This window comes from Urocampus carinirostris, chromosome 1, assembly GCF_059441175.1.
Source record: "Urocampus carinirostris isolate Australia breed hairy pipefish chromosome 1, RoL_Ucar_1.0, whole genome shotgun sequence".
Classification (NCBI taxonomy): domain Eukaryota; kingdom Metazoa; phylum Chordata; class Actinopteri; order Syngnathiformes; family Syngnathidae; genus Urocampus; species Urocampus carinirostris.
In genome coordinates, this window is record NC_142349.1 from 66,618,839 (window position 1) to 66,681,449 (window position 62,611).

At 41.7% G+C, this 62,611-nt stretch overlaps 1 protein-coding gene across 1 annotated transcript; it reads right to left on the reverse strand.

The window, feature by feature from the left end:
- Positions 1-34,195: 34,195 nt before the first annotated feature.
- LOC148376609 (sodium- and chloride-dependent GABA transporter 3-like) lies at positions 34,196-60,491 on the reverse strand. Its single transcript, XM_088326451.1, has 14 exons — positions 60,287-60,491; positions 60,088-60,222; positions 58,548-58,688; positions 56,917-56,998; positions 56,708-56,840; positions 54,361-54,495; positions 54,170-54,273; positions 52,191-52,315; positions 48,292-48,404; positions 43,250-43,387; positions 43,082-43,184; positions 42,918-43,018; positions 39,669-39,839; positions 34,196-34,255 (listed from the first exon to the last, which is right to left on the reverse strand). The coding sequence occupies exons 1-14, from the start codon at positions 60,468-60,470 to the stop codon at positions 34,196-34,198; spliced, it is 1,725 nt and encodes a 574-aa protein (XP_088182577.1). The 5' UTR covers positions 60,471-60,491.
- Positions 60,492-62,611: the final 2,120 nt, after the last annotated feature.

A 62,611-nucleotide genomic window follows, 5' to 3' on the forward strand; every position in this document is an offset into this window, starting at 1 on the left:
ACAAACATTCCGTCGGGGGCCGAACTAGTAGATTAGAGAGAAAGAAAAAGAGAGAGAAAAAAATAAGAGAAAAAGGGAGGGAAAAGGAGAGAGGGCGGGACAAAGAAAGAAAAAGAAAGAGAAGGAGAGAGAGGGAGAAACAAAAGATAAAGACAGAAGGAGAGAAAAGAGAAAAGAAAGCGCAAAGGGTAGGAAGAGAGTAAGAGAAAAGAGGGAAAAGGAAAAAAGAAAGTTAGAGCAAAAGAAGTTAAAAAGACACAGAGAGAGAAAGAGACGAAGAGCAACAAAGGAAGAGAAAAAGAGAGACAGAGAGTGAAAGAGACAGAGAGTGGGAGAAAATGGGTGGAGAAGAGAGAGAGAGAGAGAGAGAGAGAGAGAGAGATAGAGAGAGAGAGAGAGAGAGAGAAATACAAGTACCTTGTCTTTGTTCGAGGCACCTCAAGTTGACATATTTCAACCTGCAGCTTGTTTTTCTCTTGCGCTTCTCTGAGTGTTGTCTCACGGGCCGGATTCAATCCCTTAGCGGGCCTGATCTGGCCCGCGGGCCGCCTGTTTGACACCTGTGATGTATATTGTAACATATATATATATATATATATATATATATATATATATATATATATATATATATATATATATATATATATATATATATATATACATACATATATATGCACCGCTTATCCTCAGTAGAGTCGTGGGGGTGCTGGAGCCCATCCCAGCAATCATCGGGCAGTGGACACCCTGAACTGGTTGCCAGCCAATCGCAGGGCACACAGGGACAGACAACTCGCTCGCTCATTCACACCTAGGGACAATTTGGACCGGCCAATCCACCTGAAATGCATACAGATCCCTGCACCCAGCATAGGCACCACGTTTACTCTCTCGTCCATTGTCGTCAGCGTCGAAGTACCATGGTATCATTCTCACTTGCAGTATTTTGTGACATTTTTATAAAAGAACTTTGCTTGACTTTGTTTTGATTCTATTATTTATATACCTGCCAACCTGTACGTTTTTGCTGTACAAAGTATGTTTATGATGCATTTTAAGACGTGTACGACGTACAAGAAAATCTCTACGGAAAAACGCAAATTTGTCAATGATGGGTACCATCCGGTATACACCGACTATCACCAAACGGCAAATCAATCAAGTCAAACGAGTTCGCCGCGGTAGCCTCTATCTCGGTATTGTTTTTTCCGTTGCAAACAAAGCGAGCGGTTTGATGCGGTAGTTGTGTAGTGAAAGAAAGTCTGTCTCTTTTTATAGAACCGGCTTTTTCGGCTCAACTCATTAAAAAGAGCCGGCTCTGAAACGACTCACTTGCTTTGATGCATTATATTACGAATGATTATGTTGTATAAAGAAGTTAAGAAAAAAAGGAAGCATAAAAGGAGAAAATGAAAATACTTTATTCATCCCCGTAGGGAAATTCACACTTCCAGCAGTCTACCCTGTTGTTTATTAACAGATTAACATGATGCCCTAGGGGCGCTTGTAGCGGAGCGGATGACGTCACACGCTAGTCCAAAAGTTCGACATCCCTGCGGCAGATGGAAATCTTTTCTTTGTGTCCAGGGATACACCACCTTGTGTTAGCAAGTCCGCCTCCTCTCCGATTCCTGCAGGCTTTCGTGTCTCTGTATAGCGGCGCTGAAGCCGGATAGCTCCGGGTAGCTCCGGGTGGCTACACGTTAGCGTCCGGAATGCTAAACGTGAGCCACGTTTCCGCAAAACACAGCAACTGCGCTCCCTGTGCGCTTCGATGTTTTCCACCAGCACTCGTTGGTCTTATTTGGTAGTGAGTTCGCATTTACCATGATTACGGATGGTACCGAAGACTTATAACGCCGCTAGCCGCTTCGCTAGCTCCGTCTCTTCTTCCCCGATACGCCCTTTCATCACGCCGGCACGAGAATTCTTCAGGGCAAGGAGTTGATTCCTTGAATAAACGCATTTTTGTGCGCTAAAACCCATGTTCATAGGATTGAAGTAATCCATAGTGTAGTTGTCAAAACGGGAAGAAAAACACCGAAGATAGAAGCAGACAATAAAACAAAAAAAATCACAAAAAGTGAGAGATAACAGGGGAGCTGCTGGAAAGGCAGCCGCTCGATGGCGGCGCCGCTTTGATGGATATAAAAGGAGAAAATGAAAAAAGACAGGTTTGTGGTTATCCCTTTAATCAGTATATTACCAACAATAATTTATTGCAGAAAATGAATTCATAATTTGAATAAGAAAATTCTACTTAATTCTATTTGCATGTATTTTTCCTCCTACAGTGAAAGTCCAAGCGACTTCATTTTTAAACTTTTTTTAATAATAAACCTCACAACAGTATCTCACAACAAAATGTTCATTAACAATATATATGATATAACGAAACACTTGTACAATATAATATATTAAACTAAATAAATAAACACGATTGAAAAAAAAAGAAGTTTTTTTTTGTATATTTTAAGGGAAATACGACAGTTTATAAGGGCATGGAGCCCCGGAGCTTGACAGGTATGCAAGTAGGACTATCCCCGGCATGTAGTCAACGATAAAAATCAGAATTATACTCATCTCCTGCCCGGTTTCTCCAGTGTGGTCCTAACAAATTAGGTGGACAGGACAGCGTGGCATCAGATTGGTGCATTCATCACGGGAGAAATAGATCATGTCAGCGTTGTCTGATATGCCGGGCGCAAGTGCTCTATCAAAGGCAAGTGTAGGAAATGAGGCCTTCATGACAGCTAATAGGTTTTAGAGGGCGAGGCGCAAGCGTCGGAGCGGAAGGGACGTCAGGGAGTCCGGCGAATAACGCGCCCGGGGATGATATTCAGGCATTTAAATCGGAACGTATGCAGGAAATGGTATTTGAATGTTTTACTGCTTGCCATGTTTTTAATAAAAATTGTATGATTTTCAGTAGTCAATCGATCCCCAATGTCGCATATTACCCTATTTTTATTACATTGTGTATTTCCATAGCACTATTTAAATACTCTCTAGCAATAATGGGTATTTTTGTATTCTATATCTTTATTTTATTATTTTATTTTTCAACACAAGGATACTGCTGGAAGTGTGAATTTCCCTACTGGGATCAAGAAAGTATCTATCGATCTATCTATCTATCTATCTATCTATCTATCTATCTATCTATCTATCTATCTATCTATCTATCTATCTATCTATCTATCTATCTATCTATCTATCTATCTATCTATCTATCTATCTATCTATCTATCTATCTATCTATCTATCTATCCATCTATCTATCCATCTATCTATCTATCCACCTATTTATCTATCTTTCTATCGATCCATCCATCTATCTATCTATCTTTCTATCGATCCATCCATCTATCTATCTATCTATCTATCTATCTATCTATCCACCTATCTATCTATCTTTCTATCTATCTATCTATCTATCTATCTATCTATCTATCTATCTATCTATCTATCTATCTATCTATCTATCTATCTATCTATCTATCCATCTATCTATCTATCCACCTATTTATCTATCTTTCTATCGATCCATCCATCTATCTATCTATCTATCTATCTATCTATCTATCTATCTATCTATCTATCTATCTATCTATCTATCTATCTATCTATCTATCTATCTATCTATCTATCTATCTATCTATCTATCCACCTATTTATCTATCTTTCTATCTATCTATCTATCTATCTATCTATCTATCTATCTATCTATCTATCTATCTATCTATCTATCTATCTATCTATCTATCTATCTATCTATCTATCTATCTATCTATCTATCTATCTATCTATCTATCTATCCATCTATCTATCTATCTATCTATCTATCTATCTATCTATCTATCTATCCATCTATCTATCTATCTATCCACCTATTTATCTATCTTTCTATCCATCTATCTATCTATCTATCCATCTATCTATCTATCTATCTATCTATCTATCTATCTATCTATCTATCTATCTATCTATCTATCTATCCATCTATCTATCCATCTATCTATCTATCCACCTATTTATCTATCTTTCTATCAATCCATCCATCTATCTATCTATCTATCTATCTATCTATCTATCTATCTATCTATCTATCTATCTATCTATCTATCTATCTATCTATCTATCTATCTATCTATCTATCTATCTATCTATCTATCTATCTATCTATCTATCTATCTATCTATCTATCTATCTATCTATAGATACTTTATTCATCCCTGCAGGGAAATTCACATACAATAACAAAGAGAATAAAAAAGGGAAAAAAATAGCAAAAACACACACAAAATTTTGGGACAATGGCCAACCCAAATGCCCAAACACCCAAACAAGTAAGGCACCTCGGCACCCAAGTTGGTCATGCTTTCGTCCCTCCAGATGGCAAATTATGGAAAATGTTTATCAAGTACATTTTTATTAAAACATATAAGGTTTAGTTATTAAAGTTTTGTTCATCTGTTGAAAGTTAGCCAGCTAAAAGTTGACCAGCTAAAGAGCTACAGAGAGACTACCTAAAAGAAATTTCACCCTGTTCGATCAATAAATATAACAAGGGGAGAAATTAGGTTGGAAAGTTTTGATAATAAAATTATATTGATATATTGCAGTGTTCTCGTTTGCCCGCGTCCCTGTGTCCTGGACGCATTATTTTTACTGGGGACGCATCGCGTCAAAACAACGTGCGGCCCCGGGAAGCAACTATTTTGACACAAAATTGTCATTATCATTTTCTAACAAAAATTTACCGCACTCCAAACTTATCGTGAGGCAGATCCGTCATTGTTGTTTTGGTCTCGCGGTTCGAGTTTTCGTCCGCACGCCGATCTCCGGTTCGAGTTGTGTAGTAAAAGTCCGTTTCTTTTTAGAGAAGCGGCTTTTTCGGCTCAACTCATTAAAGAGAGCCGGCTCTCAAACGGCTCACTTGCTTTGATGCATTATATTACGAATGATGATGTTGTATAAAGAAGTTAAGAAAAAAAGGAAGTATAAAAGTAGAAAATGAAAATAGACAGGTTTGTAGTGATCCCTTTTAATCAGTATATTACCAACAATAACTTAATGCAGAAAATGAATTATTATTTAAAGAAAATATATTATTCTACTTAACTATATTTGCATGTCTTTTTTCCTTCTACAGTGAAGGTGCAAGCGACTTCATTTTTGAATTTTTTTTAGAATAAACCTTATTCATGTCGAGCAACTCAGTGTCTCACAACAAAATGTTCATTAACAATATATACGATATAAGGAAACAAATGTACAATATAACATGTTAAACTACCGTATTTTCCGCACTATAGGGCGCACCGGGTTATAGGGCGCACCCCCAAAAAATAGTTTTTGGTCCTACATCTTCCATAGATAAGGCGCACCGGATTATAAGGCGCTACAATGGGAACGTCGACAAAACAGTCAGATGATTCAGTCCAACTGATTACCCCCTTAACATTCCCAAAGCGCGCAAAGAAGCAAATACGTGTCGTAGACACGTGCGGATGCGGTGTCCGTACGATGTCACTCAAATGCATCGTTCCGAATATCATTCGGAAGGTTAAAGTCTTGGGATTCAAGAAATGCCAACCATTCCTTAGTTTCTATTTTCTTTTTCGCTCGCAACTTTACTGTGCATATGACAATAAACACTTGGAATTGAGTTGAATTCACTCAACTCATCACAGCAACATCAAGATCGTTCTAAAACAAGATACCGGGAAAATATGAAGCCGCAAAGCTCACCTAAGTTCTCACGTTCAATAATGATACGCAACCATGGTCTTCTTACAAGCGTGAGTGTAGTAAATCCAGGAGAAAAAAAATCTACAGATACAGACTAATGAAACATGTTTCTTTATGGCGTAGTTTAGCAAGCTTGCTATTCAGTCATCTTTTTCGGCCAATTGCAGGGTTTGTTTTGGCCCACTAGCCAATCCGACGCTCCGAATAACTTCAGCCAATAGCGATCGATTTAACGGATGATTGACACATCTTTTTCGGCCAATTGCAGGGTTTGTTTTGGCCCTCTAGCCAATCCGACGCTCCGAATAACTTCAGCCAATAGCGATCGATTTAACGGATGATTGACACATCTTTTTGGGACAATTGCAGGATTTGTTTTGGCCCTCTAGCCAATCCGACGCTCCGAATAACTTCAGCCAATAGCGATCGATTTAAAGGATGATTGACACATCTTTTTCGGCCAATTGCAGGGTTTGTTTCGGCCCTCTAGCCTATCCGAGGCTCCGAATAACTTTAGCCAATAGCGATCGATTCAAATGATGATTGACACATTGCTTAGCCAATGAAACGCCCGTATATAAATCCCAGCATACACCGCGGACTACTCCACGTTCGGGGGAAAATGTTGCGTAAGTTGCGAGACCTTGCGATTTAATATTGATCCATATATAAGGCGCACTGTATTATAAGGCGCATGGTCAGCTTTTGAAAAAAGTTAAGACTTTTAGGTGCGCTTTGTAGTGCGGAAAATACGGTCCATAAATAAACATGTTTGAAAAAAAAAATATTTTTTTCTATTTTGTAAGGGAAAATTCGACAGTTTGTAAGGGCATGGAGCACACTAAATTTTGGGGACCCATAGATCTCTGTTGGGACCCATAGATTTTTGAGCATGTGAGTACCCATCACTTTTCAGAGGTAAAATGAACACTGCTCATTATGAGGTTTTTGAGTTTTCCCTCCTGTAGGTTTTAGATCAGGGGATGGTGTCATAATAGTCTGTAGTTTGCAACAAACTGTTGTCTGTGCAGCCTTTTGAGACTCTTTGTGATTAAGGGCAGACAGTTTCTTCCCCACAGAGACAGTTTCTTCCCCACAGCCATTACCACCCTAAACAGACACCGCACAAAAAACTGAAAACTGTTGCAAAAAAACTACCTCACACGTATGTAAAATGGTACTCACGTACATGCTGTCTGCACTATGTTTGTTCACTGCTCAAACAGACACCGCACAAAAAAAAAAACCCTGAAAACTCGTGCCAACACTACCTCATACGAATATGTTACTCATGTCTTGTTCTTGCACATGTCGACTGCACTACGTTTAATGCTCAAATTGCACAATGTCTGACCATTTCCTGTTTCATGCTGACTATTTTTGCACTATGATGACTTTGCACCAAATGCAATATTGCACAACCGTTACGATACCGACGTTATCACGACAACCCTGTATGTAACATCCCACATGCCGACATTTCTTGTGTAAATACCATGTAAATTATAACTATAGCCTTATCCCCCTTGTCTTATAACATTATCTTCTCTGTTCCTTTATCTTCTTGCTCATACCTCACTATGAATGTGTAAAACTGGAGTGTCATGCCCAATTTCGTTGTCACAATATGTTAGCCCATTTGTAACAATGACAATAAAGGTATATTCTATTCTATTCTATTCTATTCTATACGAATAAACATGACTTGACTTGCGCATGTAAACTTTGGACCACAACTGTAGATATAGCTCGATTTGAATCGACTTATTGTTGATATTTTATTAGCTTACACCTCTCGCCCTCTGCCGAAACGTTTGCATCCATCACCCAATCCGGGTCTCCTCTAGTATATTACCGTCACCGAAAACCCGGTGATCGATTCCCCCGGTGCGAAGAGGAAGAGACGCCGGGCGATGGTTCCCAGGGCTAGCATCCGGAAGCCATTTCCCTCTGATTAAGTCCCGTCTAAATATTTCATTTGTCAGCTGAGACAGATGCAACCGACTGTGTCTGTTGACGGTGTCGTTTACATTGTTCACTGACAGCATCATCACTTTCGGCCTTAATGTCCGCCCGCCTTGAACGCCACCCCCCACACCCCCAGTAGCCTATTTTAGTTTGATCTGCCCTCATTGCAAGGTTGAGTGCCACCAAAGAAGCCGACACCGAGAGAGACCGACCTCGTCATTCCCAATGTCATACATTTCAATCTCCATGTTTTTCCCTCCGTCCTCCTCCTCCGCCTCGTCCCCGCCTCATCCCGCCCTTCTCTCGCTTCCGCCTCGGGAATTGGTCGATTCCGTTGTTCTCCCCACTTCGGAAACACGTTTTGACTATTATCCCGTCTCACGTCTTTGCACACCGAAAAAGCAATTTTCCCCCGGCCGCATCCGTGATGAGATCCAAATGAAAGATCGTTAATAGCCGCCCGGTGGTAGAAATGGAGTTCCTATTTTAAATACCATCGTACCTTTTTCCTCATATTTGCCGCATCTTTAACGTTGATGTGTACGATTCGGGCGGGGGGAGCCCGGCGGCCATATTTGCGTCCATACGCTCACCTGCCACATCATTAGGTACACCTCTAATGATCTCGATGATGGATAGTTTGTTGAAAAAAACAATATCTGTGTGTTATTTGTTATTGCAACATCCATTTTGTCCTGATCCTCCTGGAAGAGGATTACCTCATGTGCAGTCCCTTATCAAGGTTTCTTCATTTTCCTCATATTGAGGTTTTTGAGGTTTTTCCTTACCCTCATGTAGGTTTTAGATCAGGGGATGATGTAATAATAGTCTGCAATAGTCTTTGGTTTGCAATAATTTGTGGTCTGTGCGGCCCTTTAAGACTCCTTGTAATAAAGGGCTCTACAAATAAACATGACTTTACAAGGTTTCTTCATTTTGCTCATGTTGAGGTTTTTGAGTTTGTCCTTGCCCTCATGTAGGTTTTAGATCAGGGGATGGTGTCTTAATAGTCTGTGGTTTGCAATAATCTGTGGTCTGTGCAGCCCTTTGAGACGCTGTGTGATTAAGGGTGTCACAAATAAACATGACTTTACAAGGTTTCTTCCTTTTCTTCATGTTGAGGTTTTTGAGTTTTTCCTTGCCCTAATTTAGGTTTTAGATCAGGGGATAGTGTCATTATAGTCTGTGGTTTGCAATAATCTGTGGTCTGTGCATCCCTTTGAGACTCTGTGTGATTAAGGGTGTCACAAATAAACATGACTTTACAAGGTTTCTTCATTTTCCTCATGTTAAGGTTTTTGAGTTTTTCCTTGCCCTCATGTAGGTTTTAGATCAGGGGATGGAGTCATAATAGTCTGTGGTTTGCAATAATCTGTGGTCGGTGCAGCCCTTTGAGAATTGTGATTAAGGGCGGACTAATTTATAAACTAATCTCAGAAGACTCAATCATGTATTCAAAGACACAGATCATGCTAGTTAGGCATCAAAATTCCTAGAAAATCACAACCCATCACTGCTGAGGTATTTTGGAACCAATCAGCGGGCTACTCAGGTGTTGGGGAGCTACCTGGTGCCCGTGGTCACCACGAAGGTGATCCCTCACTAGCTACTGCATGAATACCTAAATCAGGTCGCAGGTTTTTCTATTTATACATACTTGGTTAGAGATAGGATCTTGGGCTTGGGCTCAAACCCAGCCCAAATTTCGGGCCAGATATGTCAATCATTAGGTCAATTTTCTCCCCCTCCGTGGAAGAACAGCACAGCATATACTTACTTTTACTCGAGGAATTAATTAGATAAAGAAAATGCTTACCAAACTATCAGTTGAACTCAAAATCACTAAATCCAAAGAAATTTTCCTCCCCGGTGTTGGGGTGAAAGATGCGCGGCTTCCTCCTTCCACCTCCCTCACGTCAGACGTCTTTTTTGCTTTTTGCCAATAGCTTACCAACTTTACAGACTTTCTTTCTGCTTTTTGGCCAAATATGCCACTGTTTGCAGCTTGTAATCGCCACAGGGTTTTCTCTTTGGTGCCATTTTGTTCAGTTTCGCTTTCGTTCGCTCCACGTCGTCGAAACGCGCATTCAGGCGCCAAACCATTCATTTTGGAACTGCGTAGTTCAGCCAGAGTATTATGAAAAGATATACTGAAGGGCACAAATATACACACACACTCATAAAAAGGAGCAATGATGCTAGAAAGTAGGATCTAAGATTAGATACTTTGAGCTCTAAGAAAAAAAGCACACTAGTCCTCCGCAAACTACAGTCCCTTAGATCTTCTCACACTGCACTTGCTCACTTTAAAAGATCTAAACCGGGTCTACGGCCCGACCACTACAAAGTGATTTAATGGGAAAACTAAACGCTTAAGTTTTTTGGTTTGTAATTTAAGATTATATCAGTTCTCATTAGCCTAGCGCTCATCTCCCGGCGGCTTAATGTCCCCGCTCTCATGAAGGCATCGCGGCTGCTTGGATCACTGCTTACCTGCGCTAACTATTCGCTTGCCGTCTCGGTAACGCGACCTCTAAACAAACTTTCCGTCCTACCAGCCTGCACGCTCCCGCTACCCCACTAGCATCCTATTAGTCTTTTATTAGTGTAGCTTCCACTTACAGTAAGTTCTTCTTCTATTCTTTCTTTTATTACACGAAAATGATAAGAATTGAGACTTTCGGTGGTATTTTTGCACGAAAATGAGCAAATGGGGTAGTTTCGGTGATGTTTTTATGTGAAAATGAAAATAATTGAGACTCTCAGTGGCATTTTTGCACGAAAATGAGCAAATGTGGGATTTTCTGTGTCGTTTTTACACAAATATGACAAAAATGGACACTTTCAGTGTTGTTTTTACTAGAAAATGACAACAACTAAGACTTTCAGTGTGGTTTTTACACGAAAGTGAAAAAAATTTACACTTTCGGTGGCATATTTGCACAAAAATGAGAAAAGAGTGAGACTATCTGTGACATTTTCGCACATAAATGAGCAAATGTGGGACTTTCGATGTCGTTTTTACACAAAAATGACAAAAATTGACACTTCCAGTGTCGGTTTTATACAAAAATGACAAAAATTTAGACTTTTGGTGGCATCTTTGCATGAAAATGAGCATATATGGGACTTTTAGCGTCGTTTTTACACAAAAAGGACAAAAATTGACACTTTCTGTGTCGCATTTACACGAAAATGACAAGAATTGAGACTCGGTGGCATATTTGCACAAAAATGACAAAAATGGACACTTTAGGTGTCGCTTTTACACGAAAATGACAGAAATGGACACTATTAGTGTCGTTTTTACACAAAAGTGACCAAACTTGAGACTTTCTGTGTTGTATTTACACGAAAATGACAAAAATTGGGACTCTCGGTGGCGTTTTTGCACGAAAATGACAAAAAGTGAGACTTTCGGTAACATTTTTGCAAGAAAATGCCAAAATTGAGAATTTCCAGTGGCATTTTTGCACGAAAATGAGCAAAATTTTCACGGGTTTGCATGCTGTCTTCTATATTATAGAACCTTTTTCAAGATGAGAGAATGAAAGAGAGAGAAAGAAAGAGAGAAAGACATAAAGAAAGAGAGAAATGAAGAGAGAGAAAGAAAGAAAGAAAGAGAAAGAAAAGAAAAAGAAAAGTGCACCTAGTTCTATCTGCATTTCCCTAATAATAACCTACCTTCTTCTATTTACTATGTTGTTACTAAGTTATTACCAGGTTAATTATTGGAAGTAAAAAGTAGAGAAAGAAAGAGAGGGCAAGAAAAGAGTGAGAGAAAGAGGGAAAGAATGAAAGAAAGAGAGAAAAAGAAAAAAGGGTGGCAAGAAAAGGGAGAACAAGAGATAGAGCGAACGAAAGGGAAAATGACAGTGAGAGAAAGAAAGAGCGAGGAGAAGACAGAGAGTAAAAGAGGAAGAAAGAGAGAGAGAGAGAGAGAGAGAGAGAGAGAGAGAAAGAGATAAGAGGAAAATAATGAAAGAAACACAGAAAAAAGGGCAGTCGATGGAAAAGGTAGAACAAGAAAGAGTGAAAGAAAGGGAGAAAGCGAAAGAGAGAAAGATAAAGAGGGAGAGAGAGAGATAGTATTCGAGGAACAGATAAAGAAAGGGAGAGGGAAAAGGAGAACCAAAGTGAGAGAGAGAAAGAGAGAAAGAAATAGAGAGAAAGAGAAACAGGACAAGAAAGAGAGAATAAGACAAAGAGTGAGAGAAAGAGAATGAATGAAAGAAAGAGAGAAAAAGAAAGGCGAGGTCGAGAGAAAAGGGAGAATGAGGGAGAGTGAAAGAAAGGGAGAATGAAAGTGAGAGAAAGAAAGACAGAGGAAGAGAGAGTAAAAGAGGAAAAGAGAAAGGGTTAGGCGTGCCTCCTTCCACCAGGGGGCGCCTAATCAGTTTGTAATTGGAACAGGGTTGTCCAATCACCCCAGACCTATCCCTAAATAGCCTCTCCCTCCATAAGGAATTTTTTTTTTTTTTTTCATTTTTGGATTCAGACCGTTTTATTGTTGTTTTCGTTACTTTAGATAGCATTTTTGTGTTTCAACACGATCGTTTTCGAGCGCCGTCAGGTTCCTGCTTTCCTGCGCTTGGGTCCACCGGCGAAATCACAACGATTTGAATGTCTTTACTGGAAAGACAGAGTAATTAGGCAGGTGAACGGACCGAGGCGGGGTCACGTTCAGGCAATTAAGGAAGTGACAGCCCATCCAGTGCGGTGACAGGTTCGAAAGTACATCCCCCCCCCCCCCCTCCATTTTAGACATTCATGGTCTTGACTGTTTCAAGAGTATTTACTTAGCAGATAATTACCATAGAAACTGGATATCTGTCATTCGTACTCTGCGTCCGTTTCTCATATGCACAATATCATATTTATAGAATATTTGTATTTTCCAGTGTTTTGCCGTGAGGGCCTGCAAGACCTTCTCTGCTGGCCCCAAAAATCCGAATCATGTGATATTGGTTATATTTTGTCCATCGTTACTTGTAAATTATTGACTGATGCTGTTTTTTGTGGTTTGCAAAAAAAAAACACCACAAATCATAGTAAACTTAGAAGAGAGTAATGCCAAATTGTCTGTTAGCTTCCTTTCATAGATTCTCCCCTGCATGCGCTGCTTCCAGATGAGTGAGTTTATATCCAATCATTTAACCAATCGCATTTCAGGATTACTTGTTGCTAGGCTCAGGAATCTGCCCATAAGCCGGCAATATTTCATGCGCAGGCGTCATGCAGCGGAGCATAGCTGTTATTTCCACTGTAGGTTTTAGCCAATCAAATTTCGAATCGGTTCATTTGGCCCTTCATGAAGGCGTAGAGAAAGGTTAACCCAATGACACATCCCTAATTCAGACTGGAGTGAAGGCGCAGGTGTAAACTGCACGGTCCGCTACTGATGTTTCTGGCGTAGAAGCATAGGTGTCCATTTTGCCCACATTTTGGCCTGAAAACAATGATGCTAACGTTGTGTCAAAACAGCTGGCTAATGCTAAGCTAACCCCTAACTAGTGTCCATGTTAGCAAGGTAGAGCGGTTGTCTGGGGACCAGGAGGTTGCAGGTTCGATTCTTGGGCAAGACACTCAACCCCTAATGCTCCTTCCTGATAGACAGTTAACAAGTGTTTTACCTGTATTCTAATATAAATATATTTGAAGTAATCATAAAATATGAAAACATTAAATTGAATTCCGACCCAACCTTAGACTTAGTTCCTGTTTTATTACTTTTTATTTAGAAAATGATAAAATGTTCTCTATCCTTTTCATTTTGTTGTTGTTGTTTTGTGGTCTATTTAAGGGTTTTTTCCAACTACGTTTTATTTGTGTACAGCACTTTGTCTTCAGCTGTACAAAAAAATGATGTTAAATTGAGAATTAAATACCGTATTTTCCGCACTATAAGGCGCACCTAAAAGCCTTTATTTTTTTCAAAAGCTGACTATGCGCCTTATAATACAGTGCGCCTTATATATGGATTAATATTAAGTCGCAAAGTCTTGCAACTAATGCAAGCAGCCGCCGACTAGATTTTCCCCCGAAGGCGAAGTCGTCCGCAATTTACGCTGGGATTTATATACCGGCGTTTCATTTCCTAACCAATGTGTCAATCATCATTTGAATCGATCATTATTGGCTAAAGTTATTCAGAGGTAAACGGGCGGATCCTTTTTATCATTTACAGGCTGGCATAGGCTAAAGCTGTAAAACAAGGCCTGCAATTGGCCGAAAAAGATGTGTCAATCATCAGTTGAATCGATCACTATTGGCTAAAGTTATTCGGAGGTAAAGGGGGCGGATCCTTTTTATCATTTACAGGCTGGCATAGGCTAAAGGGGCAAAACAAAGCCTGCAATTGGCTGAAAAAGATGAATGTGAATAGCACGTTGGGTTGACGGCATAGAGAAAGCATTTTTTACTATTCTGTATTTGTAAATATTTTACTCTCCTGGATTTACTACACTCACGGATATAAGAGGACCATGGTTGCACATTATTATTGAACACAACGACTTCAGTGAGCTACTCCGGCTATATATTTTCCCAGTATCTTGTTTCAGACTGAACTCGATGTTTCTGTGATAAGCGGTGCAGATAATGGATGGAATGGAGTGTCTATTTTTAAATTAAACTCAATTCCGAGTGTTTATTGTCATATGCACAGTAAAGTTGCGAGCGAAAATCAAAATAGAAACTAAGGAATGGTTGGCATTTCTTGAATCCCAAGACTTTAACCTTCCGAATGATATTTCGAACGATGCATTTGAGTGACATCGGACGGACACCGCATCCGCACGTGTTCTCGACACGTATTTGCTTCTTTGCTAGCTTTGGGAATGTTAAGGGGGTAATCATTTGGACTGAACTATCTGACTGTTTTGTCCACGTTCCCATTGTAGCGCCTTATAATCCGGTGCGTCTTATGTATGTCAAATATAGGACCAAAAACTATTTTTTCGGGGTGCGCCCTATAACCCGCCTTATAGTGCGAAAAATATGGTAGTCTTTTTTGGCATCGATAAACGGTGTATGCAACAAGATTAGACATGGCACTCCAGGGTAAAACATATAATAAATACTTTCTAAAGAGAAAAAATGTTAAGACCATCAAGACGTCTCCTTATTTTAATAAACAAAAGATATTTAAAATGTGATCAATTATTATTGGGGATAAAAATCAGGTTAAAAAGTCGTTAAAAGAGAAAAAAAATAGTGCTTTAACCCTTTTTTAACTAAAAAAAGAATGTAAAATTTGGTAAAATTGGAAAAAAAAACCTGTCACCTTATTTTATTAAAAAAATGATATTTAAAATTTGATAACATGTTTTTGTCCCTATTTTACTAAAAATATGAGATAGAAAAATAGTAGAAAAGGAGAAAATAAGGACAGGACTTAATCCTCATTTCACAATAAAAGCGAGTCTAAAATGTATGAGAAAATACTACAGAAATACTACAAAACTACTAAAATCATAAAACTACTGTAATACTACAAAAAATACTCCATATATACAACCGAATATGTATCATTGGAATACAATAAAAATACTACAGAAATGCTAAGAAAATACTACTATGGAAATACTACAAGAACGAGTTTTATCTGAGTATGAATTCTACATTACAATATTATTATCATTGATTTAATCATAGTTGTCATTTAGATTCTAAACCAAGTTACATATTTATTTTTTCCATATTTTGCTTAAAATATTTTATCTAGCTGATGTTACATTTTACAAGTTATTTTGTTGTTGTCGTGCTCTGTACAGCCCTTTGTGTCACGGTTGCCATGGCGCCCAATTGGCCCAGCCCACATGGCGTCAACTGCGGCTCATTGACAGATTGGCTTCCCTGCTATTTAAACCCAGTCCTGTCACTCTCCTTTTGTCAGTCCATCTGCGAATCTCCTTGTATACTAGGCAAGCCTTTTTCGACCCTGACTCCCGCCTGACCTGTTTTTGCTCTCGTTTGTCTCCAGCTACGACCTGTTTTGATTCTGACCACGTCTGCTTTCCCGTCCCGGCTTACGACCCTTTTTTGTTCCCGACTACGTCTACTCTCCCGTTCTGGCATACGACTCGTTTACGACCCTGACCACGTTTCCGGTCTAGTCCTGACATTCACCCTTTTTAACTAAAAAAAAAATGTAAAATTTTGTAAAATAGGAAAATTCCCCCCTGTCGCCATATTTTACTAAAAAAATGGTATTTAAAATGTGATAACATGTTTTTGTCCCTATTTTACTAAAAATATGAGTTTGAAAAACAGTAAAATAGGATAAAATAGGGGCATTTTAAACCTTATATCACAATAAAAGCGAGTCTAAAATGTACTACAAAATACTACAAAAATACTACAAAACTTCTAAAATCATAAAACTATTGTAATACTACAAAAAATAAATCTCTGATTGTGAATCTCCATGTATACAAGGCTAACCTTTTTTGGCCCTGACTCCCGCCGGACCCGTTTTTGCTCCAGTTTGTCTCCGGCTTCGACCTGTTTTGACCCCGATCACGTCTGCTCTCCCGTCCCGACTTACGACCCCTTTTTGTTCCCTACTACGTCGACTCTCCCGTTCCGGCTTACGACTCGTTTCCGACCCCGACCACGTCTTGCTCTCCCAGTCCCGGCTACCGACCCTTTTTCTGCCCCTAACACCGCCATTGCTCGCTACTGATAATCCACTTCCGTGTTTGGAACACAATCTGAGTACGAGAGCGACTTGCTTCCCGCGCCCAGAATTTGTGGTAAACGTCACGCAAGTGGGCCCTGATTCCGTTCTGGTCCTGACACTTTGAGACTTTTTGTGATTAAGGGCTATACAAATAACTATAACTTGACTTGACTAATAAATAAAAGGAAAACACTCTGAATTTACCTCTTATATGACTATAAAATGGAATTTAGATTGTGGGAAAATATATACGTATACAAATATAATCATCACAATATGGTGATGGAGTTTCTCATTTGCATGCTAAAGACCTGTGATACCTTTTAACGCTCTTCTCTTTTGTGTGTTTTTTTTCAGTGTGTTACCAAAATAATTTTACAAATTAAATATATTTAAAATGTGATAGAACTGTTTTTTTACCATAGTCTAACTGGGAAAAAAAAGGTTTAAAATGTAGTTTTAATAAGGAAAGAAATATGCTTTTCCTCCTTTCTTACTAGAAAAAGAAATATACATTTTAACTTTCTGTCTCCTTATTTTACAAAATAAAAGATATTTAAAACGTTTTTGGGGGTAAAAATGAGTTTAAAAAGTCGTTAAAAAGGAAAAAAATTGTGTTTTCACGCTTTTTAACTAAAAAAAAGAATGTATAATTTTGTAAAATAGGATAAAGGGGTATACAAATTGACTTAACTAATAAAATAAAAGGAAAACCCTCTGATTTTTCCTCTTATTGGACTATAAAATGGAATTTAAAATGTAGTAATTATTACAAAATGGTGATGGAGTTTCTCATTTGCATGCTAAAGACCTGTGATACCTTTTAAGGCTCTTCTCTTTTGTGTGGTTTTTTTTCAGTGCGTTACCAAAATAATGTGAAATATCAAGAGCGGGTGTGTGTTGTGTGTCAGAGGTGCCGGCATACAGTTATAAATGGCCATCATTTCCCCAACCACTCCATTGTGGAACGGATGTCGCCGCCGGGCATCAGAGAGGTGATGGTGTGTTTGTGTGTCTCTTTGTGTGCGTACGTGGGAGTTTTTTTTGTGTGTTTTTTGTGTGGGGGGTGGCGTAATAGAGGATGCGGGGGGGGTCGGGGGTCCCGGAGGAAAAGTGTGACAACAGAGAGTTGAGGCACCAAAAAGCTGAGAGGACATCATCGTGCAGGAGATGAGAAGACAAAGTGGGAGAATGTGTGGAAATTTGGAGGTCAGGAGTCCAAACTTATTTGTGTGTGTGTGTGTTAAAGACCTACCGTAAATTCTGGACTATAAGCCGCTAGTTTTTTCCCTAACTTTCAACCCTGCGGCTTATTCACTGATGCGGCCAATTTAAGTCATTTTTCTAACGGCCGCTAGCGGCGCTCGAGTGTTGCTACCATTAACTGCCCTGTCAAAGCTATATTATTATTATTAAAGCTTTGAAAACTCTCTCGGTGTACCGTCTTTCTTTGTAAATATGTGTAACCATGTATAATATGTATTTGCAACTGTATATTTTTGTAATGTATTTATTTTAGACACTTATTCTGATATGTTTTGCACGTGTGAACAGAAAAATGAGGGGCGGAACAAACGCGGGGTGCCGAGTTTAAGTGGGGACCGCTAAAGGTGAGGGACAGACCAGGAAAGAAGAGGGGGTAAAAAGTTGGTTCAAGAAAAAGGAGTTGCGTGAGTAAATGTGTTCATCTGATATATTTTTCCCATCCTTACCTTCCGAAATATACACTTTTTTCCTTGGATTACTTTCAACGGGACCCGGACTCTGCAGATCTGCATCAAACCTTAAGTACCGGTATCATTTTCCGTTCATTTTGCCGGCTGTGATTTTTGTACTGTGGACTTTAATGAAGACATTTAGTTTCAATCGCGGGACTTGAAGTCGGGGTTTGGGTTAATTTTGTGTTTGTGTTACATTTTTTTTAATGTGGGCGCATGCGGCTTGTGTATGTACAAAATCAGTTTTCCTCTTAAAATGTGGTGGGTGCGGCTTATAATCAGGTGCGCTCTATATTCTGGAATTTACGGTAGTGTTTGTTGTAAACCGACCCCTGCTGGTGGGAAAATACACAAAACATGGTATTGATTCAAGTAAAAAACATGTGCTATCACAAAAACACGTTTTGTAGGTCCAGAAATGTGAAATTATGTTACAAAACTCCGTCTCACTACTACTGAAGCCTGAAGGCCCCAATTGGGTTTTGAACTGAGCATAGGTGACGGATCTCCATGCACCTGTCCCTAATCTTCCTAGTCCTTATAAGACTGTTTGGACTCCAATATTTATCAGGTCGTTGTCATTTTCCATGCTACCTCCATCCGTCTTCTGTTACCACGTCTGGGATTTTGTCACTGGTCCGGATACTTTGCAAGTTGTTTTATGATCTTGTTTGTTTGTTCCTAGTTTTTGTTTATAAAACATCCTATGTTGAGCACACCTACCTCCAGCTTCTCCGTATCTGGGTCCACTTCCGACATCATGACAGAATGACCTGACCATGAAAGGTCCCATCGGGAAGCGTCCGCCTCCTTTGTTCCTGTTCAAAGGACTGTCCGCTGGACTCGTTTTCTGACCCGGTGGAAAGGAGGTCCCCTCGGCTGCTTCTGTTTCCTGTCCCGGCGGCAAGGAGAAAGTCTCTCGGTCGGTATTGGTCCCTGACCTGGCTGCGAGAAGGTTGCTATACTGGTGGCATGGTGAGGGTTACCCGGCCGCTTGTGGTCCCTGTCCCGGTGGCAAGGAGAAGGTCTCTCAATCGCTCTTGGTCCCTGCCTTGGCAGCGAGAAGATTGCCATCCTTGTGGCGTGGCGAGGGTCACCCAGCTGCTTGTGGTGCCTGTCCCAGTGGCAAGGAGAAGGTCTCTCGGTCGCTACTGGTCCCTGACCTGGCAGTGAGAAGGTTGCTATCCTGGTGGTGTGTTGAGGGTCACCCGGCTGCCTGTGGTCCCTCTCCCCGTGGCAAGGAGAAGGTCCCTTGGTCGCTACTGGTCCCTGACCTGGCAGGAGAAGGTTGCTATCCTGGTGGCGTGGTGAGGGTTACCCGGCCGCTTGTGGTCCCTGTCCCGGTGGCAAGGAGAAGGTCTCTCAATTGCTCTTGGTCCCTGCCTTGGCAGCGAGAAGATTGCCATCCTTGTGGCGTGGCGAGGGTCACCCAGCTGCTTGTGGTGCCTGTCCCAGTGGCAAGGAGAAGGTCTCTCGGTCGCTACTGGTCCCTGACCTGGCAGTGAGAAGGTTGCTATCCTGGTGGTGTGTTGAGGGTCACCCGGCTGCCTGTGGTCCCTCTCCCCGTGGCAAGGAGAAGGTCCCTTGGTCGCTACTGGTCCCTGACCTGGCAGGAGAAGGTTGCTATCCTGGTGGCGTGGTGAGGGTCACCCAGCCGCTTGTGGTCCCTGCTTTAGCAGGGAATGAAAGAGACCCTCGACTGCCCAAGTCCCAGTGGCAAGAAAGTCCATGTCCTTGCTGTTTCCTAGTCCCTCAGTCGCTTCTGGTCCCTGCGAAAATGTTGATGTCCTTGCGGCACTGTTTAAGGTTACCTGGCAGCTCCTGGTCCCTGCTTGAGCAGGAAAAGAGAGAGACCCTCGACTGCCCAAGTGCTATTGGCAAGTAGGTCCCTGCTGGCGAGGAAGTCCTCGGCTGCTTCTCCCCCTGTTTCGACGGGGACAGACAAGGACCATCGACCGCACCTTGTTCCAGTGAAGGTCTCTGATCCAGCGTCTTTTTTTATTTTGTGTCCGTCTAACATCCGCCCCTGCTGATGGGGAGGTAATGTCATGATCTGGTGTACTACCTTCCCAATGAGGCCCCCAGCCAGGATCAGAACACAGGTGAGGTAATCTCAACAGACATGTCCCTAATCATCCTGGCCTTGGGACCGCTTTTTAATTGTCAGGTCATAGTCATTTCCATGCTACTTCCATCGTCTTGCGGGGCAGAAGTTTGTTGACAGACTGACAAAGGAAAAATGAGAGCACTGAGCTTAAATGGACAGAGAGCCAATCTGTCAATGAGCCGCAGCTGGCGCCATACGGGCAGGTCTAATTGGGCGCCATGGCAACCTTGACAGGGGACAGTGTGTATTAATTAGCATATTTTAGTGGTAAAAATGAATTATTATCCAAAAACACACGAACTATCATAAAAGTGCACTTTTAAAATACTTGTATTGAAATCATTATCATTATTATCATAATGACTATTATAGTTATATTTACAAGTTGTTCACCATCTTGCTGCTGTGGGTACCCCAAAAACCAAACAAGTAGTAGTGTTTTACGGAAACCTGACTCACGTCTAGCATCCTGGACGCTAACGTGGAGCTACCCTATCTAGCTATCTAGCTATGTAGCTATCTAGCTATCTAACTATCTAGCTATCTAGCTATCTAGCTATCTAGCTATCTAGCTATCCAGCTATCTAGCTACCTAGCTAGCTATCTAGTCCAGGGGTCTTAAACTAATTTTAACTCGGGGGCCACACGATAGAACAAACATTTTGTTGGGGGCCATACTAGTAGATTAAAGAGAAAGAAAAAGAGATAAAGAAATAAGAGAAATAGGGAGGGAAAAGGAGAGCAGGACAAAGAAAGAAAAAGAGAGAGAGGGAGAGAGCGTGAGAAACAAAAGATAAAAAGTCGTGAGGGAGGGGGAAAAGAAAGGGAGAGGAAGAAAGTAATCCAAAGAGAAATAGAAAGACAGAAGGAGAGAAAAGAAAAAAGAAAGCGCAAAGGGTATGAAGAGAGAAAGAGAAAAGAGATAAAAGGAAAAAAGTAAGTTAGAACAAAAGAGGTTAAAAGACACAGAGAGAGAGAGAGAAAGAGCAACAAAGGAAGAGAAAAAGAGAGACACAGAGACTGAAAGAGACAGAGACAGGGTGGGAGAAAAGGAGTGGAAAAGAAAGAGAGAGAGAGAAAGAGAGAAAGAGAGAAATAGAGAGAAATAAATACAAGTACAGTGTCTTTGTGAGAGGCACCTGGCTTTGGCAACATCAAGTGGACATATATCAACCTGCAGCTTGTTTTTCTCATGCGCTTCTCTGAGCGTTGTCTCGCGGGCCGGATTCAATCCCTTAGCGGGCCTGATCTGGCCCGCGTGCCGCCTGTTTGGCACCTGTGATCTAGTCGAACGTTACACACCGTCAGTGTTCCCTCTAAGCTGCGCCAGTGCGCAATTGCGCACTGCTCGCACATTTTCAGCGCAAGAAAATTTAGCCAGCGCACAAAAATGAGGGCTCAAAATTACTTATTAAGAAGCGACTTAAGTCAAAGTTACAGTGCATGAAGCTAAAAATACACGGGTTCCCCTGACGTTGTGTCCTAAATGCGGTATTTTGAAGTGGAGTCAAAGTAGAACGAAGTTGAGTAAAGTTAGTAGAGTTTGTCGGGGAACCGGCTTCTTCGGCTCGGCTCACTAAAAGGAACCGGCTCTTTCGGGTCCTAAACGGCTCTTCGGGTTGTTTTTGCTCCTTTAATCCCAACATGACCGAATATTAAGTAAAAAATAAACACAACGAGATTTTTTTTAAAGGATTTTTTTAAAAAAGTAGAAAAAAACACAGAAAAAAGAATAAAGTTTGTGTTGCATTCAAATAATTTCCAATTATATCAAGTGACTCTTGTTGCCAACATTGTACTTCCACTAAAAATGTGATTAAGTACAGTTCTGTATCTGACAACCGACTAAATAAGCCCCCCAAAATGTTAATATTATGCGACAAAATATATCAGGAAATAAAAAGAAATGGATATCTTGTGAAAGAATTGTAAGAACAAACTATGTTTGTAGGCCGTACAACCTTTGCAATAGTACATGAGTCAATTCATTCAAAAGAGAAAAATAATGTTGCATTGCCGGAAATGTAACTTGATGTCAAGTTTTGGACATATTTGATAATGAATTATCTTGCCACACTTGGGATTATGGTTGCTCACTGTCGTTTCAAGCGTTGCTCACCAACTTTTTGTGAACGCTCAGACCCGTAAGGAAAATTACAGGGAACATTGCACACCGTCCCTTTAAAATAACTATATTTCTTAGTTTAATTTTAGGTTGATAACAGAAGCAGAGTAGTTGGAGCTTAGCATCCCAGTGGCCCATCCCCCGCCTCTCTCAATCTTCATCGGAAACGTTGCCTATTGTTTGTTAATTTTAACCCTCTTTACCACTGACAGTCTGAGCAGCCTCCCTTCTTAAAATCCAGCCCGGGATTCTGCCGTCCTGGAACTCTAGGAACGCTTTCTTAATTGTATTTGCTTTGGCAATCGTCAGACTTTCCGATTTTCGAACAGTTGGAACGCGCTAGCCGCGCTCTCCAATTACCAGCTTAGGCCCGATCGCCTTTTTTTCCCTGCGCCGGTTTTAAAACCATTTGGGCTGCCACGTCCAAGAGATTAAATTGATCTGTAAAAAGCAAGGAAAAGATAAACACTTTGACCGGGGATGGGCCGAAGAGATGGAGCTCAGTCGCGTCCAGATTTCACCAGCGATTCCGACAAACGCTAAATCCTTTTGTGATTCCGAAACTTTGCTTTTGTGTAATTAAGTAGGGCTCCTCTGTCGGGCGCTTGGACACATTTGCATTCGTTTCTTTCTTTTTCTTCAAATGAGAACAGAAGAGGGACTGATGCCATTATTTTCAGACTGATACGAGTACTCAGCTTTTCTGTACTTACAGTGGAACCTCGCTGGTTCGCAGTTCCACTTTTGCGGGTTCAGAGCTACGCCGGTCTAAAAAATATACCTTACCTTCTCAATAAAAGCATTTATTGACTTGAGCAAGCGCGAGCTTATGTCAACAAAGGACACGGTGTGGACACTCTTATAGTGAAGGGGAGGGGGAGGCCCTGACACGATGCTTAAGGCCCGGTCACACAGCCTTTCAGATTCAGATTCAGATTCAGATCTACTTTATTGTCATTCTAGTACACGTGTATACAGAACGAAATGTCGATACATCTGACCCGCACAGTTTCCTTGAATGTACAGATATAAATAAAATGTTGTATTGAGTTGGAGTATTGAGTACTAATAATATACTAAATAATTATGGCTATGTATAGTATTTTACAGTTGTGCAAAGAGTGCAAGAGGAGCAGCTAACCAGATGTGCAAAATGGGCAGTCAGGTAAACAAGTCAGGTAAACAGTAACAATAACACTGTAAGTACAATAGTGCAGAGAAACAGATGTGCAAGGAGTGGTTAGCTATAAAGAACTGGCAGTAGTGCAAAAAGTCAAACAAAACCAACAGATGTACAGATTAGCAGCAGTTCAGATTTACTATGTGTTTGATTGACCATTTAACAGTCTAATGGCCAGGGGGACAAGACTATTGTGGAACCTGGTGGTCCTGCACCGCACACTGCAGTACCTCTTCCCAGAGGCTAGCAGAGTGAACAGTCCATGATGGGGGTGAGAGGGGTCCCTGATAATGTTCTTAGCTTGGGATAGGCAGCGCTTCTGGCCAATGTCCTGAATGGAGGGGAGAGAAGTACCGATGATTTTCTCTGCTGTCCTCGTCACCCTCCTCACACTACCCCAGTCGGAAGCGCTGCAGCCTCCACACCACACAGAGATACAGCTGGTCAGGATACTCTCTATGGTGCCCCTGTAGAATGTGATGAGGGAGGGTGGGGGCAGGTGGGCTCTCCTCATCCTCTGCAGGAAGTACAGGCACGGGCGTATCGAGGCTGAATCACGGCCAGAAATTTCTGCCCGTGAAGCAGACGCTGTTGGACGCTTTGAGATCGCGATACAGATGAGATACAGCAGTGCTTTACACGCGGTAAGAAATTCACACGCGGTTGGGCGCGCGAAAAAGTTCTGCGCTGCTCAAAACTTTAGACCACGGGTAACCGCGGGCGGCACACGTGGCACACACGAGGTAAAGACGCGGTACGAACGTGCTAGGACGTGCTGCGGCCGCGGCCAAGACGTGGTTACACGCGGGTAGGACGCGAAATTTTAGCGGGTAATCGCGGGTGGAGCACGGTCATAGCACGTTTGTTCTGCGCCTGTATCGCGGTGTTATCACGTGCATTAGCGTGTGTACCGCGTGTAAGCACGGTCAAACGCGATGCAGCCGCGGTTACCAGCGATAAGGACGCGGAACAGTCGCCGACGTCTGTTTCGCGGGCATACCATGGGTAAACAGCGGGTTTAGCCAATTTTGCACATTTGCACCGCGTCTGCTTCACGGGCAGAAATTTCTGGCCGCGATTCAGCCTCGATACGCCCGGGAAAGGCTGTGTGACCGGGCCTTAAGTCATGGTGAGTTACTGCTCACCCCCTCTTCTTCAACTCCTCCCACCTCACCCCCTTCTTATATGGTGCTGTTTATCATGGAGGAACTCGGCGAAGCGACGTAAGTATACTCTCTTCTTTCACATTTCATCTCAAGTTTGACTTTATCACACCAAAAGCGAGCGGTTGTTTGTACTACCTAAACACGGCTAATTGTGTGTGGTTTTGTGTATTTGTTGTAAAAGCCGTTCGATGCCGCTAGCTAAAGTTTGTTGTTATTGTCAGAAGGTAGCTCTTTCACTTTCATTAATACTGTATACCTGTATACGTTTTTTTTTTTTAGCATTTTTGAAGGGGCGCCGCTTCTTTGCGGATTTTTAGTTTTTCGCGGGTAGTCCAGGTCCCCATTAACCGCGATAACCGAGGGATTACTGTACTCGACATAGCCACCCCCTCTATTTTACTGTACTTGTTTCTATCTGTTTTTAATCTATGTTTCTATTTTACATTACTGGCATTAATGTATCTTATTCCGTGTAGGCGCTTGAAATCAAATGTATTATCGGACCAATAATCAACATGTCAGTCTTGTCAAGGTAGAGGCGCAAAAAGTTAAGTGACATCCATCTTTTGATCTCAGTGAGGCAGGTCTCCAAATTTTCAAGTATTAGTGGGGCAGATTCCTCCATCGCAAGCTATAGTTGAGTGCCATCTAATTACTAAAGAAAACTGATAATATATTTGCGAATAAAATCACCAGATTCAGATTCAGATCTACTTTATTGTCATTCTAGTACACGTGTATACAGAACGAAATGTCGATACATCTGACCCGCACAGTTTCCTCGAATCTACAGATATAAATAAAAGTTGTATTGTATTATGGCTACGTATAGTATTTTACCATAGTGCAGATAGTGCAAGAGGAGTAGCTAACCAGATGTGCAAAATGGGCAGTCAGGTTAACAAGTCAGGTAAACAGTAACATTAACACTGTAACAATAACGCTGTAAGTACAATAGTGCAGAGAGCAAATGTGCAAGGAGTGGCAAGCTATAAAGAACTGCCAGTAGTGCAAAAATTCAGATTAGCAGCCGTTTAGATTTAGGTTAACTATATGTTAGATTGACCATTTAACAGTCTAATGGCCAGGGGGACTAGACTACTGCGGAACCTGGTGGTCCTGCACCGCACACTGCAATACCTCTTCCCAGAGGCTAGCAGAGTGAACAGTCCATGATGGGGGTGAGAGGGGTCCCCGATAATGTTCTTAGCATGGGATAGGCAGCGCTTCTGGCCAATGTCCTGAATGGAGGGAAGTGTAGTCCCGATTATTTTCTCTGCTGTCCTCGTTACCCTCCTCACACTACCCCAGTCGGTAGCGCTGCAGCCTCCACACCACACAGAGATACAGCTGGTCAGGATACTCTCTGTGGTGCCCCTGTAGAATGCGATGAGGGAAGGTTGGGGCAGGTGGGCTCTCCTCATCCTCCGCAGGAAGTACAGGCGCTGCTGTGCCCTCTTAACCAGTGATGCAGTGTTCACGGACCAGGTGAGTTTGTTTGTAATGTGCACCCCTAGGAACTTGATACTGCTGACAACCTCCACAGCCTTGTTGTTGATGCAAAGTGGGGCATGGTTGGGCTGGTTTTTCCTAAAGTCGACAATGATCTCTTTAGTTTTGTCAACATTCAGGACCAGGCTGTTGTCCCTGCACCAGCCCACCAACTGCTCCACCTCCTCCCTGTAGGCCAGGTCGTTGTCGTCCCTGATGAGGCCCACCACTGTTGTGTCGTCAGCATACTTCACGATGTGGTTTGTGGCGGACCTAGGGACGCAGTCGTGTGTCATCAAGGTGAACAGCAAGGGGCTCAGGACACAGCCTTGGGGGGAGCCCGTGCTGAGGTAGATGACATCTGAGATGTTCTGACCAATCCGCACTGATTGGGGTCTGTCACTGAGGAAGTCCAGCAGCCAGTTCAAATGTTGAAAAGAAGGGGATCAAGTACTGAGCCCTGTGGGACACCACAGGTAACAAGAAAGGGCTTAGAGGTCATTTCACCATTTGTAACTCGATGCGCCCTATCTGAAATGTAGGATCTCAACCATGAGAGGAAGGTTCCTAAAAGACCAATCAATTTTTCCAGCCAATCTAGTAAGATAGTATGGTCCACAGTGTCAAAGCTCTTTGACAGATTGCTCCCTGTCACTACTTAAACGCTGTCCTGTGAGTCGCCTTTTGTCGGAGCGTCTTCGAAACTGTTTTGACACGTCAAGCCCTAAAAATATCCGTTTTTTTCTCTGTTTTTGCTCCTGTTTTGCTCTCGCCATGATCTGTTTGATTTTGACCACTTCCGCGTTCCGAGCAACAGTTAACTGTCGAGATTTGTTAGACTATTACGAAATCTATGGTAATTTTGTATGTGCTTGTTTTCCATTTGTTTTTAAAACATAATTTTAACGTGTGTAGCAGCATCGATATGACACCAAGCTAAACATTTTGTTGTTGTTTTTTTTGTTTTTGCATGGCCCATAGCAAATGTACTTCTTTTTTCTCCTACGTTTGAGAGACATGGACTCTCACAGCAAAACCGCAAAAGAAAATCCAGGCCATGGAGATGCAATGCTACTGGAAACTTCTGGGCATCAAACGCAATGGTGCACAACACCATCTAAGGGTACATTGGACCCTACAAAGAACTGTTGTCAACTGTGCCCAGACGAAAAACTTCAGTGGTATGGTCACATCACAAGATCATCAGGACTGGCCAAGATCATTCTCCAGGGCAGAGTCCAAGGAGGAAGGAGGAGAGGAAGACCCAAAAAGAACTGGGCCGACAACATTAAGGAATGTGGACTGGTGCCAACTTTGCGACAACCCAAAAACTGTCCAGGAACCGTCAACATTGGGGAAGTTGTCCAGAGTTGCATCCTCATTGGTGCCCTGACAACTAAGGCGGTTAATTGATCTGTGACTCGTGATAATAAATGTCCATAATTGATACGTAATCCTTGCACTAAAACACATTACATAGTTCCCTTTTAGGTGTAGGATGCTGCTTCATAAGAGATTGCCATACAAACTAATACGAGCTGCCGTTAATCACGAGGGCAGAAACGCAATGCAACTAGAGATCGGTGTCCGCGTCATTCAAAAACAGACTTGTGGTGAAAGATAGCAATAATTTCAAGCATTTAAAAGCACTCCACCCACAATCCAAGCACAAGCACTGAAAAGACAACATTGAAATTCAAGCATTTTCAAGGATTTTAAGCACCTGTACGAACCTTTGTACATTAGAAAGTTGGGTGTCTTTTTCCTTGCCCGCATGTTGGTTTTAGATCTATGTTGGTTTTAGATCTAATAGTCTATGTTCTGTGCAGCCCTTTGAGACTGTCCCTTCTCAAGGTTTCTTATTTTCCTCGTGTTGAGGTTTTGAGTTTTTCCTTGCCCGCATGTTGGTTTTAGATCAGGGGATGGTGTCATAAGTCTGTAAGTTGCAATAGTCTATGTTCTGTGCAGCCTTTGAGACTGTCCCTTCTCAAGGTTTCTTATTTTCCTCGTGTTGAGGTTTTGAGTTCTTCCTTGCTTGCATGTTGGTTTTAGATCAGGGGATGGTGTCATAAGTCTGTAGGTTTCAATAGTCAATGTTCTGTGCAGCCCTTTGAGATTGTCCCTTCTCAAGGTTTCTTATTTTCCTCGTGTTGAGGTTTTGAGTTTTCCCTTGCCCGCATGTTGGTTTTAGATCAGGGGATGGTGTCATAAGTCTGTAAGTTGCAATAGTCTATGTTCTGTGCAGCCTTTGAGACTGTCCCTTCTCAAGGTTTCTTATTTTCCTCGTGTTGAGGTTTTGAGTTTTTCCTTGCCCGCATGTTGGTTTTAGATCAGGGGATGGTGTCATAAGTCTGTAGGTTTCAATAGTCTATGTTCTGTGCAGCCCTTTGAGACCGTCCCTTCTCAAGGTTTCTTATTTTCCTCGTGTTGAGGTTTTGAGTTTTTCCTTGCCCGCACGTTGGTTTTAGATCAGGGGATGGTGTCATAAGTCTGTAGGTTGCAATAGTCTATGTTCTGTGCAGCCCTTTGAGACCGTCCCTTCTTAAGGTTTCTTATTTTCCTTATGTTGAGGTTTTGAGTTTTTCCTTGCCCGCATGTTGGTTTTAGATCAGAGGATGGTGTCATTGTGACCTGTGTAGTCCTTTGAGACATTTTTTGATTAAAATAAATGTGGCTTGACAAAAATTATTGTACTCCACACTGGAAATAGCTCAGGATACCATTACCTGGGGGTGGCCTGTCCCAACATTTCCAATATTTGACCTCTACCGTCTTCCAAATGAGGCGTTCAACTCCGACGATTGGGATCAAAAAGTGAATCCAGGTTATTTGAAATGCGGTCTAATCAGCGGCGGCCCGGTTGATAGACGGGAAACGTGAGAGGAGAGCCGAGAGAGGAGGCGGCTGTTTGACGGGAGGCCTTTGGAAATCCCACACTCATCCATCATAAGTGGCGTTGGCGCGCTCTGAAGGCCCCGTAATAGCCTTTTGCATTTTGCGCCTTCTGGATTCCATCGGGGGCGAAGAAGGGAACACAAAGGTGCAGAGGAGGGGGAGGACGAGGGTTCATTCATTCCCTTTTTTTTTGGGGAAACTCATCATCACACTCTCCTTCATGGCTCTTCTCCCTACATTTTGGAGGAGAAATCACGATCTGAATTGGAAAAGGGACCCCGGGGCCAATCTGCACAACACCCATGTATTTTTTCCATTCTCTTTTTTGGGGGGATAATTGAGTCTCTTTGCCCGCTTGCATATAATTCATCGGACCTCCTCGCCACCTTGCGAAATATTCGCTTTACAAAGTAAAGGTTGACTTCGACCTCGGACCCCGCCTCATCCCTTCTACCCCAAAGGAGCTGGCAGGTTGGAATGAGGAAGGGGAGCGAGCGACGAGTTATCGGATGATAGAAAAAAAAAGGGAGATGATAGATGGGGCGTATTGTGGCGTTATGAATGAATTAGACCTCCCAAATACCTTGAGCGGTGCGAAGCCTCAGCCGAGGTTTTTGCTAATCTGCGGGCTGTTTCTCCCTTCGAAGGGTCCGAGCGGGCGGAATTAATTGAGCGGGCGAGATATTAAGGAGAAACATCATCCTAGGGCCGTTTTTAGCCTGGTGGTGCCATTTATCATCTTGCAGCTAGGCACCAAACGCGTGGGAGTTGATGAGACAAGACAAGTGTTTTCCCAAAATGCAAGACTTTCACTTTTCCTTTAATTTTTTATTTTTGTTTTGTTTTGAAATTGATACCTTGAGTCCCTTGCAGTCTAAATGATTACCTTTGAAATGTTCAAAATAACATACAGTAAGTGATCCTAATCCGTTTGGGATATGGTTGTGCATGATGGACCCATGCGGGGGAGGCAGGGGTGCTCAAAAACAAGAATGGTATCCATCCGTCTATCCATTACCAGTACTGCTTGTCCTGAGTGGGTATACAGAAAAAAATAATCACGTTTTCGGGTCGTACATTGATTTTTTTCAAGTACTAAAGTAGATAATTCAAGTCTTGTTTAGTTGTTTAGCCCTTAACCAGAAAAAGTCTTGAAGGGCTATACAGACTACAGAGTATTATGACACCATCCCCTGATCTTCAACCTACATGAGGCCAAGGAAAATCTCCTACCTCCTGAAAAAGATTGTTACTACAGAACTTTCCTATTGATCAGGTGTAGAAGTGAGATCAGGCCTAAAAATATTCAGCCCGACCCAACAAGAGTCGCGGGTTTTGACTTGATTTGATAACCGAGCCAGAAAAAAACCCAAAGCTTTACCTTTTCGCCAAAGTAAACACGAAGCTTTACTTCGCCCATGAGTACCTCAGCGCTAAATTGTGTGTTTCGACTTAGGGATTACTTGGGACCCTCAGACCAAGTTTGCACTGCAAGTGAAGCACCAAAATGAATGGTTCGGGGCCAAAGTGCGCATTTCAGCGACATGCAATGAAACTGAACGAAACGGCACCGAAAAGAAAATCATATTCTGCTGATTACAAGCTGCAAATAGTGTCATATTTGGCCAAAAAGCAGAAAGAAAGTTTCTAAAGCTATCGACATTTCGTTCTGTATACACGTGTACTAGAATGACAATAAAGTAGATCTGAATCTGAATCTGAATCTGAATCTATTGGCCAGAAGCGCAAATGACGTCTGACGTGAGGGAGGTGGAAGGAGGAAGCGACGTGTCTTTCGCCCCACCACGGAGGAGGAAAACTTCTTTAGATTTTGTGATTTGGAATTCAACTGATACTTGGGTAAGCATTTTCTTTATATAAATTTTTACCTGAGTAAAAGTAAGTGGATGCTGTGCAGATCCTCCATTAAGGGGGAAAAGTGACTTAATTATTGACATTTTAGGCCCGAAATTTGGGCTGGTTTGGGTCGGGTTAGGGCCCAAAATCTTACCTCTAACCAAGTGTGTATAAGTAGAAAAACTTGTGGCCTAGGAAGGCCTGATTCAGATATCCCTGCACTAGCTAGTAAGGGATCGCCTCCCTGGTGCCCACGGGCACCCAAGTAGCCCGGTGATTGGTTCAAAAATAGCTCACCAGCAATGTTCCCTCTAAACTGCGCGCGTGCACAATCGCACACTGCCCGCACATTCTCAGCGCACAAGAAAATCCATACAGCGCAGTTTTTCGAGAACCGGCTTCTTCGGCTCGGCTCACTATCAGGAACCGGCTCTTTCGGGTCCTAAACGGCTCTTCAGGTTGTTTTTGCTTCTTTCATCCCCATTTGACCAAATATTATGTATAATTATGCACAAAATGACTTAAAGGAAGGGGGAATAGAACAAAAAAGAAAAAAATACCAAAATGAAAAAGGAGTGAAAAGCTGAGAAAAAAAAGAAACAAAAGGAAGAGAAAAAAGAAGGAAAAATTCAGAAAAAAGCCAGAAAAAAAGAAAGGAAAGAAACAAAGGAAAAAAAAGTAAATAAAGAACAAAAAGAAAAAGTAACAGCTAGGAAAAAATCAACACAATGAGATTTTTTTTAAAGGAATTTAAAAAAAAAGGAGAAAAAACAGGGAAAAAGAAGAAAAAGTTTGTGTTGCATACAAATAATTTCCAATTATACCAAGTCAATCTTGTTGCCAACATTTTAATTCCACTAAAAAAATGTGATTAAATACAGTTGTGTACCGTGCAACCGACTCATTTTTTTGCATTGCCGGAAACTCAGCAAAATATAACTTAATGTCAAGTTTTGGACATGTTTGATAATGACTTAGTTGCCACACTTGGGATTGCCGTTGCTCACTGTTGTTTCAAGCGTTGCTCACCGACTGTGTGAACGCTCAGTCCCGTGGAAAATTACAGGGAACATTGCTCACCAGTGATGGGTCGTGATTTCCTGGGTATTTTGATTCCTTGCATGAGAAATCATTGACATAATCGGTGTCTTTAAATACAAGATCGATTCTTCTGAAATTAGCCTACAAATCCGTCTGTGCCTTTGTACAATACAGATCTTTTAATAATTAAATCCAGTAATAATATAACAGAATATGACGGTATAACTTAGTGACTATGTAATAACACGATGAGTTATTTGAAAAATGCATATGAAACTTTAAAACGGTTGCTAGTTCTGAGCTTTCCAATAAATCGGGGGCAGGGTTGGGTAGGGTTACTTTAACTGGATTACTTTCAATTACTTTTGGATTACCCCAATACCAAATATGCTAATAAAAGACAAAAGAAACTCAATAGGAATAAAATTATGACTTTTATTATAACTAATAAACATGGAATGGCAAACAACTACAGTAACGGCTAGCAGTGAGCTATAGCCGGGTAGCTAAGACGAGTGACTAGAGAAGGAAACAGTGGGGGAAAAAGCTTAAGATTCCAGAATCCTGCAACCCATGATCAGGGTTGGGTAGGGTTACTTTAACTGGATTACTTTTAATTACTTTTGGATTACCCCAATACCAAATATGCTAATAAAAGACAAAAGAAACTCAATATGAATAAAATGATGACTCACAACACGTGGTAAGCTTTCTCTCCTGGCTTTGATCTCTTTGATCTCGAAAATAATGAAAAGAAATCCAAACAGCTTGCCAACATCATTTTTGCCGTTCCATGTATTCCGTTACTCCCCAAGCCTGCACAAAATTGAGTCACTTTATTCATATTTAGTTTATTTTGTCTTTTATTAGCATATTTGGCATTGGAGTAATCCAAAAGTATTTGAAAGTAATCAAGTTAAAGTAACCCTACCCAACCCTGATCGGGGGAAACCTGCGGCCTCCGAGGGCCTGAATTATTACCACAACGCACTAGTAGTATACAAGCCCCCTCTAGCGGCACACGGTAGGTTTTCATTTTTATTTTTCCACCTCAGAGATGTACATTTATTTATTTATTCATATTAGTTTTTATTTAGCTATTTATTTATAATAGAGTACCGTTGAAAACACCATGCCTATGTATGATGCAAACAAAACAAAGGTTAATATTAAAAGTTACTATTTAAATTATTAAATCAAATAATAAATAAAATAAATACATTAATTAAATCAAATAATAAATTAATGACATAATATTGATTAAAAGTATTTAAACAAAAGTTAATACACCTGGAATTCCTTAAAAGTACCATAGTAGCGGAAGAAATATTGTTTACCATCTTCTATTAGTTTGCCTTCAAAAAGGGGGATTTAAAAACGATAGAAAAATATCAATATTATATTTTAAGACAGATTTTTTTGTCAAAATTGGTTTTATGGGGTAATAAAAAATGGCCATTGCGTGATATCGTTTTGGTATCAATTATTTCTGAAGAGTCCGATAACCAAACGTACGCTACTGGAATCGGTTTTTAAGAAGTGATACTAAAGATTTTAAACTGTATGAATATATTTAGTTATAATTTTAATTATTAAACTTTTTAGAAAACAATTTTTTGTCAGTTATTTTAGTCAGTCGTTGTTTAGGTGTTTATTTACATATGGTATTTTAAACGTAATTTATTTATTCATTATATATAAATGAAAACACAAATACATAGATAAATCATGATTCTAATACCAAGAAATATTGTTTGAAAGTCAGCATAAAAATGGATTTATGTTTTTGTTCGTAATCCAACATTGTGCTATATTTCCGGGTACTGTATTATGGTTTATTTTTTTGCTTTAATTGCGATACATTTTTGTTTATTTTATGAAAAAAATTATCCTCAAACATTTCTAGTGGAGAGATTTTTGTGCCATATATTTAGTTCGAAAGAACATAATAAAAATGTTTAATTTATGAATCAAGGCGTCCTTCTATTTTCCCCCGTTTTAGGAGTCGACTGCCCTCTAGCGGCAAAATCAACGAATCGTGTTAAGAGTTGATTTTTGTTTATTTTTAATCGAGTCAACTTGAATTATACAACACAACAGCACATTCGTTCACATAAATTCAGTTTTAAGTGAGGATCCTTATAGACACGTGGTTTTGGGGGACACTTTTCATTTACTGCTTTCAAATTTTCCTTTCAAAATCATCTATTTTTTCAGGATCTATCCACGTGAAATAGTGACTTGTCTGTTGGCGTCGTCAAGGAGGTTATCCTCTGTGAAGTAAAAAAAAAGGGGGAACAATATTAATGCCACACAAATAAAGGGAAGACTATACAGGGGACACCTTGTGATTTTCATCACGTTTTCTGCATTCTGATTGGCTAAACAGAGGAAGATGCTTTCTATCGCCAACAAACCTGGACCTCTCCACCTGTTATACCAGCTGAAAGCATCTCCCTGGTCTTTGGCGCTCCCTAGAGGATGACTGGCGTTTTTTTTAATTGATAATGAAAAGATAAATGGTAAGGGTCTCAGACTCAATTGAGTTGGAGGCTGCTGAAGCTAGGGTTTGGTTGGGTTGGGCCGAATGAGGTTTAAACAAAAACCCCGCTGATCAAAACATTCTGCTGTTCTCAAAGGGACAGTGTTTTACATTTGTCCGCTAGATGTCGCTGTCATGTGTAGTGCAACTAAAAATGACTCTACGGAGACTGAAAGTAAGCAAAAAGCACCCTTTTCTTCCAATTTTTACCCAGCCTTTCTGAAAGAAAGACAAAAACAAGAGAAAAATATTTTTTTAAAGGTACAAAAATAGGGAAGAAGAAATAAGAAAAATAGGTAAAACAGGAGAATAGGAATGAAAAGAAAAGTAGGGTAAAGGAAAGCAAAAAAAAGGAAAATGGAGAAAAAGAAAGAAAATACTGGAAAGAAAAAAAAGAAAGGAATTAAAGAGAAAAAAAGACAAAAAACAACAAAAAAGCATTTTTCTCCTTTTTTTTCTTTTGATTTTTTAAATTTTTCTCTTTTTTTAATTTTTCTTTTCATTTTTCTCTTTGGGTTTTACGTTTTGTCGTATTTCTTTTTTCATTTTTGTCACAGTTGCCATGGCGCCCCATTGGCCCCGCCCGTGTGGCGCCAGCTCCGGCTCGTTGGCATATAGGCTTTTCCTCTTAAGCTCAGTGCTCCCACTCTTCCTTTGTCAGTCCCTCAACGAACCTCTGCCCCGCAAGACGTGGGTTTTGACTCCGTCCTTTTTCCTGTTGGTATTTCCTGTCCGTTACTGTTCCCGTTTATTTTGTCTTGTTTAATGTCGGTTTCCAGTTTCGTTCCCGTCTAGTTTGTCCTGTTTATTGTCGATATCCTGTTTTGATATCAATCCTGTCTCTCCCGTTGTTTAATATCAGTTTCCAGTTTTGTTCTCGTCTAGTTTGGCCTGTTTATTGTCGATATCCTGTTTTGATATCTGTCCGTCCCGTCCTGTCCGGTATCGACCCCAACTGTCCGATATCTGCTTGGGCAATTGGTATCGATCTCGTGACTCCCCATTTCCCGTAAAATAAAAGGCTTGTGTGAGAAACGCATTTGGGTCCTGATCCTGTTCCGGTCCATGACAATTTTTCCCTTTTTCTGGTTTGTCCTTGTTTTCCTTTCACTTTATTATTTAATTTCTCTTCTCTTTTTCTTTTCATAATCCTCTTCTTTTTAAAAGTAATAAGGTGCATTTGATGAAACTAGATCCCTTAAACGAGAATGCAGGAAATCTGAAAGAAAATGGCGCGCTACCAAGCTTGAAGTTTTCCATCAAATCTGGTGTGATAGTTTGTTGAAGTATAAAGCGGCCCTGGCCTCTGCAAAATCAGCCTACCTTTCGAAAGTGATTGCGTCACAAAAGAACAATCCCAAGGCCCTTTTTGACACTGTAGCATCACTTACAAGGCAACAGACTATCCCAGATAGCTCCACCCATTCTGCTCACGACATAATGGTCTTCTTTACTAAGAAGATCCAGAGCATACAGGAAGAAATTGCTAAAGACAATATTAATTCAACACATACTAAAGCACTCAAATCCCTAGATGCACGACATGGTGGCTGTCCAGGGACTTGGTCCCGTTTTAGTGAACTGTCACTCGAAAATCTTAAACAGATGGTGAATACTGCCAAACCGACGACTTGCCAGTTCGACCCACTTCCAGGTTCACTTATTAAAGGTCTCTTTGGCGTTCTTGCACCTTCAGTTCTAAATATTTTAAACATATCACTCGCCTCTGGTGTAGTTCCAGCTGCTTTTAAGTCCGCTGTCATTAAACCCACACTGAAACGACCCAACCTAGATCCAGAAAACTTATGTAATTATAGACCTGTGTCAAACCTACCGTTTCTTTCTAAAATACTTGAAAAAGTAGTGGCACAGCAGCTGAATGATTTCATGTCCGATAACAATCTCTTTGAATCGATGCAATCAGGATTCAGGGCTAACCACTCTACTGAGACAGCTCTGATACAGGGAGTGCAGAATTATTAGGCAAGTTGTATTTTTGAGGATTAATTTTATTATTGAACAACAACCATGTTCTTAATGAACCCAAAAGTCTCATTAATATCAAAGCTGAATATTTTGGAAGTTGGAGTGGGGCTTTTTTAGTTTTAGCTATTTTAGGAGGATATCTGTGTGTGCAGGTGACTATTACTGTGCATAATTATTAGGCAACTTAACAAAAAACAAATGTATACCCATTTCAATTATTTATTTTCATCAGGGAAACCAATATAACAGCTCAACATTCACAAATATACATTTCTGACATTCAAAAACATAACAAAAACAAATCAGTGACCAATATAGCCACCTTTCTTTGCAAGGACACTCAAAAGCCTGCCATCCATGGATTCTGTCAGTGCTTTGATCTGTTCACGATCAACATTGCGTGCAGCAGCAACCACAGCCTCCCAGACACTGTTCAGAGAGGTGTACTGTTTTCCCTCCTTGTAAATCTCACATTTGATGAGGGACCACAGGTTCTCTATGGGGTTCAGATCAGGTGAACAAGGAGGCCATGTCATTAGTTTTTCTTCTTTTAGACCCTTTCTTGCCAGCCACGCTGTGGAGTACTTGGATGCGTGCGATGGAGCGTTGTCCTGCATGAAAATCATGTTTTTCTTGAAGGATGCGGACTTCTTCCTGTACCACTGCTTGAAGAAGGTGTCTTCCAGAAACTGGCAGTAGGACTGGGAGTTGAGCTTGAGTCCATCCTCAACCCGAAAAGGCCCCACAAGCTCATCTTTGATGATACCAGCCCATACTAGTACCCCACCTCCACCTTGCTGGCGTCTGAGGCGGACTGGAGCTCTCTGCCCTTTACCGATCCAGCCACGGGCCCATCCATCTGGCCCATCAAGACTCACTCTCATTTCATCAGTCCATAAAACCTTAGAAAAATCCGTCTTGAGATTTTTCTTGGCCCAGTCTTGACATTTGAGCTTGTGTGTCTTGTTCAGTGGTGGTCGTTTTTCAGCCTTTCTTACCTTGGCCATGTCTCTGAGTATTGCACACCTTGTGCTTTTGGGCACTCCAGTGATGTTGCAGCTCTGAAATATGGCAAAACTGGTGGCAAGTGGCATCTTGGCAGCTGTACGCTTGACTTTTCTCAGTTCACGGGCAGTTATTTTGCGCCTTGGTTTTTCTACACGCTTCTTGCGACCCTGTTGACTATTTTGAATGTAACGCTTGATTGTTCGATGATCACGCTTCAGAAGCTTGGCAACTTTAAGAGTGCTGCATCCCTCTGCAAGATATCTCACTATTTTTGACTTTTCAGAGCCTGTCAAGTCCCTCTTCTGACCCATTTTGCCAAAGGAAAGGAAGTTGCCTAATAATTATGCACACCTGATATAGGGTGTTGATGTCATTAGACCACACCCCTTCTCATTACAGAGATGCACATCACCTGATATGCTTAATTGGTAGTAGGCTTTCGAGCCTATACAGCTTGGAGTAAGACAACATGCATAAAGAGGATGATGTGGTCAAAATACTCATTTGCCTAATAATTCTGCACTCCCTGTAAAGGTAACCAATGATCTCCTACGGGCAATGGACTCGGGCGCATCATCACTTTTGCTGCTGCTGGACATTAGTGCTGCATTTGACACAGTGGACCATATTATCTTGCTAGAACGGTTGGAAAAATGGATTGGTCTCTCAGGAAACGTCCTATTATGGTTCAGATCTTACCTCTCAGATAGGACACACTGCGTTAAATATGGCGAATTGACATCTGAGCCATTTAGTGTAACTTGTGGTGTTCCGCAGGGTTCAGTGCTTGGCCCCCTTCTCTTCAGCATTTATATGCTTCCACTAGGTGATATTATTCGCAAGTATAACATCAGTTTCCATTGTTACGCAGATGACACTCAACTCTATCTCCCGATGGAGGAATCTACCACACTAAACTGTGGAACTTTGGAGGCCTGCCTCACTGAGATAAAAGAGTGGATGTCACTCAATTTCCTGCGTCTTAACCCTGAAAAGACTGAAATGTTAGTAATTGGTCCTTCTAAGTCCCGTGACTTATTCTCTAAAACCGCAGTGAACTTGGACAATTGCCACATCACACAGAGTGACTCACTTAAAAATTTAGGTGTCATTTTCGACCCTGATCTGTCCTTTCAAACACATGTGAAGAAAATTACTAGAACCGCTTTCTTCCATCTCCGTAACATTGCTAAAATTCGTCCTATACTTTCTCAGTCGGATGCGGAAATCATAATTCATGCGTTTGTTACCTCCCGTCTCGACTACTGTAATGCACTACTTTCCGGTCTTCCGATGACCAGACTCAAGAGTCTTCAGCTGGTACAAAATGCTGCAGCGAGGCTTTTAACAAGGACAAAAAAGTATGATCACATCACCCCAATTTTGGCTAACCTGCATTGGCTCCCTGTTAGCCTAAGATGCGATTTTAAGGTTCTCCTACTACTATACAAAATCATACATGGACTTTCCCCCTCGTATCTTTCAGATCTGATCTGCCCTTATGTCCCGGCCCGAAGCCTTCGTTCCGAGAGCGCCGGTCTCCTGGTGATCCCAAGAGCAAAGAAGTGTTCCGCTGGTTCGAGAGCGTTCTCCATCCGGGCACCGGTGTTGTGGAATGCTCTTCCCCCTGATATCCGATCTGCAACCTCGGTGGAAATGTTTAAATCTAGGCTTAAAACTCACTTCTACTCTATAGCATACGAGTAACCTAATCTTCTTATATGTAATAACTTGTGAAGCCCTTAGAGACTAATTGTGATTAAGGGCTATACAAATAAAAATGACTTGAAATGACTTGAATTTTGGGCACTATGTGTCTCCATATTTTTTCTTTGTTTGTTGTGCTTTTAGCACTCGTTTTTGGCGGCCACTAGTGGGCAAATAAAACACTGTCCCTTAAACTTGCTTTTTAAAGCAGAGGCCTCAAACTGTTATCCAGGGGGCAGCAATTGGCCCCCAGGCCTCGAGGTTGAGACCTCTGATACATAAGTTCTAGAGGACAGAACAGGAAAGTAAACGCAGATTTCCATGAAGTGAACCGGGTATTTGATTCATTAAGATGTGAAGTAAAAGAGAAAAAATATTTTTAAAATTAGAGGGTGGGAGGGGGTCCATTAACGGCGATACCCGAGGTAGTACTGTATCGGCACCTTAGGGATGGATCCCGGCGTTTTGGCGATACTGTAAAGAATCCACATGGGAACCATTCCCACTGAGGAGAATGCAAGGAGCAGTCCCAGTGCATGCCCCCACCAGGGATACTGGTACAAGCTGTTGTGTTCCAGCGGGCTGAGATGGATCACAAAGGAGAGTAGTACCCCCTACGGAGAAGAACCGGAAAAGGGATACTTCATATTTTATAACCAAGTGAGTTCATATTTCTTCTAGCACAGGGGTCTCCAACGTGGTGCACCCTAGGGACAGTTGAGGTGCCTGCGCACCTGTTCTGGAAATAGTTCACTAGTTCTGGGTCATTGTGATTTTCTAGTAAAATGATTTTTTTATTGGTTGACTGAGTCAATTTAACCCTATTTTTAATATTTAACCTGGTAATAAGATAGTAATAACGTAGTCTCATCTCATTAGCTGCACCGCTTATCCTCAGTAGGGTCGCGGGGGTGCTGGAGCCCATCCCAGCAATCATCGGGCCGTGGGCAGGGGACACCCTGAACTGGTTGCCAGCCAATCGCAGGGCTAATAACGTAGTAGCATGTTTAATTGTTATATTTAGGAATACAAATAAATAAATTCCAGTTCTTTGGCTGCATGGACAAAAATTGATAATTATTTTCAAGCAATTAATTAAGATAATATAATAAGAATTTTATCCATCTTGTTATTGATTCATGGGTTTTATAAAGCCGATGAGCAAAAAATGTGTGTTTTTTTTAGCTAGCTATCTGGCTGCCTTTTTAGCTTTATGGCTAGTTTCTTCATAATTTTTTTAGCTATTTAGCAAGTTATCTGGCTAGCTTTTTACATTTTTAGCATGCTATCTGGCTAATATTCTATAATTTTCAGGCTAAATGTTGGCCTCCCTTCTAGCTGGCTATCTAGTGTTTTTCCCGTCTACTTTTTTATACTTCTTAGCTATTTAGCAAGTTTTTTTGTACACTATCTAGGTAAAAAGTTATTAAGCTACATTTTGGCCTCCTTTCTAGCTAGCTATCTCACTTTTTTAGCTTTCTATCCGGCTATTCAGTTGGCTTTTTACCCTATAAGCTAGCTATCTAGCCTCTTTTAGTTTTTTGTACCCTTCTACGTTTCTAGCTAACTATTAAGCTACTTTTTAGCTATTTAGTAAACGGCATATTTAGCCTTTCACATTTTTGCATGCTATCTAGATAATATTTTATCTTTATTTACAAGTTATCAAGCTACATTTTGGCCTCCTTTCTAGCTAGCTATATAGCTTTTTTGCTTTCTATCTGGCTATTTAGTTGGCTTTTTACTCTCTTAGCTAGCTATCTAGCCTCATTAGGTTTCTAGTACCCATCTACGTTTTTAGCTAACTACTAAGCTACTTTTTAGCTATTTAGCAATCTACATATCTAGCCTTTTACATTTTTGCATTCTATCTAAACAATATTTTATCTTTGTTTACAGGTTATCAAGCTACGTTTTTGCCTCCTTTCTAGCTAGCAATCTAGCTATTTTTTTTAGCTTTTTATCTGGATATATAGTTGCCTTTTTACTCTTTTAGCTAGCTATCTAGCCCCTTTTAGTTTCTTTTACCCGTCTACGTTTCTAGTTAACTATTAGGCCCAAAAAACGAAATGTACTGTAGCCAAAGGAGCCAAAACAATTAAGCTACTTTTTAGCTATTTAGCAATATACATATCTAGCCTTTTACATTTTTGCATTCTATCTAAACAATATTTTATCTTTGTTTACAGGTTATCAAGCTACGTTTTTGCCTCCTTTCTAGCTAGCAATCTAGCTATTTTTTTTAGCTTTTTATCTGGATATATAGTTGCCTTTTTACTCTTTTAGCTAGCTATCTAGCCCCTTTTAGTTTCTTTTACCCGTCTACGTTTCTAGTTAACTATTAGGCCCAAAAAACGAAATGTACTGTAGCCAAAGGAGCCAAAACAATTAAGCTACTTTTTAGCTATTTAGCAATATACATATCGAGCATTTTACATTTTTTCATGCTATCTAGATATTATTTTATATTTATTTACAAATTATCAAGCTACATTTTGGCCTCCTTTCTAGCTAGATATCTAGCTATTTTTTTAGCTTTTTATCTGGATATCTAGCTGGCTTTTTACTCTCTCAGCTAGCTATCTAGCCTTTTTTAGTTTCTTGTTCCCAGCTACGTTTCTAGCTAACTATTAAGCTACTTTTTAGCTATTAAGCAATCTACATATTTAGCCTTTTACATTTTTGCATACTATCTAGCTATTTAGCAAATGTTTTATATTTAAAATTTTGGCCTCCTTTCTAACTAGCTATGTAGCTTTTTTAAGCTTTCTATTTGGCTATTTAGTTGGCATTTTACTCTCTTAGCCAGCTGTCTAGCCTCTTTTAGTTTCTTGTACCCATCCACGTTTCTAGCTAACTATTAAGCCCAACTTGTAAGCCCAAAAAACGAAATGTACTTACAGTAGCCAAAGGAGCCAAAACAATTAAGCTACTTTTTAGCTATTTAGCAATCTACATATCTATCCTTTTACATTTTTGCATGCAATCTAGATAATATTTTATCTTTATTTACAAGTTATCAAGCTACATTATGGCCTTCTTTCTAGCTAGCTATCTAGCTATATTTTTAGCTTTCTATCTGGATATATAGTTGGCTTTTTACTCTCTCAGCTAGCTATTTAGCCTCTTTTAGTTTCTTGTACCCATCTACATTTCTAGCTAACAATCAAGCTACTTTTTAGCTATTTAGCCATCTACATATTGAACCTTTTACATTTTTGCATGCTATCTAGATAATGTTTTATCTTTATTTACAAGTTATCAAGCTACATTTTGGCCTCCTTTCTAGCTAGCTGCCTAGCTAATTTTTTAGCTTTCTATCTGGATATATAATTGCCTTTTTACTCTTTTAGTTAGCTATCTAGCCCCTTTAAGTTTATTTTACCCGTCTACGTTTCGAGCTAACTATTAAGCTACTTTTTAGCTATTTAGCAATCTACATATCTAGCCTTTTACATTTTTGCATTCTATCTAAACAATATTTTATCTTTGTTTACAAGTTATCAAGCTACGTTTTTGCCTCCTTTCTAGCTAGCTATCTAGCTATTTTTTTTTAGCTTTTTATCTGGATACATAGCTGGCTTTTTACTCTCTCAGCTAGCTATTTAGCCTCTTTTAGTTTATTGCACCTTACTGCGTTTCTAGCTAACTATTAAGCCTAACTTATAAGCCAAAAAACGAAATGTACTTACAGTAGCCAAAAGAGGGGTCACAAACTTCCAACAATATTTCAAATAACTCGAAGGTCGATAGCCAATCATATCCTTGATTCTGCTGTAGTAATTTTCAGCACCTTGGAGAGAGAAAATCACTTCATCATCTTATGATAAGAAAGAAATTCTTTGTGAAATCTCACCATATATCCATCCTATGCAAAGACACTCCAGAAGGGCAAAAGTGATGAGGGGAATCCCGCTGCAGGCATAGTAGTCGAAAAGTTGAAAGACGTACAGTCCTCCCTGAGGGAAACGAGAAACGTTAGCCCGAATAGAGACGCAAAAACCAGGAGGAAACACCGGCTTACCTCGGTGACCATACAAAGTCCGATGCACGAGGAAAAACCGCACAGGCCGAGCAAAAGGAATTTACGGCGGTGTCCGGTGAAAAAGACGGAAGGATATAAATCCGATATGGATGTGACCAAACCTTCGAGATACACAAACTGCACAAACAGATGTTTATTGTTTTGTAAAATGGGCCTCTTTATTTTGAAAGGGCTCCATGCCCTTACAAACTGTCATATTTTCCCTAACAAAATACAAAATAATCTTACACCATTTTTTTTTTCAAACGTGTTTATTTATGTCGTTTAACATGTTATACTGTATATGTGTTTCGTTCTCATCTCATCTCATCAGCTGCACTGCTTATCCTCAGTAGGGTCGCGGGGGTGCTGGAGCCCATCCCAGCAATCATCAGGCAGTGGGCAGGGGACAACCTGAACTGGTTGCCAGCCAATCGCAGGGCACACGGGGACAGACAACTCACTCGCTCATTCACACCTAGGGACAATTTGGACCGGCCAATTCACCTGAAATGCATGTTTTTTTTGGAATGTGGGAGGAAACCGGAGTGCCCGAAGGAAACCCACGCAAGCAAGGGGAGAACATACAAACTCCGCACAGGAAGTCTGGAGCTGGATTTGAACCCACGCTGGAGGTTCCCATGACATGAACTGTGCCACACATGCGCTAACCACTGCGCCGCCGTGCATGTGTTTCGTCATATCATATATATTGTAATAAACATTTTGTTGTGAGATCCTGAGTTGCTCGACGTGAATGAGGTTTATTATAAAAAAAGGTTCAAAAATGAAGTCGCTTAGACGTTCACTGTAGAAGGAAAAATATACATGCAAACATAATTAAGCAGAATTTCCTTATTACAATTATGAATTCATTTCCTGCCTTAAATTATTGTTGGTAATATACTGATTAAAGGGATAACCACAAACCTGTCTTTTTTCATTTTCTCGTTTCATACTTCCTTTTTTTCTTAACTTCTTTATACAACATAATAATTCGTAATATAATGCATCAAAGCAAGTGAGCCGTTCGAGAGCCGGCTCGCTTTAATGAGTTAAGCTGAAAAAGCCGGTTCTCTAAAAAGAGACGGACTTCCTTTCACTACATAACTACCGCATTAAAATCTGAGGCGGCAGACGCATGCACGCAGTAGCATCAAACCGCTCGCTTCGTTTGCAACGGAAAAAAAACGATACCGAGATAGAGGCCACCGCGGCGAACTCCTTTGACTTGATTGGTTTGCCGTTTGGTGATAGTCGATGTATACCGGATGGTACCCATCATTGACAAATTTGCGTTTTCCGTAGAGATTTTCTTGTACGTGGTACACGTCTTAAAATGCATAATAAACGTACTTTGTATGGCAAAAACGTACAGGTATTATATTTTCTGTGACATTTTTCGATCAGGGGGTCACCAGTTTAGAGATACTTTTATGTTACAAATTAGCGTGAAGGGATACCAGTTTGGCATGCATTTCTGTCATGATTACTGTGGCTGCCCCGTTGGCACCAACAGCCACTGGACCTGATTGGCCCGCTTGGACTCTTTTTAAACTCCCGTCTTCCGAAAAGAACTGGTCAGACCGTTTGTGAACCTACGCTTCACGCTAGGCAAACTTTTGTGACTCCTGACTCTATCCTGCCCTGTTCTTCGTCTGATTCCCGTTGCCGACCTTTTTTGCTCCTCCGCCCCGGCCATCGACTTGTTTTTTCCCCGCTCTTTGCCTGCGCACGACACGGAAGTGCCACTTCAGCGTTCCCGGCGATCTGCTACCGGTGACCGAGGGTCCCCGGATCGTGGGTGCAAGTCCCTTCCTCCTTCTTAAAAAAGTAAAACGAACACAATTGGGTCCCTTCTCTGTTCTTGGTTCGTGACAATTTCTAAATATAATTGTGAGGGTCTGGCTCACCTCCGTCCACTAGAGGGCTCCTAATCGGTTTGTAATTAGGACAGGTGTGTCCAATCTCCCTTTACCTATCCCTAATTCGCCTGACCCTTCATAAGGATATTTTGGACAGCATCCAGTGTCCGGGTGGATTTTCATTTTCCACACCGTTTTTCCACCATCAATACCATCACCCTTTTCCAGTTTTATATTTGTTTCAGAGGTTTGGTTTTTGTCTCTGGTTCTAACCTATTTATTGTCAATATACGAGGTCAATATACAAGTGCCGGATGTGAGCGTTTGAGCTACCGTCCAGCGAGACGAACCAGGCGCGAGGGTGCGGCAGAGGCTTGCCACCTCTGAGCTCCATTAAAGTCTTTTCTGCCAAGAGGGTGTCTTCGCTATTGATTTCCACCAACCTGTCGTGATTGCCTAAGTGAAGTCACCTGGGGCGATCGTTTGGCGCGCTGGAGCGCACTTCCTGATTGGCTGACGTTCTCCACTTAAGCGGTCTGCGTCCAGAGATGGACATCCGGGTATACTCTTTGTATCCCTGAGTGTTTCTCCAGACTACAAGGTACCCACGACTCCTCTTGCCTGATTCATGCCTGCCTTCCGTTATTGACTTGTTTCCGTTCCACGTTTTGCGACCTACTCTCCCGTCCCGGCCATCGACCTACCCGCTCAGCTGTACCGTCCGTCCACCCGTCACGGAGCTGTCATTCCGCCCGAAGAGGCTGACGACCGACAAGCGCCGACGTCCCAAGCCAGCTCCAACAACTCTTTCAAATAAAAACACTTTTGAAACTAACGCTATTGGATCCGAGAGTCCGTTCTGGTTCATGACACAATCTAGTGTCCCCAAGCGCTCCAGGAATGGATGCAAGCTTCTCTCCTTCGTCCTGCTCGATAGGATGCGGGCCGCAGTCTTTAGGGCTTGTGCAGAAGACTGTGAGGCGTTGAGTTCAGCTTGTATGGTCTCCAGGTCGCTCTGCTCATCTGTCTGAAGCAAAAGGGCCTGACTTGAAAGGGGGTGCTCCCCAGGAAGGCGTATGTAGTGAGCAGGGATGACCAGCATTGGCCGCACTCTCTGGAAGCTTTTGCCGCCACTCAGCAGGTCGACGGAGGCACAGCAAAGTAGTTGTCCTGGCCGGGAGAGTGAAGGGGGCCGTTCCAGGTGGTCAACGGAGCAGGAGAGAAGGTAGTCTGGCGCCCTACACTCTCCGAGTGGGGGAGGAAGGGGATAGAACAACACTGCTTAGATGGTGTTCTGACAACTGGCCGTGCCTGGCGGGAGATCGTCCATCGGATATGTGGTTGCCTGATGAGCAGACTGAGACGTACGACTGGCGGTAACCGCGGTCCTTTCCGCACAAGATGGCTGACTTCAACTGCATGGTTTCTGCAGATTGACGGTAGTCTCTGCTGCAAGGCGTCAGGTTCCCGAGGGACGAGCCGTGGTGAAGCGAAGAGCGGCTGTGTTTGCTGTGGTGGATGAAGTTCTGCGCGTTTAGGTCGTGTCCACGCTCATAAGCTGACGACTTCAGCATCGGCTTGGTCATGTCGGGCTCCGTCGCTGTGGAAACGAACTCCAACTGTACCTCATTTATTGTTTCAGACTGCTTGTTTGTTACTCTGTTGATGATTTTGTTATTAAATGCCGTCTATTTTTCAGCGTCTTGCCGTTTCCTGCTTCCTGAAATTGGGTCCAGCACAAAATCATAACATAATCACCCCGCCAGGAAAACCTGCCTGGAAGCAAGGAGACGCCATGGCCGCTTCAGCTCCCTGTCTCGGCTGCAGGGAGAAACCCCAAATGGCTTGGCTCCCTGCTTCGGCTCCTTGCCCCAGCTGCGGGGAGAATCCAAGGCACTTCTGGCTTCCTGCCCGGCTGCGAGGAGAGTCCCCGTTTCTTCCGTTCCCTGCTCCGGCTGCGAGGAGAGTCCCCGTTTCTTCAGCTCCCTGCAACGGCAGCAAGGAGAGTTCCCAGTCGCTTCGGTTCCCTGCTCCAATTGGGAGGAGAGTCCCCGGTAGATCCGGTTCCCTGCTCCGGCTGCAAGGAGAGTCCCCGGCCACTTTGGCTCCCTTCCCTGGCTGCAAGAGGAGCCCCTGATCTCTTTTGCTCCCTTCTCCAACTGGGAGGAGAGTCCCCCGGTCGCTTCGGCTCCCTGCTCTGGCTGCAAAGAGAGTCCCCAGTCGCATCGGCTCCCTGCTCTGGCTGCGAGGATATGTCCCCGGTAGCTTCGGCTCCCTGCACCGGCAGCGAGGAGAGTTCCCAGTAGCTCCGGCTCCCTGCTTCAATTGGGAGGAGAGTCCCAGGTCACTTCAGCTCCCTGCCCTGGCTGCAAGGAGAGTCCCCGGTCGCGTCGGCTCCCTGTTCTGGCTGCAAGGAGAGTCCCCGGTCGCTTCGACTCCCTACTCCGCCTGCGAGGAGAGTCCCCAGTCGCTTCGGCTCCCTGCTCCAATTGGGAGGAGAGTCCCCGGTAGCTTCACCTCCCTACTCTGGCTGCAAGGAGAGTTCCTGACCACTTTGGCTCCCTTTCCTGACTGCAAGAGAAGACCCTGGCCTCTTCTTCTCACTGTTCCAGCAAGGACCTTCAGCCATCCTGTTCCTGCAGCCTCTGTAATTCTTTTTTCATTTTTTGGGGGTGTTTAGTACCCAGCCTTTGAGGGAGAGGCTGTGTCAGGATCTGGTGCACCTCTGCTCACCCGCAAATGGTACAAGTGTGTCTAATCACCCTAACCCTAATAAGCCTTCCCCTTCATAAGGACATTTTGGACAGTACTCAGTGTCGGGTCATTTTTGTTTTATATCTGTAAATCTATAAAGGCTTTGTGAGTTTAGTTGGACATTGTAAAAACATACTTAATGGAGAAAAAAAATATATACTTTCAACTTTTTAAGGACACCTCAAACAACATGAGAACAGCTTTTAGCATTGGTGTGCATGGATCTACACTAGGTGATGCTTAACCACCTGCCCTCTTTAAAAAAGGGCCCTTTTGGATTTTTTTCCACATAGTTTACTGAGGCCAATGATCTAAAATCACATTGTGCTTCATTTGGACCTTTTTAGAAAATAACACTATTTGTTTTTTTCATTTATGTCCAAAATATTTTGTGAGAGTAATGCTACCGAGAGAGGCTCTCACCTGACTGTCCAGTCCCAGGAAGATAATCATGATGAAAAAGAAAGCAGCCCAGAGTTGCGGGAGAGGCATCATGGCCACCGCCCGAGGGTAAGCGATGAAGGCCAGGCCCGGACCTGCCAGTGACCCGAAGCAGGGGGTCAATACGTGTCATTGAGATTTACGAGGGAAAGCTGGCCTTGTCATTTTGTAAATAAGGCCCTCTCGCTTATGCAACTAAATTCCCCTCACACACACACACACACACACCGATCTTTAAAACACTCAATTGGAATGTTTGCATACATAACTGTAATGCATACTCATGCATGTTGTTTTCCACCGGCTTTTATACCAAAACATGTATTTCAATCTGAGTACACGAGCGATCCAAATAGGAGAACTACTTATAAAAAATGGATACCATCTCACTGTTCCGCAGTCAGAGTTGGGTAGGGTTACTTTAACTTGATTACTTTCAATGACTTTTGGATGACTCCAATACCAATTATGCTAATAAAAGACAAATGAGACTAAAAATGAATAAAATGATGACTCACAACACGTGGTAAGCTTTCTCTCCTGGCTTTGATCTCTTTGATATCCGGCAAAACGAACATAAAATGCGACAGAAACAAAATGAAAATAAATCCAAACAGCTTGCCAACATCATTTTTGCCGTTCCATGTATTCCGTTACTCCGCAAGCCTGCACAAAATTTAGTCATTTTATTCATATTTAGTTTCTTTTGTCTTTTATTAGCATATTTGGTATTGGAGTAATCCAAAAGTCATTGAAAGTAATCAAGTTAAAGTAACCCTACCCAACCCTGTCCACAGTTTAATTCCATAGCTCCACAACATGCTCCTCAGCAAAGCTCAGTCTAGTATTTTTAATTTTATTTTAGTTTTGATCGCTGAAGTGTGGTCCTTCAATCCGTCCATCCATCCATTATCTGCACCCTTTATCCTCAGTAGGGTCGCGGGGGTGCTGGAGCCCATCCCGGCTATCTTCACCCTGAACTGGTTGCCAGTCAGTCGCAGGGCACACAGAGACAGACAACTCCATGATTAAGTTCATTCACACCTAGGGAGGAAACCGGAGTGCCTGGAGAAAACCCTCGCAAGCACGGGGAGAACATGCAAACTCCACACAGGAAGGTTCGATCCCATGACCTCAGAACTGTACCAAACACGCGCTTTGTAGTTTTGTAAAGATTCAATATTCTTGAATGTTCTCTTATTTTGATGAGTGCATTTTTGGCCATAAACAGGTTTTTTTGTTAAAATGTCTTTTTTGTGAAAAAGTGTTGTAGTAGAATGAAATGGGCACAACAAAATGTCCTTAATTTGTTCTCTAGTTCTGAGCTCGGGCGTATATATTACAGGAATTTTCTTTAAGTAATGTCATGATTACTGACGCGAGGCACCTGAGTCTGCTCCTTTGGCGCAAACTGCCTCGGACGCTGATTGGCCGCTTGCCTGTTTTGAAACCCCCGTCTTCCTATCACCCGTTGTCAGTCCGTCTGCGAACCTCAGCTCACGCTAGGCAAGCCTTTTCGACCCTGACTCTCTCCTGTCCTGATTCCTGTTTGATTTCCGACTCCGACCCCTTTTCTGAACTTGACTACGTTTTTGCTCCCCTGTCCCGGCCATCGATCCGTTTTTTCTCCGCTCTCGACACTGCCTTCGCTCGCCACGGAAATACCACTTCCGCGTCTGAGTTACCTGCTCCCCACGTTTGTGTATTTATTCTACCCTTTCCCTTCTTCCTAATAAAACTAAGAGAAACGCACGCAAGTGGGTCCTGTCTTCGTTCTGGTCCTTACAAGTAAGGGCTTTTCCGTACTCTGAGGGTGTTCTTCAGTAATACAGACGCCCACCTACTTATGACCATTTGACTTACTAAAAACGGTATTTACGAAAAAAAACATTCGGGATGTCGAAAAATATCCGCACATTGCTGTAAAGTTAGATTTTGTATCGTGTGCACCTTTTTCCCGAGCACAGGATATTACTGTAGTGCTTCTTTCCGCCTCTACTGGAGTGTGGCGCTGTGAGAGCTCACCCAGCATCCACCCCGAAGAAGAAATCCGCATTCCTCTTCCTAGTTCGTGTGTAAACATTCTATACTGTATCTCCAGCGCGCTCAGAACTTTGACGTTTTTATTGGTTAATATCTCGTGCATCCATTCAACGTGGTTGAATGGTGTAAAGTGTAAAGAAGAGGCAAGCAGTTTCATTGGAAATGAAAGTGGAATAAGAAAGCTTGATGCGGTTGAGAAAATGGTTGGATCGCTTTTTTTCGGCCACGAAGGAGGACCTCTTGAAGCTTATCTTCTAGAAGTAAGTTAAACTCAACGTTATTTATCTTTATAGAGCAAATGATTTTATGAAATGTTGATTTTTTTTTTCGTACAAAATAATACAGGTAACTTATACAAGCCTTAAACATACTTATATAAACCTTAAACAAACATTCCATACAAAATATAACATTGAAGCAACTTACGAACAAATTCAACTTACGAACGATCGTCCGAAAGTAGTGCAGCGTCTGTATATAAGACATTACTTAAAGGTGGGGTGCGGCATTTGAAAACTCAAGGCTTCAATCATGACTTTAACCTATTTCTTAGACACGCTCAACTAAACTCTTCTTTTTTCGTTTTTTGGGGGGTTTGTTCTGCCCTGAAGATGCCTGATAAAAGTAGACAAGTGCTATGGAAAATAAACCATAGAGGTACTTTGAACTCATACTCAATCCACCCCGAAGAAGAAATCCGGATTCCTCATCCTAGTTCGTGTGTAAACATTCTATACTGTATCTCCAGCGCGCTCGGAACTTTGATGTTTTTATAGTTTAATATCTTGTGCATCCATTCCATATGGTTGGTGTAAAGCAGGGGTGTCAAACTCATTTTAACTCGGGGGCCACACGATAGAACAAACATTCTGTCGGGGGCCGGACTTAGATTAAAGAGAAAGAAAAAGAGAGATAAAGAAATAAGAAAAAGAGGGAGGGAAAAGAAGAGAGAGGGAGAGAGCGTGAGAAAGAAAAGAGATAAAAAGAGTCGTGAGAGAGGGGGGAAATAAAGGGAGAGGAAGAAAGAAATCCAAAGAGAAATAGAAAGACAGAAGGAGAGAAAAGAGAAAAGAAAGCACAAAGGGTAGGAAGACAGAAAGGGAAAAGAGAGAAAAGGAAAAAAGTAAGTTAGAGCAAAAGACGTTAGAAAGACACAGAGAGAGAAAGAGACAAAGAGCAACAAAGGAAGAGAAAAAGAGAGACACAGCGAGTGAAAGGGACAGAGAAAGAGAGTGGGAGAAAAGGTGTGGAAGAGAGAGAGAGAGAGAGACAGAGAGAGAAAAATAAATACAAGTACAGTGTCTTTGTGAGAGGCACCACCTTTGGCAACATCAGGTTGACATTTTTCAACCTGCTGCCTGTCTTTCTCTTGTGCTTCTCTGAGTGTTGTCTCGCGGGCCGTATTCAATCCCTTAGCGGGCCTGATCTGGCCCACGGGCCGCCTGTTTGACACCTGTGGTGTAAAGTGTAAAGAAGAAGGCAGCCGTTTCTTTTGAAATGAAAGTGGAATAAGAAAGCTTGATGCGGTTGAGAAAATGGTCGTGACGCTTTTTTTCGGCCACTTTTTACCACGGAGGCGGAAGCAGCCTAACTCTTGAAGCCCATCTTCCAAAAGTAAGTTAAACTCAACTTTATTTATCTTTATAGAGCATTTTATTTGATTATTTTGTATTTTAGTACAAAACAATACAGGTTACTTATACAAGCCTTGAACAAACATATATAAATATAGCACTGAAGCAACTTACGAACAAATTCAACTTACGAACAATCGTCTGGTTTGTAAGGTGGGCAGCGTCTGTATATGAGAGCTAGTGTTTATTTGTCTTCGATCTCACCTGATTGGGCAACTTCTGAGATGTCCACGCCCAGCTCATAGGACATGAAACCCAGCACGGAGAAGATTGCAAAGCCAGCAAAAAGGCTAGTGGCACTATTCAGGAGGCATAGCGCAAACGTGTCCCTGGAAACGAGAAGACGGTCTGAAGTATCGTGTTTGATTCCCTCCAAGCTTCATCGGGTCTGAGAGCTTCACTTGGAATCATGGTGAGCAAGGTCAATCCCAATTGTGGCAACCAAACCATTTACATTCTGCTGGCTTTACGGAAACACTACTTGATTTTTTCAATTTGAATGATTTGGGTAATGTAATATTGGGAAGGTTGCACGGTCACACTATAACATGAGATTTTTGGTTTTAAAATGGTATCTTATGTTACACAATACTGACATTTTTTGAATTTATGGGTCGGTTAAACAGTAACTGTATTTAATCATGTCCTTTTTTTCTTATTTTTTCTTCTTTATTTTGTTACCCCTTTTTCTTGAATTTGTTCTTTTTTTGCTCCTTTTTTCATAGCTTTTTACTTCTTTTTTTCTTGCTATTCTTTCTTTTTTGCTCTACTGTAGTTTCTCTTTTTCTCTTTTTCTTTTTTTCTAGCTTTTTACATTTTGTCTTGCTTTTTTTTACTCTCTAGTTTCCTTTTTTCTTTTATTTGTGACTTCTTTTTTCCTAGCTTTTGACTTCTTATTTTTTTAAATCCTTTGCATACGCATTTGCATTTTTCTTTTGTTCTCTAGTTTCCTTTTTTCTTTTACGTGTTACTTCTTTTTTCGAGCTTTTTGCTTCTTTTTTTTCTTGCATTTTTTGTTCAGTAGTTTCCTTTTTCTTTGTTACTTTGTTATTTTTACTTCTCTTTTTCATAGCTTTTTACTTATTCATTATTTTTTACCCTTTTTTCTTTATTTTTTCTTCTTCTTTTGCTTCCCTTTTTCTAGCTTTTCATTTATTTCTTTTGTATTTTTCCTTCTTTTATTCTGTAGTTTCGGCAGCACGGCGGCGCGGTGGTTAGCGCGTGTGCGGCACAGTTCTGAGGTCGTGGGAACCTCCTCCGTGGGTTCAAATCCAGCTCCCGGCCTTACTGTGCGGAGTTTGTATGTTCTCCCTGTGCCTGCGTGGGTTTCCTCCGGGCACTCCGGTTTCCTCCCACATTCCAAAGACATGCATTTCAGGTGAATTGGCCGGTCCAAATTGTCCTTAGGTGTGACTGAGCGAGTGAATTGTCTGTCCCCGTTTGCCCTGCGATTGGCTGGCAACCAGTTCAGGGTGTCCCCTGCCCACTGCCCAATGATTACTGGGATGGGCTCCAGCATCCCCGCGACCCTGCTGAGGATAAGCGGCGCAGCGAATGAGATGAGATTCTGTAGTTTCCCTTTTTCTTTTATATGTTATTTCTTTTTTTCTAGCTTTTTACTTCTTTTCCTCTTGCTTTTTTTGTCCTCTAGTTTCCTTTTTTTCTCTTATTTGTTACTTCTTTTTCTCTTTTTAACTAGCTTTTCACTTTTTTTGTTTGTTTTTTCTTCTTCTGTTCTCTAGTTTCCCTTTTCCTTGTATCTTTAACTTCTTTTTCTCTTTTCTTTGCTCTTTACTTCTTTTTTCTTGCTTTTCCCCATTTTTTCCTGGTTTCTGTTTTTTTCTTATCATCTCTCATTTTTCTTGTATTTTTTTCATTTTTTTTTTCATTTCCGTCTAGTTTTCTATTTTTGGCATTATTTTTGCATAATTTAAATAATTTTACATAATAATCAGTAATATATGGATGCAAGAACAAAAATCAATCTGAAGAGCCGTTTAGAGTGAAAGAGTCAGCTCTTTTTAGTGAAAGGAGCCCAAAGAGCCCATCCCAAAAACCAAAACGTACATGGCAAAATTGACGTAGGCACATAGGGTATCATTTTGCTACATTGTTAGAGTAAACCACACAAAAGAAAATACATTAATATATATATATTTTTTAAAAACATACTTGTTTCTTACTTGTAGCAGTTGTTATTGTAGTCATTATAACTTCCCAAAGACGCCAAACATCCCGTGCAGACGGCGTAGGAATATAAAATCTGGCTGGCCGCGTCCATCCATACCTGTTTTTTGTCAATCAAACAAGGGTTTTTAAAGACAACCGTGCAAACATTTTGATATTTCAAAGCAAAGAATAAAATGTTCCTCACCTGAGGCTCTGACAGACGTGCCGGATCAGGAGAAAGGTAAAAGCGAATCCCGTCTATGGCCCCCGGCAAGGTCAGACCCCGGACCAGCAAAGCGATCATCATCACGTAGGGGAACGTGGCCGTGAAGTAGACCACCTTCAGAGAAACCCACATGTTTTCATGGTTTTTCTTTTTTAAACCAGCAATTGCAGTAGACCCCCAGTATACTACATCACTAAGGTGGGTATTGCAAGGAGAAATTGTCGTATGGCAGGGAATAGAAACCTATGGTATTTAGGTAATGGATTACAAACCCCAGTACTTCTTGTTAAAACATTAAAATTGAATTAGTCATAATAATAATATCTAGTTGTTATGATACCTTCCTTATTAGCTTCGGCCAAAATGTGTGCCTTTTTCGCAAATCTTGATCATTGCAAGCTTCATTTCCATGGTTATCATGTTTTTGCTTCTCCCTTTAGCTTCACTGTAAGTCTTGAAACCCATTGGGGCAGCAGTGGTTTAGGAGGTAGAGCGCTCGTCTTGGGATCAGTTCAAATCCCGGCTCCTCCGTGTTACATGTCGAAGTGTTCTTGGGTAAGACACTGAACCCCTAATACGCCCAATAAGCAGGTTGGCGCCTTGCATGGCTGCACGGCCGCTATTGGTGTATGAGTGTGTGTGAATGGGTGAAGCACACTGTAAAGCTTTGGGAAGTCTTGACTTGAAAAGCGCTATACAAATGCAGATCATTTCATTTCATTGTCACTCTGTCTGACACGTCCATCCCTGAGAATTTCCGTTTTTCCTGTGTTTTTGCTCGTGTTTTGCCAAGCCCTGTGAATCTCCGTTTTTTTTTACGGTGCTTTGCTCCTGTTTTGCTCTCGCCACGATCTGTTTGATTTTGACCACTTCCGCAATCTACTCCCGCAACCAACGATCCCCGGATCGAGTGTGCGCTCCTTTCTCTTCTCCACAATAAACTGTGAGTAACGTTACGCGAGTGGGTTCTGCTCCCTGCTTCCTGTCCTGGTCCTGACAGACACATTTAGTTGGAAATGTAAACGATCTCACAAAAACATCGGATTTCGGTAAAATCGGAATTGAGCATTAAGATCTGCAGTGTAAACCCAGTCTTATGACATCACCCAATGGCAGGCAGGCATCTTGAAGACCTATGAGGTATATAATTTGCACAAACATCTTAAATTTTGTAAAATTTAAAATTAGATGATTTAGTAAAAATTTTCACTGCACAACTGCTATTTAAGGTCAACAAAAACATAGAGCCAGAAAACAGCCATAAATTATTCATTTGGAAAGAGGGAAATTATAATTTAAGGGGCTGTAGTGAATTCATAATCCCAAAGGGGAGAACCACCAGGAAAAGTATGTGTGTGTCTGTGTGTGGAGTATGTATGAGTGGTGCGGGAGATTGGGAATAGTGCGTCTAGTTAACTTTGTGTTATTGATGCTATTTTTATATCATAACTGTTATTATTAATATCATTACAATTGTTGTAATTGTGTATTTGGTGGGGAAGATGAAGAGGTAGGGAATATAAGCATTTGCTTCTTACCAGCCCTTTTCGAGCATATTATGTAATGTTATTTTGTTGTTGAGTTATTGTTTTTGTTCTGTTTTTATTTTGATGTTCGAATAAAGTTTTCATTCATTCATTCATTCGGTAACCCGGGGGGTCCTACTGTATTTACGTTGTCTTAATTACTGATGTGACTCAGCTGATTGGCTCCCTGTCAGTATTTGAACCCAGTCCTGTCCGTCCCTCAGTGTATACTAGGCAAGCCTTTTTCGACCCTGACTCCCACCTGTCCCGTTTTTGCTCCGGTCTGTCTCCGGCTACGACGCGTTTTGATCCTGACCACGTCTGCTCTCCTATCCTGGCTTACGACCAGTTTCTGACCCCGACCACGTTTTTGCTCTCCTATCCCGGATATTGACCTGGTTTTCCGTCCTTGGCACCGTCATCGCTCGCTACGGAAGATCCACTTCCATGTCCGTTTTTGCTCCCGTCTGTCTCTGGCTACGACGCGTTTTGATCTGTCGGCTCTCCTGTCTTAGGACCTCTTTTGTCCCCGACTACGTCTGCTCTCCCGTTCTGGCTTACGACTCGTTTCCGATCCCGACCACGCCTTGCTCACCCAGTCCTGTCTACCGACCCGTTTTTCCGTCCCTGACATCGTCATCGCTCGCTACGGAAGATCCACTTCCGTGTTCGGATCACAATCAGAGTACGAGAGCGACTTGCTTCCCGTGCCCACCGGATCGTCTCTTTCCTTCAATACAACTCGTGAGAAACATAACGCAATTGGGTCCCGTTTTTGTTCTGGTCCTGACATACGTCACCTTTCCAGAAGACTTGACACCTTTCCAGACACAGAAATAACACAAAATCCAGCTGAGTACGAGACATCCGGCTAGGTCCCAACGAATACTTCCCATTTGTTCGATCCCCGGAGACAAATGCAGGACACGTCTCCTAGAGGGGACATTTTTTGTTGTCTTTAGTGCGGTCTGGAGATCGGGTCAGGCAAATGGTGAGAGATAATACATACTGCCAGAATTCTTCCACAGAAGATGTTGCATTTGTAGAGATGTTATTTTTGGAGAGGCTGTTACGATAGTCAACGCAGTTCCCTAAATAGAACACACACACAAAATAAAGATTCTTGAATACGGTTTTGTCACAGTTGCCATGGCGCCCAATTGGCCCCGCCCACGCGGAGCCGGCTGCAGCTTGTTGACAGATTAGCTTTCCCACTATTAAAACCCTGTCCTGTCAATCCCCTTTCGTCAGTCCTTCTGTGAACCTCTTGTTTTTCAAGGCAAGCCTTCTTCTGACTCTGACTCACGCCTGTCCCGTTTTTTGCTCCCATTTTTCTCTCGCTACGAGCTATTTTGATCTCGACCACGTCGGCTCTCCCGTCCCGAATTACCAACCATTTTGATCCCGTCCACGTCTGCTCTCCCATCCTAGCTTCAAACTCGTTTCCGACCCGACCACGTCTTGTTCTCCCAATCCCGGCTACCGACCAGCTTTACGGCCCTGACACTCCCATCGCTCGCTACGGAAGATCCACTTCCGTGTTCGGATCACAAGCCGAGTACGAGAGCGAACACCGGATCTTGGGCGCATCCCTTCCTCGCTCCTTCAATAAAACTTGTGGTAAACGTAACGCGAGTGGGTCCTGTTTCCGTTCTGGTCCTGACACGTTTAACATTTGAATTTGTGATTTTGTTTTTTATATATATGATTTTTTTCAGTTGATATTAGTTCTTAGTAAGCTACTTTAACGGTTTAATTTTTTTATACACGTACGTCTTTTTTTTTTTTAGCAAAGCAGAGGTCAAAAATCCTTTTAGTGCCGCTATCAGTTTTCCTAAAATCAAAAATCAAAAGCAACAAACAGAAATTTCACTTAACATGTTGTCAGGACCAGAACGGAGACAGGACAAGTTTCATTGGAAGAAAGAGAAAGGGTTGCGCTCACGATCCGGTGATTACTGGACGCGGGAAGCAGGTTGCTCTGAACGCGGAAGTGGAACGGGTCTGTAGCCGGGAGAGGAGAGCAAAAACGTGGTCTGGGGTCAGAAACGAGTCGTAAGCCAGGAAAGGAGAGAAGACGTGGTCAGGGACAAAAAGAGGTTGAAAGCGAGGACGGTAGATTAGACGTGGTCAGGATCAAAAACTGGTCGAAGCCAGGGGACAGACAGGAGCAAAAAACAGGTGGGAGTCAGGGTCGAAAAAGGTTTGCCTAGTGTTAACTGCGGTTTGCAGACGGACTGACAGAAGGGGAAAGATAGGAGTGGGTATAAATAGGGACAGGGAGCCAATCAGAGTCCGAGGCAGTTGGCGCCAAAGGTGATTCATATCGGTAATCATGAGATGTCTTCGAATAATAATACATTTTTCTAAAAATCATTCTAGAATAAGCCTATAATCTATATCAGTCACAGAGTGGCCTTATGGACGGCAGCTGTTTTAGTGGTCGACTGAGCCTAGTTTGACCTTACACCTAATAATAAAAACCTAATAATAACATAGTAACAACATAGCATGATGCTATTCTAGAAATGCATTCTGTAGGCCAGCCACAGCCACAAAACCTTTAAAAAACACAGTCTTCACAACAATAAGACATCAATATTACAAGTCTATTTCGATCTATCATTTTTCTTGACTTACCTGTGTTCCAAGTATTGTTGCAGCTGGCCCAGGGAAGTTCCGAGTGGAAGGACGAAAACAAGTAGAGGAAGGCCCAAGCCAGGATGACGATGTAATACGTCACCGTAAGCAGCATGACCATGAGACTTCCATACCCTATCCCTGCAAACACTCAAACAATGAGAACAAAAACCTAGAGATGGGTAAGGAGGGGCCCTAAGATTGAGCCCTGTGGAACACCGTTTAACAGCAAGTTCTAAGTGACTAAATGTTGGCAGTGACATTCATACGTTTATTTTGTTTTCAATATGCGAAACCTTCAAGAGAGATTGCAGAAGACACCAGTTCTTTACTTTGACCATTTATTCCTTAAAGTTGTTCATTATTTTGACTATTATGCACTGTTTACATCTGCCAACAATATTATTGTTTTTCAATTCCGACACTCTTTAGCACCGATCTTTAGAGACAGTAGCTCAGAGGGTACAGCGCTTGTCTTAGGACCGAGAGGTCGCGGGTCTGATTCCTGACTCCTTTGATTTAGGTGTCGTCCTGTTCTTGGGCAAGACACTGAACCCTTAACGCCCCGAAAAGCAGGTAGGCGTTGAAGGATTTTATACATTCGACTATAAAGGATTTTATATGATTGAATACAAGTTACATTTTTTGAGTGCAATGAAGATTTTCACCGAGTAGGCTATAGTTCAATGACAGGTCATGCTGATGCGAATGCGGAATGTTTTGGCTGGGGAATTTTGACAACAGGACTCTTTCGGAGGACGGCAGGCGATGTTTTGAGAGCAAGGCCCTGATGACGTACAAACGCTCAGTGTTGTTTTGAGTTTTTCAGACTTCGTGACGCCAGGGGGGGGCTTCCTTGGCATGCCCATGAGAGGAGTCGAGATGCCATCTTGCGGGGAGACGTGGGCCGAGAGGAGAAAAGCTAGAGGACTTCAGGGAAGGCTTGCCAGAGACTTTGACGTCACTAATTCGACTAATTCGAGTGGAGTACACTTAGTTAATTTGTTTATGAAATTAAATCTGCCCCCCGTGTGAAAATGTCGGCTGTTCTTGTTCATCTTTTCCATCAAGAAAACGAGCGCCCTTGGTTGGGTGAATGTAGGTTGTGTTCAGTTAATGGAGTCAGATAACTAATTCGAACAATTTTGTAAACGATACATTTTAATATTTAATTCCTGACAGCGTCTTGCATGGCTGTTGAGCGATCTGTGTGTAAGTGTGTGTATGAATGAGTAAATGTAAAGTACATCGGAAAGCGCTTTTTGATTTTCAGTGACATGAAAAGGGCTGTATAAATGCAGACCATTCACCATCTGCTTTTTATAACCTAGGAGATTTAATTTGAATAAAGTGCTCAGGGGAAGACTTTGAAAACAGGTTGGAATTTTGTATCTGAGGTTGGGTTCTCTCATGTTCTCCTAGCAAATTCAGAATTAATTATTGTGTTATCCCCTTGAGAGTCTACTAAATAATAAACGTTACACTTGGTCCTTCGAGCCGGATTCAACTTATCAGACATATGTCAATATCTCATGAGTACCTTCGAGTAACGGACAAATTTTCCTCCAGCACGTAATTCCACCTTGGCCGGTCAACTGTCCCAAAGACAATTCGATGAAAAAGACGGGGATTCCACAGGTCACCAGGAACAACAAGTACGGCACCAAGAAGACACCTGAAAGCAGGCAATCAGTTGGACTCATAGGAAAAATCCGTCGTGTGATTGGGCGTTTTCTCACCGCCTCCGTTCTTGAAACAGAGATAGGGAAATCGCCAGACGTTCCCCAGACCGATGATTTCACCGACCACGGCCAGAATAAACTCTCTCTTGTTGGCCCATTTTCCTCTCTTGATCAAGTGGGGATCTTTTGGTTTTTGAGGATCTCTCAGTGGATTCAGTTCCAGGCCATTATGGGGTTCCATCTGGACTTTGGCCTGATCTGCAGAATGGAAACCCTGCGCAGTAGAAAACTTTCGCAGAGAATCAAATTTTATTCTTAGCTCGAGTTTAAATTATCGAGACAGGACAATGCAGCTTGATAGTTGAAAATACTATATTAATAAGAAAGAATACTTCAGAAATTATTTTGGCAACTGTGTCACAAGCCAGAAACGGAGACAGGACCCAATAGCGTTTGTTTTTACTCAGTTTTATTGAGAAAGAGAGCAGTGCTTCCACGATCCGATGATTGTCGGACATGGGTAGCTGATGGCAGGAACGCGGAAGTGCCACTTCCGTGTCGAGCGAGGGTAGTCGTAGGCAGCGGGAAAGCGGGTCGATAGCTGGGACAGGGGAGCAAGGGCGGTAACGAGTCCAGAAAAGAGGTCGGCAACAGGTATCAGACAGGAAACAGGGCAAAACAGGTGAATGGCCGGGACGGAAGAGCAGGCCAGAAACGGGTCTAGAAACAGGTCAGCAACAGGTATCAGGCAGGAGAAAATAAGGCAGGAGGATGTCGGAAGGTACAGAGCTTGCCTAGCTGAAAGCATAGGTTCGCAGACAGTCTGACAGTTTCCTTTTGGAAGCCGGGGGTTTAAAAAGGGTCAGGGAACCAATCAGCGCTCAGGGCTGTTGGCGCCAACGGGGCAGTCGCAGGTGCCCCGAATCAGCAATCTTGACAAACTGATCTTATTATCATTTTATTTTTAAAAATATATATTTTCTTGTAGTTCCACTATATATTTCCCTATTTGTTTTACTGAAATATGAAAATAATATACTTAAAGTAGAAATCTGTTGCTGCTATTCACATTGCACTGTTACTCTGCTCTTATTTTGTAAATCTGTTGCTTTTATTATCATGGCTCTATTACTCTGCTCTTATTTTAGAAATCTCTTGCGACTAATGATGCGCCATTATTTCAGCCCTTCCTCTTTCCTTCAATAAAACTTCTGAGAAAAATAACGCAGTTGAGTCCTGTTTCCATTCTGGTCCTGACAAAATATCTAGAAAAGAATACTACAAAAAATATATACCGTGTACATACTAAAAAAATACTACAGAATAACTAAAGATTTACTACAAAAATATCATGGTTGCCAGGGCACCCAATTGGCCCCACCCATGGACAGCAGCTGAAGCTCGCTGACAGATTGCTCCCTGACTACTTAAACGCTGTCCTGTGAGTCGCCCTTGGTCGGGACATCTGCGAAACTCTGTCTGACACGTCAATCCCTGAGAATTTCCGTTTTTCCTGTGTTTTTGCGCTTGTTTTGCCAAACCCTGTGAATCTCCATTTTTTCCTGTTTTTTTGCTCCTATTTTGCTCTCGCCACTAGCTGTTTGATTTTGACAATTTCCACGTTCCGAGCAATCTACTCTAATCGAGTGTGAGCTCCTTTCTCTTCTCCCCAATAAACTGTGAGTAACGTTACGCGAGTGGGTTCTGCTTCCTGTTTCCTGTCCGGGTCCTGACAAAAAATACTACTATGGAAAAAATACTTCGACAGAAACTCAACAAAAATACAACACTGATTCTACAATACAATAAAACCATATCAAAATATATACACCGGTAAATACAAATTATATTAAGGAATAAATCCAAAATATATACAAATAACTAGAACATTGACATTAACCTGATATATCCATGATTAACTCAAACCTAGGCATTTTTAACCAAGCATTTCCTCGTTTACTGCAAGCATTGCAACGCCAAAGACAACCAACATTTTTCTTATGATCTTTTTCTGTAACTGAGATCATTTTTTGGACTAATTGAATGACACCAAAGTGAAAACCATACATGCATAATCCATAGGTATTCAAATATGTAAACTCAATTAATTAGCCCTGCAATCTTTCAGGTTTATTTTCAATTGTATTGAAAAAAACTTTGATATTGAAAGAATGAAATGTATTAGAAATAAGCTATTGTATTAATATCACACCCAACATGCAATCATTTGATTATCCTGAATCACGTCAGAGCATTTTTGTTAGCTTACCCTTTTCTTGGATTTTTTTCCCCCTCAAAGTGTGTAAAGACAATTATCGGTTGTTTTCTTCCACAGCACACCCTCCAAGTATATTCGACGAGTAGGAGAGGAGGGATCTCAGC

Excerpts from the sequence above, each read along its gene's own strand:
- LOC148376609 (XM_088326451.1), bottom strand. The coding sequence starts at position 60,470 with ATGGAACCCCATAATGGCCTGGAACTGAATCCACTGAGAGATCCTCAA. Across the intron at positions 43,185-43,249 it reads GACTTTGTATGGTCACCGAG|GGAGGACTGTACGTCTTTCA; the intron begins GTAAGCCGGTGT and ends CGTTTCCCTCAG. Across the intron at positions 34,256-39,668 it reads CGCCGGGATCCATCCCTAAG|AGGATAACCTCCTTGACGAC; the intron begins GTGCCGATACAG and ends TTTACTTCACAG.